Here is a 71544-nt window from a genome sequence, read left to right on the forward strand (position 1 = left end):
TTTGCCCATGTCTGGGCTATACCTTCTCTGTTGGCGAAGTAGGTCAGGGAAGTCTGAGCAAGTCGAGCAGTTAAAACAGCATCTTCGGAGGATGTTTGCTGCTATGAAATGGGGAGTGCACACATTTCCGGGGTGTCTTGACCGTTATTGTTCCACAAGATAATGGGATTCTTATGGCGTGCGCCAAAGGAAGCGGCGAGTATCACTATGAGTGGAACGTTTCAGTTTCTAAATGAATATTTAAATCAAACTTGAACGCGTATGCGGGAAACTACTGCAACGCTGCAGTGAAGGGCTAAACTCTCGTCGCAGCGCTGTTGCACGCTCGCTCCGCCCCGTTTGCGTGCGCAATGCGTAAAGAGAAGTGTGCGTAACAGGTGTACGCCGTCAGAGAAGTTTTGAGGTGAAAGTCAATTTGAAAGCTGCTTTAAATTGTCTCAAATAAGACTGGAGGTAGAAAGAAAAAAGGAAAGACAGAAACTTTTGAGTGTTTGTTCGCAGCAAAGCAAATCTGCGGTGGAATTGCGGACATTTATACTCGTTTCCTGCCCAAAGAGCTCTCTTGTTGTCCCACCCAGAGGAAACACTGAAGACGTGAAGGGGGGAGAGAGCAGAACGGGGGCGGGAAAGTTTAGTAAAGTGGAACTTGGTAACAGATGCGAGTAAAGGTGGGGGGCGCGGCCCGACAAGGGACGGGTGATGGTGGCTGTGTGTCTGCACATGAGTGAGGGGGGGGGGGGGGGGGAATGAGCGCTACACTGAGCGAGTGACTCTTTGCTCTGCGTGATCATTTCACACACACACACACACACACACACACACACACACACACACACACACACCCTCCCTCCCCCCACCGAGGCCCCCTTTTCCACCTAAAGCGTTTAGTTGCAGCTGACTGAGCACTTGCAAGCAGTGCAACCGGGAGCGGAAGGGTCGAATTATTTCAACCTACAAGTCGCCCCCAAAACTACTGTAGGACCAAAGAAGAGAGAGAGAGGGAGAGGGAGTGAGGGGAAGAGGGGAAGAGGGGGACACCGGAAAAAGTTTTTGTTCTTTTCCTTTTTTCCCTCCCATCATCGCCTCCCCCCGTTCTTACCGGATAACATGGACCAGGGCCCCAAGAGTCCTGCACTGCGGCTGGGAAGAGCAGGTAGGGTGGCACCCACTCACACTCACACTTGTGCGAAATAAAAATATTTTAAATGTTTTTTTTTTTTTTTCATCTTTTGAAAAGTCTCGAAAAGTTATCTGGAGTTAATTAATTAACTGCAACAGGCGTTACTCCGTGGCTGATCTGAAGTTAGTGACAGTGCTGAAACCTAAATTTAGTCATCGTAACTTTTTTCCCCCTGTAAAATCTAAACGTTGTTCTGGTTGTAACTAATTTTGATTAGAATTCTATGTTCCTGGAATTTAAGTAAAGTGACGAGTGAGGCAGTCTGGGTCTCATCAGGTCCTCATGCTGGTCGTTTAAAAGGTGTTTACAGATTATTTCTTAATATGTCTCATATTAATAGACTCGTGTGTTTCTCGGAGATACGGTGCATGTGTGAACTCGTTTGCGTGCGTGTGTGTGTGTGTGCGTGCGGACATTATGGCTGAAACTTTGCGAGCAGTATGAGTTTGTTCACATTTCACAGTTCATGCTGAAGTTTTAAAAAATATAGGCGATGATGTCGATTTGCTTTGTGGGCTGAGATGTGAATGTGGAACACACGTATCTCAAGGAATTCGTCTCCTCTCGATGCTGCTGTGTCTGAATTAGCTTATTCAACAGGTTCATCCCCCGATAGGACTATTCATAAAACAGCGGGGTCTGCCGCAGCAATAGACGAGGCCATCGACCCTGTTATGGCACCCAATGGATATCACATCATTTCATATTGCTGCCTGCTGCGCCGGCATTGATAAAACGTCGTTCGTCATTAAGAAGCGGCGGGCAGGTGATCCTCTCTCGGAGGGTTCAGCCAGTAAAAGCACGTCTGCCAACGGTGCCACTGGTTGCCCTTGAAAAATCTGATTTTAAATTGATTTTTTTTTTTTTCTTATAGAGAACATTTTATTTTTGCTTTCGTGGCAGGTTTGCCACGTGTTCTGATCGCAACACGGTGTCAAAGACTTAACTTTACGGAGCGTTTCTCCGCTACAACTCATTTTTTAGTTGTCGACTCTGCAATGACCAGAGTGAAAGCAGCGGGATTTGTATCGAGCTGGATAATGTCCCTTTAACCACTGAGGCTATCCCAGTTGAAAGCGCGGCCTCTCCTGCTGCCTTGCAGCGTCTCCGGGCTCTGCTGCTGGGCCCGCACCAACACAGCTTCCGTCTGCATTCAGCCCCAGTTTAAAACTGCGTGCTTTGGGTGCAAAGAAGGTGATGTGGGAGCGAGCAGAGATCTGAGGAGCCCACCCCTTCTCTTCTTTTCCCGCCCTGTGACTTGGCAGCGCGTGAAAGTGCACGGGGCCGCTTCTTCTCCAATAATCGTTGCCGCCATTTCAGAAACTCGTGGCGTCTGAGGTGAGAGTTTGTTTTGTGATGGCACCAGAAATGCATTTCTGATGCTGAGGTTTTTTTTTTATTATATATATTTTTTGTTGCAATACAAGTGCATGCAGGACGTTCGTTATTTCGTATATATTATTATTACTAATACTACTATCATTTTTATTATAATAATTATTGAAATAGCTCCTCAATAAAGCCCCCCCACCCACCCACCCACACACACACACACACACACACACACACACACACACACACACACACACACACACACAGTCAATGGTCAAATTTTATTAAGCTCTAGAGATATTTTTTTGGGACATAAACATTTTTTTTTTTTTAACAATATTTGGATGACAGTTCATGGGGGGGGGGGGAATGGGGAGCAAATACATCTCTGATGAGCCAGTCAACGAAAGGAACATACGGTGCGATGACGGCGTTAGCAGAAAGGGAGGGAGGGGGAGGACGCCAAGGAGACGTGACCTCACATGGCACATAACCTACTTCCGGTCTGACCTCAAATGCCCCATAGTGGGGCAGGGCCTGACAGACGGCAGATCGCTCGTCACTTGTATCATCATCTTCACCTTCACCATCACCACCACCACCACCATCATCATCATCATCATCATCATCATCATCATCATCATCATCATCATCATCATCATCGAGTCAAATAATCACAAACAAATCAATCTGATCGGGAGGAAGACCCGCCTTGAGCATGCCGATTCTCCTCCTCGAGGTTCGGTTCATTCTCCCTTCCGCATAGTTCCATTTATTAGCTATGACTTTTATATTTCAGGAGCAAATGAAAACTTAAGGAGAGATACGGGCAGCTTTCTCATTATGTTTACAGTCAGCGGGCGTGTAATAAACGAGCTTGGCGGAGTTAACATGCGCTATTAATTTTTCATTGCTTTTCCGTTTCGAGTCTCGGGCGCAAAAAGGCAAAACAGCCGCGGCTTTAATGCTGGATGGAGGCAGCGGGAGGAAGAGGAGGAGGAGGAGGAGGAAGGGAAGTGAAGAAGGAAGACGGAGCACTTCGACGGCAGCGTCGCTTCCAATTTGCCTGCGAAATGATTATCACAAGTCAAACACGCCGCTCGTAACGTTTTAAAAAAGAGCCCCCCTCCCTCTCCCCCTCCCATTTCCAAGGTAATGAAATATGGTAATGCTTTGGACCCCCGGATTAAAGTCGTCCTATCCTGATGGAACTTTTTTCTCCCCCAAAAATTTTCAAGCCTAAAGCAACAACAATTTGTATACATGATTGATTGTGTTTGGATTTTTTTAATTGCTTATGTATTTAATTTGCAAATCGAAGAGACAAGAGGCAACAACTGGGGGTGAGGGTGGCGGGGGGGATGGGGGGGGGGAGTATTCGAGTAAATGAGAAAGCAGAGTTGCTGCTGAATGAGAAGAGGGACAACAAAAATAAAAACAGGCAGAACGTGGAGGTGAGACTCTTAGTTTAGACTTTTGACGACTATTTTGACGAGTTTTTTTTAAAAAAAGAAGAAATTATTCATTTTTTATATATTTATTTATCTGTATTTTCTTTAAATGAAATGGATAATTAAAATGCAGCTACAGAATAATATTTTCTTGATGTAATTTGCATTAAAAATCAATCAAATAATCTCTCTTTTTTAAAATAAATTAATTTCTATTTTCTCCCACCCCTAATTCAACCCTTTCCCGTTCTGACCTAAATCACAGGCCTATGCTGTTTGGTAGATGTATTTTTATTCCAAATACAAAACTTAAACTGGAAAATTGTGATCTATTCGTGGCATCTTGATGTGTTTGCTTCACAGAAATAAATAAATAGAAAAAAAATCATTGTCTGCCAGATTGCGCTGTAGGGCCTAAATCAAAGGCCTCCTCAGTGAGGAGACATGGAATATGAATGAGGATGAACATGAATACTTCAAATCTGATTTTAGACTCAGTGGATTAAACTACTAATCCGTAGGATTTATTACGAAAAAAAATATTTACTTCTCACCAAATAAGTTTTTTTTTTTCAAGCCTTCATCACACTCGTGCGCATCGCTTCGGAGGCCTTGAACTCATCTGAGGTGCATTCAGGGTCCTGGTGTGCTGCTTGATGTACACACTTACTTCCGGTATAGGGACAGTAAAGTTCTGCGTACGGCCCTTCTTGGTGTGAATGTCTTTGTACGTGCGCGTGCGTGTGGACATGTTTTTAAGAAAAAAAAAAAAGAAAGAAAGAAAAAATAAAAAGCTGAACGCCCCCTCGTGGCTCAGTGTGTAACAGCCTCGCGCCAGAAGCATTTGGACTTATTGCAAAAAAGCGTTCAGGAAATCACTTCTGGTCGGATTTTAAAGAATAATAATATAACAAGTGAAGTGTCTTTGTACTCATGCCGAGAGCCGCATGTGCATTTAATTTAGTTTAGATGTGAAGGCGTGGACTGGAATATCTCCACAAAAAACTGACGAGAAAAGGGAAATAAACTCAATAGTACTCAGTATTAGCAGATTGCCTTGAGGTACATCCACTCTGTGAATCTGTAGAGGATAAAGCTTAATAAGAAACCTTATTGTGTGTTGTTTTTTTTGCAGACAAACAATACTTACAAGCTTCCTCATATTATTTTTTTGCCTCCGTACGTGGGCTTAATATGATTATGTTCCTCATGTTTTGTACTTAACGCGTCAAACCGGGTTAATGCGGGGTCCGAACGGGCTTGCGAAACGATTTCATGTCTAGAAAGAGGAAGAAGGGAAATAACACTTTTTAATTTGGCCCATGCTTGAGGCTATTTGTATGGTTAATATTAGAGGGCGAGGCTTAGATGTGCCCTCTCGAATCAGGTGGGACTCGCACGTAATGAATCTCTCTCTCTCTCTCTCTCTCTCTCTCTCTCTCTCTCTCTCTCTCTCTCTCTCTCTCTCTCTCTCTCTCTGTTTTCGAGTGCAAAGTGTGCAGCTCGCCAATTGCATTTCATTAAAAGCGGCATCCGCTCGGATCCGCAATCAATTAGGTAATGAGCGGCAATGCATGTTTTATAGGTTTTTCCCCTCACTTCTCCACAAGCTAAAGATTTATAAAATTTGAGCCGGAGTAGGAGGGTGTAATTATGCGCAGGCTGACTGATTTCGGTTAAACAAAAACAAAACAACAACAAAAAAAAAAAAAAACGAAAAGAGCAAACAAACAAAAAACTCTTGACCATTCACTGTTTTTTGGCCTTGATTGGTCAAAGTTCAAACTTTCATCTTCAGTGTTTTTCCCCCGAAGCAGCGCCACCCTGCAATCAACCTTGTTTTTAATTCACACAAATTGATGAATGTATTTCGTCACTCATCTTTCTCTCAGAAATGGACAATTACAGTCGGAGCTCCTGCGCAATCCCCCATTATATAAAACCTTGCTGCAACTAAGCCTCATTTTTTAGTAATACTCACTTAATTAGCCATTTAATATTGACATGAATAAATTGAGCGCAAATGAGTAGAAAGGCGCGCACTTTCCCCCTTTTTTTCTTTTCTCTTTTTTTCCACTCCGTTAATTGAAATTAAACATATGATCGCCCCCCCCCCCATCGTGTTGCTTCACCGCCGCCTCGCCATTGGACGACGCGCCGGCCGTGTGGCGCGTCATTGGTCCACATGGTTTCGTATTGGCCAATCAGCTCTCTCTCTCTCCCACCACCCCCCCAACCCTGGCCGGTGGGTGTCTATTGTGTGCGGGGGGGCTGCTGCTGCCGGTGACGTAGGAGCCGCGCCGCCGCCTTGATTGGCCGAGACTCGCCGTGAGTGACGGGCAAGAGCTGGACGGCGCGTGGGGTTGGGAGCGCGGGCGCTGTCCGCACGAGAGCAGGTCCTGAAACGCACCGCGCGCCACCACCGTGTTGTGTTATTCACGCAGGCAGGCAAGGCAGGCAGGCAGGGCGCAAGACGAAGCTTCTAGATATATATATATTTTTCCCAGGTGGTTGAAGGAGCCCTGAGCGCCAAATTCCACATGAGAACAGTTCGACACGTTTTCCCTTCAGCTGGAGCAAACAGGCTTCTCAATTTTGGACAGGAGTGATTTTTGTTCTTGTTGTTGTTGATCATTTCCAGGGCGAAGAAGCGCGCCTTCAAAACTCTCCTCCTGGAGCAGTAGAGTTGCGCATCTGTCCCGCACAGAGCTGTGCGTGCTAGAGTGACTCGCACAGATACAGGATCTCTGCTGCTCCAACCGTTTTGTTTTGTTTAAACGCGAACGTTGTTTTTTGCCCTTCACTTCACTGTCATGCTGGAGACTACGCTTCAAGATGCGAGCAGCCGCAGTCCGCTCGCACCGGCTTCATTGATGGGAGATTACCGAGAGTTATTATGAGAGCACCTGCCGCGGAGGCTTTCTGACAGGCAGACATGTACAGCTAACAACCAGGAAGAGAAAAACTAAATAACTGCTGTGGATCTGTAGGGAACTCTTGATTTAACTTCCCTATCCCGTCCGCAGATTTTTTCTTTTTTTGTCCATTTATATTTTTGATCTGTACGTCTTCCGAAAGATTTTAAGGGGACGTCGAAGGAGAAGGTCGCCCTCCCCCCATCGCCTCCGCGGTGCAGGAGTTGCAGCTAGTAGACAGGGAGACAGGCTGACTTGGCTGATTTTGTTTTTTGCGGTTTTTTTTGTTGTTGTTGTTTTTTTTTTTTTTTTTTTTACAACTCCCCCCCCTCCCCCAACAAATAAGGTATTTTTTTTTTTTTAATGTAGTTTTACTTGGACTGGTGGACGCGAGTCATCGAGAAGCTGAAGGAGGAATGTGCGCTCAGCTTCTCTTGTTCATCCTCTGGTTTTGGAGAGTCAGACTTGGTGAGATGTCCCGTCCACACCAGGAAGGAGGCCGTTTATGATTTTTTTTTGACCTGGCACTGAAAACTATTTTTTCTTAAATTATATAATGTTTTATTTTTCATTTTTTTCAAAATACGTTTGTAGTCTTTGCTTGACTTGGTAAAAAACGAGATAAACTGTTTGAAGGGAAGTGGCCCTCGTCTCCACTGAGCGGAGGTCACGGTGGCCGACAAGCGGTGCGTCCTGTTGTATTTTTTAAAGAGCCTTGTTGTCGGGGCCCTCACGACCTGCAGATGGAGATTCACTGTAAACACGACCCATTTGCAGCGATGCACAGTAAGTTTCTACCTTCTTTATCGTTTCCGCGTTCTGCATGATGCCCTTTTTTGCCGAAATGCAACTAGACCCGCAACTCATACCCCTTTCGAATCAACTCACAGCTATGCATGTGGAACAACAGCGCGGAGGGTGGCACCATATAGTGAAAATCATCATTAAATCGTCTCATACTCTGAACCTCAAAGTCAAATATTTAATGATTGTTTTATTTTTGCGGTCAAGTATTTTTTTTTAACCCATACAAATCTAAATAAAATGGGCCAAATTTGGTCAAATTACAAAACAATCCTATTGTTTTCATTTATACACAATATACATTTAAAACAATTTCGATTTAATTATGAATAATTTTAAAAATGTACCGATCAGAACTTTGTTGGTATGACTTGGTTGAGATCTTCTTCCAAAAATTATTTTTGGAAGTTTTTTGTTTTGACAGAAAATGTATTTGTTTTTTGTTTTTTTGTTTTTGCCTTAAATGGCTATTTCGTAGAAAGGGCTTTTTTTTTTTTGCATGGTTTAACTCGTGCCAAATTGAAACCAAAATAATATTACATCACAAATTCACCTGTTTATTAAATCGCAAATCACATGCACGTTGACGTACTTTTGATTTGTATTTTTTTTCGAAATCAGCATGTTGATTGTATGACCGGCTCTTTGGCTGTTGTATTTGCGAGACTTAAAAAAAATGCCGAAATACACATTGTCTAAAGCTTCAGGCGACGGTGGCTATAGGTGGGGTTTTGGTTGTTGTTGTCGTTGTGCGTTTTTGCTATTTGTTGTGTGACACGGTCTGCTGCACGTCCCTCTTCTTGCGGGCTGGGGGGTTGCAAGGGTTAGAGACGGAGAGAGAGAAAGAGCGAGAAAGACAGGGAGAGAGAGAGAGAGAGAGAGAGAGAGAGAGAGAGAGAGAGAGAGAGAGAACACAACAAAGAATGAGCAAAAACTGAACTTGATCCACATCACGGAGACACAAACTGCTCACAGAGATCCGTTGCTCACCGGCCGACGAATACTAACAACAAGGTGAGCCTCCGCTGATCCCTCCGCAGGGAAATCCTCCTATCAGCAGCAGCAGCAGCAGCAACAGCAGCAGGTCACCCGCACCCACAGAGCGAGCGGTCGCTCTGAGCAGCTGCGTCCTGCCCAAGGACACTTCGGCAGCACAAGGTGCTCTGGGACCCGTTACATGGAGGAGGGGTGTGTGGTGGTGGTGGTGGTAGGGTGTGTGCGTGTGTAGGGGGGGAGGGGGGAGGGCGTGCAACTTGTTCACTCAGTCGTGACATGGCGGGCACTGCTTTGTGTTCGCCTTCCATTCTCTGGGAATTTAATTTACAAAAGTGACCCCGCTTGTTAGGACCAGACCACAGACACGGAGAGACAAGGCCACTTTGGTAGAGAGACAGCCACAGCATTTTATTTATTTATTTATTTATTTATTTTTGCTTTAAGGTGAAGCTGCAAATCTGTGAACAGGCAGGGAAAAAAACAGCACCAAAGATGTTTTCCAAAATCGTGTTTTTCCTCTGTGTGTGTGTGCGTGCGTGTGTGTATTTATCGTGTCAAATGCTTCACAGCTTGGGATGGAAGTTTAGTGCCGGGGAAAAAGCGTGTTAGGTGACAGACAGACAGACAGACAGACAGGTTCCCACGGTGCGTTAGAGGGGCGAAAATTTCCCTCTTCGTTATTTCTTCAATTCACACACACACACACACACACACACACACACACACACACACACACACACACACACACACACACACGGGCCTTGAAGAAGAAGAAGGGGAAAAAAAGAAATGCTAGAACGAATCATGTTTCCCCTTCGCCGCCGTTCGTTCCACCAGCAGAGGCAATGATCCGCGGTCATGACGGCGCCGCAGCGGAGCTAAAGTTATAGATGTCAGAGGCCGGAGACGCTTTAAAACGATTACACCAAAAAATGTCAAAGGTTTAGAGAAAGAGAGGTCGGAATGAATCGAGTGTGACGCGTGAAAATGTTTGACGGGCCTGTCTGAGCGCTCTCTCTCTCTCTCTCTCTCTCTCTCTCTCTCTCTCTCTCTCTCTCACTCTACCTCCAACTCTCTCTCTCTCTCTCTCTCTCTCTCTTTCTCACTCTACCTCCAACTCTCTCTCTCTCTCTTTCTCCCTCAACCTCTCACTCTCTCTACCTCCAACTCTCTCTCTCCCCATTCTCTCTTTCTTTGTCGCCCTTTGTCGCCCCCATTTTTTTTTTTATTAACTGTTAAAACCAAATTTAGTCATAAGTTCGTTTTTATGCGTGCATGTGGTGATTCATGAACTGCGTTTGATTTTACTGAAATGTGACACAGTTAAAAACAAAAATTACGAGTATTATTATTTATTTATTTTTTGGGTGGCGGGGGGTACGTTTCTTCGCTTGGACGCAAAGAAATAATGCGTACTCGCACGTCCAATGAACAGAAAAAATAAAATAAACGCAGACGGAGAAAGAGTTTTTTTTTTTTAAATTTAGATTTTTTATTAAAATGGAGCTTTAAGAGAAGCTCACCACTAAAACCACCCGTCAGGAATGTTTTTTTTTTTTTTTTTTTTTTTTTTAAATAATCTGTATCAGGTAATTGTAATGGTAATGAGCTGAATTTCATAAGAACACATTGTGATGGTAATGATGGTATGCAATATATTTAGCTGTGGTGGAGATGTCCCACACACAAGGGTGGAAACATATGATAATTTGTTAAATGTATTAATTTAATTCAGATAAATCACGTTTCAACCTCTGGAAGAGAAATTATTAAGATTGACGAAGCATTTTTAAACATTTTTATTTTTTGCGCGTTTTTTTTTCTCTCCCCTTCAATCAAATATGGGCCTGCTGCTCCTGTCGGGAATCTCTGGCAAACAGACGCATTTTGATACAAGTTTCTAATAAATATAACAGTTCATTAACAAGATCCCCAGGGTCACATGTCAAAACGTTAATTATTTCACATTTTCAAGAAAAAAAACGAATAAATAAATAAATAAATAAATAACACAACGCGCTCCCTGCGAAGAAGAAGAAGAAGAAGAAGAAAAAAAAGCCTGCCTGGCACATCTCACAGATCTATTCACACTGTTTGCTCAAGGAAATTTGCTTCATCTGTATTCTCTTGGGCAACTTTCCAAACGGGGCTTCAGCCAAAAGTAATTTCTACTCCCTCCCTCGTTTTTCAAGACAGCAAAGGGAGAGAGAGAGAGAGAGAGAGAGAGAGAGAGAGAGAGAGAGAGAGAGAGAGAGAGAGAGAGCGAGCACCGGTGGCGATGTTGTGCTTTTTGCTTTATTTTTGAGTCGTCAGGCCGTGACGAGGCAGATGAGAGATGAGTGAGTGAGAGAGGCAGACAGGCTGACTGACTGACTGACTGACTGACTGACTGAGACGAGAAGAGGCAGGAAGGAAGAGACAGAGGGAGCCTAATAGACCTTATTTTCTGGATGGCAGAGCTCAAATATATTCTGCTTTATCTCTGTATGTTTTTTCCCCTCCCCCTCTTCTCCTGGAAACATTGAATCAATCAAACATTTAAGAAAGGAGTTGGGCTCTTAAGTCAGCTCTTTAAAAAAAAGGATAAATAAATAAAATACAACTGGGATGCATAATGACTCCCGGTCCCCCCGGCTGCTTTCTCTGTCCCTCTCTGATTCTGGCTCTCCAGGATGGAAGCGAAACCACTGGCCTCTGCCAACACTTTGCCTCTGGAGACCGAGGCTTCAGCTCTCTGGCCCAATTTTGGATTACAGAGAAAAAAAGGGCTTCTTTGTATCTAATTTTGATCAGGGCCCTGGCTGGCAGGGCCAACTGCTGTTGATTGAATTTCTGGGAGCAAGTGGTTAATTTGTTTGGTCAGTGTGCTGAAGCCTGTCACTCCACGCAGCTGAGATTGAAGAAGACCGGCCCTGGATTTTGTCTTTCCTCAACACAAAAGGCGTGACACGCATCCCCCAGAAGCTGAGCTCAATGATGAGAGATCTGCAGATCATTTTGTCCACACTTAAAAAAACACTTAACCTGTTTTTTAAATGACCTACGAGACTCCTAAAAAAATGCATCTTGTATCGCCGATTGAAGGAATTACACTCACTGGGCCGATAAACAAATGCCTTCAGAGAAGTTATTGCGTTGGTTCCTATCAGCATTTATAGGCGCTGGAGAAAGAAAAATACATTTTAAAACACATAATCCCCATAACCTAGGCAGAGAATGGCGAGAGCCTGCACGCCTAATGCCAACAGTCAATACTCAGATAAGTGAATAAATAGTTATCTGGAGCTTTTTTGTAGGTCACAAGTCATTCCTCTCCATCTCTTTACAAAGCGTGGCGTATTCCATGGCCTGGCCCAGATAGGACGGGTGAAAGGAACCATTTCATTTACTCTTATCAGGAAGGGAAGGGGAGAGAAAAGGGGGGAGAGAAGGAAAGAGAGGGAGAGTCTTCTCAGCCAGATACCTGCAAACGAGCCTGCGAGAGCCGTGCTTCTCATTCAGACGGAGGTTTCGGGACATAATAATGAAGAGGGGAGGGAGGAATAATGCAACGAGAAAACACTCACAGACAGCGAGAGTGTGTGTGTGACGGGCTTGAAAATGTCCATGTCGGTCAGCGCAGTCCTTCCTGCTTTTGAGGAACGCAAGTGGATGTGTGCAATTTTTTCCCCCCAGCCTGTCCATTGATATTCCGGAAAGATTACAAGGCGTGTTTTATGAAGTAACTCATAGTAAATAATTGAAATTTAAAGAGAGATCAAATTTTAAAGAGCGGTTAAGTCCACAGGAGGCCAGCTGCAGGCTTGAATTTTTCATTATTTATCCCCATTAACTGGCTCAAAATTCCCCTTTTTGCCTCATTCATGGATCACATTATGGTATTCAGCAGCCGTATTAACTTGTTCTCATTCTATGCTGTTTAAATACAAATAAGACACAGTTCAATTGGATTTATATATTAACACATATTTTCTTTTAGCATGTACACAGAATCAATCACCTGCTGTGTTGAACATTTGGTGAAAAGGTGATTTCCAAAAGTCTACATTTTTTTATATGCTATAAATACACTTCAAAATTATATTTCTTAACCCTCTAAATCTGATCTATTGGGCCCGACTATGTTAAGTCAGGGTTTAATCATTTCTCAATTGCTTGAACAAGCAGCAGCTTGCAAAGATTCCCTTAAATGCACCACAACAGCCATGAACTTGTTCACGCTCAGTTAATTGGACACGTTAGATGATTAATGGCTGTTGTGGAGCCTTCGATTCTGTGATAAAGTTTGTACCCACCTCAAGGTGTCATGCTGTTGGAAGGCATGAGGGTTTGAGAGCAGCTTCTATGGAGGGTTGCACGAGATGCACCTCAGTCTCTATATTGCTTTCTTTTGTAAAGAAGCGATTGCTTTTCAAATTGCGCTGTTCTGCGGGCTGCTGGCTTCTGCATAATGAGGCTTCCTCCATTTGAAAAGAATCATAATAATAATAATAATAAAAAGCACTAGGAAGTGACCAAATGGCTGCATCAACCGTTTGGAAATGTGTTTGTATTTGCACAGAATGAGACTCTTTGCACTTGGCGGGTGTGTGGACGTATTCATATCTGAGACGGTGAAGGCTGTGCATGTGTGTGTTTTTATTTTTATGCTGTTGCCGGAAAGAAAAGGACGGAAGGGTGGGGGGCAGTGGGGGGGCGAACAGGTTCAGGGGACAGCTTTGTGTTTAAGGGGGTATCCCTGCTGGGGTAATGTGTTTAAAATCTATTACGCCCATAGCTAGGATTAGTGTGTGTGGACCAGAGTGCCAGTGTGTTCCAAAGACGCTGTGTGTGTGTGTGTGTGTGTGTGTGTGTGTGTGTGTATGTGTTTCCCCTAAAGACGTAATCACTATGGTAATACAAAAGCCAGTGGATTATGTGATAGAAAAAAAATCTGCTTGATTTACACTCTGCCTTTGGTGAGATATACGCATATACAGTATAAACACAAACTACAGGGGAGCGGGCGGGAAGTGTGTTCTTTTTGGACTGTAAGCCACTGCTGCTCGCTGCCTGTCTGCCCTAGTAACACCGTTCGTATTGCAGCCTCACACTGTCTGCACTGACCTGCCTTTCTTTTTCTCAGTGGTGAGTTTGCACAGGTGTAAATGTAACAAGTGCATGCTGGGAAAGGCCCCAGGCCTGGCATTTGAACCCAGACAATCGTCTTGTCCAGTGAAATTTGATTTGCAAAAGTTAACAGTTGATAAATCGCAGTAGTTGATATCTGATTACTTGCTTTTCAGTCAAAAAAATGTAAACAATTCTTCAGTTTTATCTTCTCAGCTGCAGTTATTTATTAAATTATTGTTTTAACGACGTTAACTCTTGATAAAAACTTTCGTCCTTATTAACCAGCTCGCTTAGCCTGCACTGTCTTGACACACATTTCACGTCCTCGGATGCTACGATCTCAAATTTGCCAGATCAAAGATTTAACAGGCAGCTCTGATTGACCAGATCCTGCATTAGAAGAGCGGCGGATTAAAAACAGTTGATAACAAGGTGTCCATTGTGGTCAATTGTTGTGTACACCAGTCAGATTCTCTTTCATCCCTCAGGGGCGATATTAGTGGTATCCTTCAGTAAAGGGCCGAGGCCAGACCCCAGTCAATAATTAATTGAAATCCCTTCATTTCCTTAAGATCTAAGCTTATTCCAGCTTGAGTGAAAATGGGCAAAGTTTGCACTTGAGTAAAGTCCAGTGGGGGAGTTGTTGTGCTGAGCCAGTAAAACGACATCTACGCGACTTGATGCTTAACTGACTCCGGCCGAGATGAAACGCACAACACAACCACGCGGCGGTGAAGTGGTGGGGTGCCGTGGTGATAGATCCACTCGGATGTTGACAATGCAGGTGAATGAGGAAAAACATCAATTGAGATTCTTAACTCCTAAAAAGGTAGTTGGTGGTGAATAATTCCGCAATATTGGCAAAATTACCAGGAAATCTGTCCTTCAACTTCAATGAGGGAGAAACGGTGACTTATTATTATGAATCCTCTCAAAGGCTACGTGCCCTCTATTCTGAGCTCTAAAAATAGGACATAATACAAAAGAATAAGTGTTGACGTATGTTCCTATAAACTGGAACACTTTGGAAAGGCCACATCATGGCAGTGGATGATAAAATAAATTGCAAAGTTTTTATTTCGGATTTTATAATCCAGCCAAATCCACAATCATTCATCCCTTTAAAACCTATTGGCCCCTCCTTCGGTCATTCCCGGTCATTTGGTTTCCACTGTAACTCATTCCAATCACCAGAACATAATTGAACCAATTAATTTTTTAGTGCTGTCTTTTGCTCATCGCTGACCTCCTGTTTATCTTTTTCCCTGTCTGTCTCTCGCAGGGCATGGTGGAGTGAACCAGCTGGGAGGTGTGTTTGTAAACGGCAGGCCCCTCCCAGATGTGGTGCGACAGCGAATCGTGCAGCTCGCCCACGAAGGTGTGCGGCCCTGCGACATCTCCCGCCAGCTACGGGTCAGCCACGGGTGTGTCAGCAAAATTCTGGGCAGGTACAAGGCACACACACACACACACATGCACAATGAGCATTTCACTCTGTTTTCAACTAGAAGCAGGTCAAGAGCTCGTCACACTGGCACATTGGCAGCTGACTTTGTGTCCTTGTGTAAAAAAATGTTCCTTCCTGGTTGGGAAAGAAACGGTGCAAGAATGGAAGTGCAGGAGAGAGCGTTCTATTCTCTAAAACTCACTCCTCTTCTACCCGCCTCGGCGCCGTCCTCCTCCGTTTATGCTGGCTCCTCGATTCTCTCTCTGTTCTCCACTCCTCTCCGCGTTCTCCCTTTTTCTTCCTTTCTCCCCTCCCTAATATTTCTCTCCTCTTCCCTCTCTGGCATTCTTCCCTCTGTCCGCCTCTTCCTGCCCTTTCAAAGCTAAATTCAAGAGCAAATCCCTGCTCGTTCCGTCCCCCTCGAGAAGAAAGGGTGGGTCGGCGGTGGTGGCGATGGTGGTGGTGGGGGGAGACAAAGGGGAAAAGATTCATCACTTTTTTGGGGAATTAGCATCAAAATGAAAGCGGCACCATATTTTGCGCCACCACCAACTCCCCCCCCCGCTAAAAAGGAAGACTGAGAAAGTCAAGAACAGGGAACCCAATTCCAAGAAGGGGAAAAGGGGCGTTTGAGCAGGACTGTACAGGAAGAGGAAAACATTTTGCAGGAGAGACAGGGACACCATGTGAGGGGACAGAGGCGAAGGATTAGCTGCAGCGACCCTCAGCTATATCAAAAAAATGTGTTGCTCATTGTTCTCCCTCGTTTCTCCTTTTCTCCCCCCGCTCCACGTCGTTGTCTCTCTACCTCTCTCTCCCTCTCTCTCTCTCACTCCCCCCCATCCTGACTGTTCAACTCACTGAAGCGTTACGTTGGGAAGGGGGGGGATCAAGGGATGGAAGGAGGGAGGGAGAAAGAAAGGGAGGGTTGTTTTATCCTCTCCTCTCTGTCTCTCCAGCGCCAGCAGAACAAAAACACCAACTCTACAACTCTGTGCGTGTGCGTTATTTGTGTGTGTGTGTGTGTGTGTGTGTGTGTGTGTGTGTGTGTGTGTGTGTGTGTGTGCGTGCGTGCGTGCATTTTACGCAAATATCAATAACCACGCTTGTTTATTCGCCGATGATTCAGCTGTGAATAATTTAAATAGTTTTCTATTTGGAAATAGATTGTTTTTCCTTTTAGCTCTCTTTACACTCCAGCTGCGAAACGGGGCAAGCGCAGCCATCACATTTTGACGGGCACGCGCGCACGCACGGAAGGGCGCAGGCACACACAAAGACAAGGAAATGCACATTTACACCGGCACACATCTCCGCCGAAGGGATTACTCTACCGTACAGCGGCCGAGCGAGAGAGAGAGAGAGAGAGAGAGAGAGAGAGGCAGAGCAGCAGGTTTAAGACTGACTGACAGCTTGCATCCACACAGAGCATCCCCCCTTTCTCTGCAAGCTGCGGAACAGCATTTGCTGTCCTCTCCCTGCCCCCATTGGCCCTTCTGCATGCAAATACATTCATGGAATAGCCATGGTGGACACCAAAATGCCTGAGTCTGGGAGTCTGTGAAGCAGGTTGTGCGCAAATGATGGCGTCTCTCTCTGTGTCACCGTCCACTTGACTTTCTGCCACAATATCAAACCACCCGAGACAAACAAACGGCACACAGTGATTTTCAGCAAGGAGACATTATGGTCCACAGTTTGGAGGATACTCGCGGTTATTCATACCAATGGCTGCCGTTTCCCCCTTGTTTGTCCAGTCATGGGCAGTGCTGGGAGGTTGAAGGTCCCACATTATGTCCATTTTCAGGTCATTTACAGCAACCCCACACAATAGGTTATCAGAAAAAACAGACAAACAGGAAAAAAAACAGCTCAAGTTTACCCCTTTGTTTACAGCGGCCAACAAAAATTTGTCAGTAATAACATTCTTCGAAACTGATGCTTTGCTTTGTTGCAAGGCAGCCACCAGGAAGACAGAGGGCAGATTGACCACCAGGTTGGGAGTGTTGTCACTAACCTACAAGGGGGGTCTGACAGGGATCGGTGTCTGTTGTGACTTCACAAAGGGCCAGAAAGGGTGGACTTTTATCATTATTTTATGGTTTATTAACTGGCTGCAGACACCTACATCTGCAACTCTGGTAAAGTGAAATTTGCGTGATACTAAAGACAACCAGGGCCTGGACTATATTGATGGTGTTTTTGCTCTGATGAAAACTGTTTAATGTTTAAAGTTGATGTAAATTTAGCGTCAAATTTACGAGACCTTTCAGCAGAGATAATTCCAATCTAACAAATAGAACATGACTACAGATAGCAGCACAATAGAATGAAAAAGAGTAAGATGACAATTGATTACTCTTACATCTATGCATTTTCTTGCCACTTTTACTAACCTATTTAAATATAGTCAGGAAACTGGACTGTTTTCTCCACGTCCATCCGAGCAATACAGACATCTTGCTTTCTGAAGAAAAATGGATTACTTGATTTTTTTTAAAAAAATGTCTTTTTATGCTTGAAATTATTTATTTATTTCGATTTGGAGATAGGACAAATAAAATTATATTTTTGGGGGCATATTATAATATTGAAATGGGACTGCAAAGGTCAACCAGAGATGAGAACAGTGATCAACTAGAGGTCAGGAGGAACTATTGATCACATGAAAGACAGTTGGGAGCTTTGGATACTCTTGCTTTATTGTGATGTGGTTTCAGCCAGTTTAATTTCTCAGTGTAAAGAGATGAAGGCATGAATAAACACAAAGTGTCTCAGGTGTCTAATTAAAGCATGAGGCTGGTTTTCTATACTTTTTCCTCAGTTTTCTTCGATTCCCATCAGATAAACAAAACCAACAATCACTTTGAGGGAAAACAAGTCTAATAATAATGATGCTTGTATATTCCTATGCGTCATAACTCATGAAGGAGTATTATTTCTAAAACAAACAAACAAACAAAAAAAAACTATGAATTACTTCCACATTTGCTCGTTAATTGGAATCATCATCTAGTGGCAAGACTGCTGTTCATTTTATGTGGAAACACTGATGCAGCATCGAGAAGGCAGCATCTATATCCTGCTTGGGTTGAGTTTGGTTAGACTCATATTCTGGTGTCATGAATGACCAACAATAAGTGCAGGATTATCTGTAGCATTAATATCATGTCTGGATTTGTGGCATCATGAGCTTTTGCACAGAGTTTCCAAAAAACACATATAATTGTTAGTCAAACAATTCAAATGTAAGTGTAGATTTTTCCCCAACAATAATGAAATTCTTATTTTTTTTTTTTATTTGCATCACAGCAACTGTCTGGCTGCATTGAGTCTTAAGCCAACAGTCAAAACATGTGAGGCAAAGCAATGACAGGATTCTGAACTATTGCTAAGGAGGTTCACGCAGCTACACACGCTAAGTACAAATCATATTGAAAGTCCTTGGGACATATTACCATCAAGACAGGGTGCCCTGTTTTAATGTGCACCAATTTGGGTGATGTGAAAAGATTCTAACACTTGGTGGGCAACATTGAAATCGATTACATAAAACAAGATGAGTTTACATGTTGATGAATTTTTCAACCACCAGCAGACTCACAAACACCCTCCTCTTGCTCTTACTACATGTCCGATGCGTCATGGGAGTGTTTCTCTTTTTCTTTTTTTTGCAGGTACTATGAAACGGGCAGTATCCGCCCCGGGGTTATCGGGGGATCCAAACCAAAGGTTGCTACTCCCAAAGTGGTCGACAAGATCGCAGATTACAAACGCCAAAACCCCACCATGTTTGCCTGGGAGATCCGGGACAGGCTCCTGGCCGAGAGGGTGTGCGACAACGACAGCGTCCCCAGCGTCAGCTCCATCAACAGGTACCGCACTTCTGTGCATAAACTAAAAATCACCTCATAGCAACAGGTACGGACAGGAGGCAGCTCCTAGCGCATTATAACACCAGATATCTTTACGTGTGCAGCTGTGTGTGTGTGCGTGCGTGTGTGTGTGTGTGCGTGCGCGCTGGAAAAGAGAAGAGGCCCCAGTCTCCATATGCATGAAGTGGCTGCAGCTCAGTGGTTCAACACGATGGTACAATGACAACCCTTTCCCCTGAGCACAGAGGCAGAGAAAAGGGAGGGATGGCGAAATAACAGAGAAGAAGGAGTGAGCAAAAGAGGCGGACAAAAGGGAAGGAAGGTGCGCGAGGAGCGAGGGAGGCAGCGGGCACAAAAGGCAGAGGGAAGAAAGAGGGCGAGGACGGCAGAGCACGCGGGAGGAGAGGAAGAAGAGAGGAAGAGACGGAGGAAGAGAAGGGCTTGCATGAGCAGCCAAGCAGGAAGTGTGAGGCCCCTCTGCCATGTCAGCCGGCCTCAGCCACTTCACACGCACAGACGCACGCACGCACACACACACACACACACACACACACGCACGCACACTCGATCCCGCTCCCACGATGGTCATGTTCTCGCTGTCGCTCATCCTCTCTCTCTCTCTCTCTCTCTCTCTGCCGCCGCTGCCGCGTACTCGCACAAACACAAACGACCACTTCACACACACTAATATCTCTTCCTCTCTCCTCCTCCTCCTCCTCCTCCAGGATCATCCGAACAAAGGTTCAGCAGCCGCCCGGCCAAACAGGCTCAGTGTCGGCTCACAACTTAGGTAAGGCCGCAGCTCCGGAATCCCCTTTTCCAACTGCCAGAGCGAATTTTACGCCGCCGCGGCTTTTTGTGCGAGTCTCTCAGGAGTGGGCACCTTCCTCCCCCAACTCCCTCCTCCCATCATCACCACCACCACCACCACCTCCCGTGCGGTGCAAGGAGCGAGCGCACGTTAGAACCTCTGGAGCTTGACGCACAAAGAAAACACAATGTGAAATGTTAACCGCAGCCAATGTTCTGCGCTTCAAAGGCTTTTTATGAAGATGTCCAACAATTTATGGCATTTACACAGCCTCCTTTTTGGAAAAAAAAAGGGAAAAAAGTCTTGCAGAACAGTTTGGCCCTTTCATAATTTCTCCGTTTTTTCAATTGAGAGGATTGTTGAGATTGACTTGTTTCTCCAAAGTAAATGTGTCAGGCGCAGTTAGTTTTTGCAGAGTAATACATCCTGCTCTTCAGTCATATTTCTTAGCTCTACAGCTTCTATAGACGGGGCCAGAGTGCTTGTGATGGAAAGGCCTTCGATGGCAGTTTCTGCTGTTACACACAGTATATCTAAAGGGATACAGACCAAGTATCCCCGTAAACTAGAAAAATGCATTGTTGGGCAGTTACAGCTGACAAGTTTCCTGGTTATGTCATTCAATTGAAATGTAACGTAGATGTACATTCTTAGTCGACTGTTGGATTTGATGAAATCTTGTTTAAACACTGTTTAGAAACGACAGCATTTCCAGTGTTATTGAACAAAAAAAATTTTCTTTGCGCGTTGTCATCCAAGGTGGATGCTCACAATTTTGGCCCGTTACTTACTGAAATAACTGCACTTGCAATCGGCTGTGTTTGGGGAAGTTTATTTTCTCCATTCGATACTTTAAGTCTTCTTGGAAACATCCCAATGTCTTGTAATATTTGTCATGGCAACAGAAATGTGCACCCTCTCCCTCAACACTACCGGTACTCCCGATTTTGTTGTGTGCAGCATTTCTCTGCTGTGCCAAATATCGCAGATATTCAAAAACATAAGGAAATGTGCTTCAGGTTCAAAATACCTCATCATGCAGACAAACGCTAAAAAAAAAATGGTGTGTTTCCATATGGTGTGTTTTCATTCTGCAATATGACTTGACATAATTTCAAGATTAAATGAAACACACCTTCTCATGTAAGTTTGGTTATTTTTGAACACACTGATGCCCTCTTCAACTTTCCCTGGTAAAGCAAGTCAGTGTCGTTGAATAATAACTTGATATCACATTTCCAATTGTGTCACTACTAATCCATCATGTATTAGACCGACTGTCACCAAGAAAACTTGAAATTGAAAAAATTGAAAAAATAAAATTGTCTTTCAAGTACAGCGCATCACAGTTTTGGGGTTCTGACAACAGTTTCAATCACAATTTCACTCCTGCAGTTTACCGTCAGGTGACCTGCTCAACCTGTTCACATTTGGTTCAAAGGGTGAGTTCAGTCGGAGATTGTGCATAATGCCAGGACGTCCCTTGTCGTGCGTGATATAGTTTCCAATAGCGACTTTTAGGTCTATAATCCAAACAAATACATATATGTATGACCTAAATCCTCTCCTCCTCCTGCCTACTGATATTCTAGTGTTTCCTTGTAAGAATCACACACTGAGGAAATATATCTATTACAGCTGTGACGGAAACATCATTTCCTTTGATTCGATGAGTATCTCACCACGCAAATAAATATGAGAGCCCATCTCGCTCCCGCTGTATCAGCTCCTTACTTTGCCCTGCAGTGGATTGTGTTTCCGTATCGCTCATATCTTCATAATCGCACATTGTCTATTAATCTAAATTAATTTCACACGCGCTGCTCCCTGACTCCTGCCTTTCTACACACATTTAGACAGCAGCCACTCGCACATAAACACACACACACACACACACACACACACACACACACACATACACATACACATACACACGCACACACAACGCACGGCGACAGATTACACAGATAAATGGGTCCCACTCCCAGGCGGAAAATTGAACATTTGGATTTGCTGAATAAAAGCGCTGCGTTCTGATAAAAAAAAAGGGGCGAAAAGAAAGAGAAAGGAAAATCAGATAATTGAAGTGCTAAATCAAGTGATGGGAAAAGGAGGGATATGCATTCATTATACTCCCTCTGTCGTTAGCCAAGGAGTAAGGAGGCTGGAAGGGACCTCGATCGTCTAGTTTATCTTTTTTCTTCTTCTTTTTTTTTAATTCCCTTTTTCGGTCTTGTCTTTCTGTGTTTGGGGGGTCTGCTGGGAGAGGGGATTAGGATGTCTGTCTCCACACCTTTCGGTCCCTCCTGGGATACCATACTGTCACTCAAACCCACGTCCGCTCACAGGGGCACAGATAAGGGACCAACGAATCAGTGACTGTATGTCTCAGCGTGTGTGTGTGTGTGTGTCAGGAGGTTGCAAAAAGGGTGTGTGTGTGTCACTGAAGCGGTGACAAGTATGTCGCTGTGTTGCCCAGTGCGGAACTTGTCTCCTCGAGGGGGAAGATTAGAAGGAGACACAAGCAGTAAAATACAGACACTGAGCAGCGTCCCCTCGGAATTTTCAGTTTTGGTCCTTCAGTTTTGGTCTCTTTGGCCAAGTACATTTTGAAAGATTAAAATGCATCACTTTTAAATTTCAAACGAATGAAGTGGATTTTTATATATTTTGTCGTCGTTGGTCGCTGGACTCCAGCAGTGCTTTCGAGACTGAGATTGCTCGCCACTGTCACTGCCTGTAGATCAGAGGCATCTCATTCTCCATATAGGTCAGATGAGTTTTTAGATCAATAATCAATTCCTCTTCTTTTGCGATACTCATGGAAGCCTATGAATAGACTGTCAAGCCCCTAAAGTGGCCTTTCAATAAATATTATTGATTTGGATTGACTTTTTAAGGCAGTTATGTTTGAGGGAAGTGGACTATTTTACCAAAGCCCAGATGTGGGTGATAACTGGTGGCTGAGCTGCCGTGTGAAATACTGAATTAAGGAGACTTAACCCAGGAAAGGGGAGAGAAGTGACTCTGAACGTGGTGAACTTGGTTGTTGTGCCAGACGGGCTGCAGGTCGGACTGTTTCACAAACCGCTGGGATGTGCATGGCATCACAACCATCTCCAGGGTTCACAGAGAGGCGTCCTGAAAGGAGAAAATAGCCATTGAGCAGCAGTCTGTGTGGAGGAAGATGCCTTGTCAGTGTCAGGGGTCAAAGGTCAGGATGAGCTGACTGGTTAGAGACTGTAGAAAAGCAACAATAACTCAATCTACCACTCCAGTACAACATCTCTGAGGGCAAAACACAACCTACCTTCAAAAACACTCTATGGCCACTTTATTAGTTACCTGCCGCCTCAAAGATTGTCACCGTCACCCTCAACGTATATGTGTGTGTGTCATCTCATCTGCAGGAACTTCTGTGGCCGCCACACAAGTGTCAGCGGTGACCAGCGACTCGGCCGGCTCCTCGTACTCCATCAGCGGCATCCTGGGTATCAGTGCGGCCGCCGATGTGGGCAAAAGGAAGAGGGACGAAGGTGAGCAGACCAATAGGCTCGTGTGGCGAGCGTGTGTCCAGTTTCTTTTTTTCTTCGCTTGGCACACGCAGAGGTCAACAACGCACAGTATCACAACTGAGCGGAGGGTCCGACATTGAAAAACCACTGGGAAAACTCACTACTGACAGATGTGTGTTTTTCAACGAGTGATTGAGTGAGTGGGGGGGTTGCATTCTGGGAATTCTGAGGCCAATGTCTTCATCCACAAACTCCTATTTGTTTACAAACAGAGCTTCCTGAAACAGGGCTTTATGCATGCACTATTGATTACATACGCTGTCATGCTGGATCAATGGTGGGCGCATGCTAATGGAGGTTTGTGTGCAAGCGCTAACACAAACACGCTGTGCGTGGCGAGTGTGCGTGCGTGAACGTGTAGGCGCATGCGTGTGTGTGTGTGTGTGTGCGTGTGTGTGTGTGTGCACGTGTGTGAGTGTACGTGGCAGTGTCAGCGGCATTAAAAAGCCATCACACAGACAGTCTCCTGCGGTAAATGAGACAGGACCAGATGTCGGAGCAAGAGGGGGGGTGACGGAGTGCCACTGGGGGCTATTTCTCACATTCTCTCCCTCTCTCTCACACACACACACAGACAGACACACACATGCACACAAATATAGTGTTCCTTTCCCACTGCTGATGAATTTCTGAAACATTCCAGCGAGTCCCAGAACAAACCCGAGGTGCAGCTCAGGCCCGCCGGTACACTGGGATACAGCCTACTTATCCTTCAGCGCGCGCACACACACACACACACACACACACACACACACACACAGTTGCAGTCAATAATAATTTTCTTTGCACGATATAATCTAAGCAAACACTATTTAAAAGGAGCTCTGTGAATAATGACACGTTCTTTGCTGCTGGCTGAGATGAAATAAAAACAAAGCTGAGTCTATTTATTGCCAGCAAGTAGATAACTTTAAGTTAAACTGTCCATAAGATGTAAATATCTTGTTTTTTCTTTTCTGTTTCTACCTACAAATATTTTATTTTTTATGTTTGATTTTTTTTATTACCTTATTTCTTTTGTTAATATAATTCTCGAACTTTGCACTATAAGTTCTGCTGCTGTAATGCTGCAAATTTCCCCACTGTGGGATCAATCAAGGTCTTCTTCTTCTGAAGAGCAACAGAAGAAGCTTTTGAGAGGTCGCTGAAAGCCTTTTGCATGTAGCCCCTGTGATGACACTTTGACGTCACCAAACATTAGAGCAAACGTTGGTACCACAAATGCAAGTGATGCACAAATGTGTGCCAGTGCATTGCTCATCCATCGTTCCTTAATTTTTTCCTCTCAATTTAGGCTGAAACTTGGCCTCAGTGGTTATTTCTGCACCACGTGGCTCCATTACGAGGTTTGTGTTGCATTTATATTGGACATTTTAACATCAATAGGAGGAGAAGTCAAGGTGCCGCTCATGGCTACGGTTTTATTTGGGGGATCTTTTGTTTTTCGCCCTGTAGTTTGAGTTCCTTTCACAAGTCAAGCGAGGAGTGTATTATGGCTCAGCTATTGTCTCATGTTCCATTGATGGGAATAATATGAATAATTACATCAGGATATGAAGCCATTGTGCGCGCTGCGACAAAGCCTGTGTGGTTGGAGAAGAAACTCTAATCTAATTAGCAACATTATTGTTTCACTTTGCTCTTTATGGCGACACGCTCCACAGTGTGATACAGCCGTGTTCTCTCTGCGCTTCGACCGGACCTCCCGCTTGGTAATTTCCAACGTGAGACGTCATATCAGGCCGTGTTTCGCCGGAGCGTTCAGAAAAGTGCCGCTCGAGCGCCGCGCCGCCGCTTTTTATCGCAGCGTTCCAGTGGCAGAGGTCCGCGCGGTCGGCTCTGTGGTCTAATTAACAGCATTGCTAATCACAGCTTCCATTAGAGCGGCCCCCGCTGGATAATGACACACACACACACAGCGAGGGGCGACAGGAGGAACAGCATGCGCTGACATGGACAGACAAACACATACACAGACACGTGGTCCAAAGCCTTCTTGCACACACCCACATCCTGCCCGAGAGTCAAATGATTGTACACACACATGGAAGGAAAAGATTTTTATAGTATTAAGAAAAATTGGAAACAATATTTTAAATTTGTCAAAAAGAAATGAGGTTAAAAAAGCAAGATTGACGATTAAAGATGGACTCCTCTTTTTTTAATGACTGGAATTTTGATCTGATATATTTATAGACAGTCCAAATGTTTAGAAGAAACGAGTGCTTTTGCTCACTATTAAAACAAGTATCTTGATTTATACTTCAGTGAACATCAAACCCTTCCTGTAACATTTCAATTCGAGATTTGCTGATTGAATATCATGATCCTCTCACTTTGTAATATATGAAACACTGACATTGCAAGCATGCCCATATTTTAGGCATACAGATGGCAGCTGTTGAAGAAATGAAGGGGAGTGTGTGTGTGTGTGTGTGTGTGTGTGTGTGTGTGTGTGTGTGTGTGTGTGTGTGTCGGCAGTAGGAGCGTGCTGACCTGTGCCCCCAGCCAAAGCGAGGGGAAGTGGGGAGTGACCGGGGGCCACAAGCAGCTGAATGGGAGTGAATGGAAGAACTTGACTTGTGGGGCCAAAAGGGGACCATTGTATCGTAACCTATTCTCTTACTAACAGAGGCTGTGTGTGTGTGTGTGTGTGTCCGTGTGCATGTGTGTGCGTGTGCATGTGCGTGTGTGTTACATCCATCGCATGAATATCAGGGTTTGAGATTTTAACAGAGAATATTATTTGCCATGAGAAAAAAACAACATTCTCACTTTACTTGAGACAAACACTCAACATCGTTGCCCAAGAAGAAGATATGATGGCTCAGGCATTTCACCCAGAATGCTGAGGTGACCTCTAAACCCCCTGTGCATCCACTCTGACATGCCACGGCCAACCACATAAAAAACCCTGGGTGTAAGCGAAGGATGAAGGTAAGGAGGGAGGAGGGATCACCCAGAGTTTCTCAGAGCCTCCCACAGCCCAAAAACTTTGGTCTGTGAAATCTGGATAGGACACACACACTCACACAGGCAGGGTTTGTTGGGCCAGACTTGGGACCCCTGATCCCTGCCTCATCCGTTCAGTCATCTTTCTTGTAAGTCGTCGATGTCAAGTGCAAAAAGATCCACACCTGCTGGCTGGTGTGCAATCCCATCCTACACACACACACACACACACACACACACGCGCGCGCACACACACACACACACACACACACACACACACACACACACACACACACACACACACACACACACACACACACACACACACACAGGTGACCTGGCTCTCTCTCTCTCTCTCGCTCTCTTTTTTTAGATGTATTAATATCATGTTAAGGGGATATTGAGAACTAGCATCGTCAGGCCAAGTCGGAGGCAGAGAGCCAAGAGCGGGAGACAGACAGGAAGAGGAAAGTGAAGGAGAGAGACAGAAAAGGCGGAAGGAGGGAACAATAAAGGCTCATTGTTTGTTTTGTTCTGCTCTGAAAAAGAGGGAAGGGAAGCGTTTCCCTTCTGAGACTGACTCGCCGAGATAGAGGCAGCTGTAACTCTGTGTGTGTGTGTGTGTGTGTGTGTGTGTGTGTGTGTGTGTGTGTGTGTGTGTGTGTATCCAATGGTGAATGGGATTTAACCCGTCACGCCAATGAGTTTCTTTACCCATCCATGGATACAATGAGACCAGCCGGATATCAAGCTACCCACCCACATGCACACCCACAGCCCCCCTCACAGACACACACACACATGCGTGCGCACACACACACACACGCACACACACACACACACACACACACACACACACACACACACACACACCTTCTCATGTTCACACAAAAAGATGAATGAGTGATATTGATTATCACCTGTTTTGTTTTGTTTCTTTTTGTTTTTTCTTTCTAAAAAAAGCTGTGTTCCAACTGTTTGATTACAGGTACACTCTTCCTTTGTGGGTACCTTGTGATAGGCTGGGGGTCACACTTTCAGGGTGTGTGTGTGTGTGTGTGTGTGTGTAGCATGCGTCAGAGAGAAAGCAAAAAGCAATAAGCTCGCTGAAATGGTGCCATCAGAGCTACATGATTGATCAATTGAATTCCATCATGGGGACTGACCGCTGGGATTAAATGGGTCGCTGTGGGTTACCAGGCTAAAGCCTCATACTGGCTTTATCTCCCCCTCTGATTGGTCTGTCACCAGAGACCTGGACCATCCACTCCCGGCATCTGTATATGTGTGTGTTTGCGCCTGCCTCCATGTGTGTGTGTGTGTGTGTGTGTGTGTGTGTCTATAGTGAAGAAAGTGAGATTATGATCAAGCAATGTGTTTGTGTTGAGAGCGAGTGAAAGCAGGTCTGTGCGGTGAAAAGGTGTAGCGAGTTTCTGTGACTTATGCAGCGGGAGGTGGCCAGATACCGTGGCATGCTCGCAGGTTTACAGAGGGCCTTTGAAATCAACTCAACTGAGTCATTTCTTTTATTATGTTTTCAAGAGGTAAGTACTCAGCAGGGGAGGAAATTCTGTGTGGAAGCGGAGTTATTAGTGCAACACAGCCTGCGGCATTGCTGTTTTGCGTTATTGTGAAGTATGCCTCCGTAGGACATAGAATATTACTGTATGTCCAAAGTTGTGGGAATTGTCATTAATAAATGAATACAAAACTTAGTTTGATTCTTCCTGCACCCCATGAGGCAGCAAATTAATTGGTTTAAATAATGTCTGCTGGATTTTTTTTTAATGTGTCATATTTTTGCCAGCTGAAAAATCCCCAGGTTAAGCAGTGGCCAGGTTGTGGTCGCAGGAAAACAAGAATTGCAATTGCGGAATGGGATAATGAGGCTACTTTGTTCAAGTGGTTTGGTAAATCCCCCACTTTTGCAAATCAGAGGTTATATTTTACAGTAACATTCCATTCTATTCTACAATTATACATACACTCATATATATGTATATATATATATATATATATATATATATATATATATACATATATATATATATATATATATATTTATAATTGTTGAGTCACAATATCAGAATAGCCATCATTGCAATTTCAGCGCAACTCCTTTGGTGAATTACTTTCAAGAAAAAAAACACACAAAGACAAAACAAAAAACAGAGAGTTCAAGAAAATGTTTCATGTCTGAATCAGTTGAAGTTGGTTGCAAAGACATGCACGTTTTGAAAGTTTATTGGTGTGGAGTGAAAAAGAGGGAAAAAGAAGTGACATTATAAGACTTTGCTCGATGGCTTCCAGTGCCCATTAGCTTGAGGCTATGTTAGCTAATGAAGGAAACCAATCTCAATAGAAAGAAATACTGTTGGCTTTTTTCCTGTCAGTCATTCCTAATTCCTGCACAGAATCAAGATATAGTCGAAGTAGATCTATATTTTCGGTCCAAATGAAAAACAGAAAAAACAAGCATTTTTGAAGCCTTTTTCCATCTCCACCCCTCTGTCGTATCACTCCCCCAGCTCTGGACGCACACACACGAACAAACACACCAAACACGGAGTGACCCCAGGACTAAAATAGGCTCTCAGCAGCAGTTTGAAGCAATGAATTGCCTCTATAGCGGGGGGATTTTCACCCTCATCCCCTTTTTCTCTTTATCTTTTTCTCCCGCTCACTCTTTCTAATCATTTGTGGGCCCGCGACTCTTCACAGTTCTTATAATTGTCTCGTTCAGTCCCTCGGCCTCGCAATAACTGCAGGATACGAGGGCTCACAGTTTAATACTGATACCGCAGCAATATGTGTGCGTCTGTGCGTATGGATGATACAACGAGAAATGTCTACGCGTGCGTGCGAATGTGTGTTTGTGCGTGCATGCGTGTGTGTGTGTGTGTGTGTCTTTGTGCAGGGGAGAGGCGAGAGTGTACTCTTTAGAGAACAAGAATGAAGGACAGTGTCTGTTTGGTAATGGAATGAATTTTTATTGCATTTTCTCCGAGTCCCCACAAGCAATGAAGTCTCTCGGACCTAAAATCAGCTCACCGAGGTCCACCGAGTCCACGTGCTGCTCAAACCTCCCCACATCTGTGATTTGTTTGAACTCTTCCTCCTCCTCTTTGTATTTGTGTCATCATCATCATCACCTGTGTCGTCGCGGACACCTCGTCGTCCTCGTTCTTCAAAAGAAAAGTGCTAAATGTACGACGCCTCTAAGGTCACTTCTTCTCTGTGCAGGTTTGCAGGAGTCACCGCTGGCTAACGGGCATGGCCACAGTGGGCGGGACTTCCTCAGGAAGCAGATGAGAGGGGAGCTGTTCTCGCCACAGCAGATCGAGGTACTGGACCGTCTGTTTGACAGACAGCCCCCCTGTCCATTCCAATCCAGCTCTGACCTCTATGTGAGCCCTGACTCTGGCAAGGTAAGGGTGTGGCATCGTGCAGGTTCTGGGCTGAGTTAGGGATTAGGAATAATAATAATAATAATAATAATAATAATAATAATAATAATAACAAGAGAAGGGTTAAGGGTCAGATGATGAGTTAAGGGACGACCATAGGGCCTTACAGACTCTTTCTTAGTTTGTATTTGTATCTTATCTGTCTTCTATCATGTTTTTTTTTCAGTTCCTTTTGCTTTTGTCCTCATGTGGAACTGTTGTTGCACTCCAGCAGAGCTAGCGCAGACGATTCCTGGTTGCTTTCAACCGCTTGCCACCCCTCTGCTTGCCCTCTGCTGGCACAGCAGTGCTTTGCTAGCCCACGGTAACACTGCTGTGAATTTCCTTTGAAGGTCTCCCTCTTTTCTTAAATTCAGCTGACAAACTACGAAAGCTCAGTCAGCAAATTCAAATTTCTTTCCGGTGCAATGCAAGTATTTGTCATTTTGATTACAAATACATTTTGAAGTATGTTCTTTCATGGTCATAAGGGGGAAATCATCTTTAGAAAGAGAAGTACAAAGAGTAGTGGTAGTGTGTGCTGGGGAGGGAAGAAATGCTTGTTTTAGCAGAAAAGCCTGACCTGCCTGCTATGCCTTGCCATGCCGCGTCGCTCTTAAAGAAATTAAGATTGCTTGATAATAATTCAACATTTTTATTTTTTATTTTTTTTATTTTTTACAAATCAAGGTCAAAAGAAATCCAGAACTGCTGCCTTCACTGCTATTTCTGTCTGCCTCTACATGTTGTTGTTGTTGTTGTTTTTTGCCATGTGTCAGCGTCAAGCCTCAAGCCTAATTCCTCTGTATGTCTGTCTGTCTGTCTGTCAGTCTGTCTGTCAGTCTGTCTGTCAGTCTACTGTGAGTTTTTCTGATCCAGAGCCAGCCAGGCTTGGCCTATTGATGTCCCTATAATCTAGATACACTGCAGGGGTTAATGAGCGTATTGACCTGGCTCTCATTATGACCTCACTTCCTGCTGCTTAGGGACTGCAGCCTGGTCCTGATGCGTCCTGGGAATTGTGTATGTGTGTGTGTGTGTGGGGCGCTATTTGCATGCCGGAGGAAAACATGAAAACAAACCAAAGCAAACTGCAGTCGGAGAAGGTTCCTCTCTCTGCGTCTTGCATCTAAATTGACCCGCTGCCCTTTTTTCCCCGCGACTACGTTAATGCAAATCTGAGTGGAATAGACAGGTGTAAGTAGTTTGCTGAATTACAAAACAGCAGCCACTGAGCATTTGTATTCGCTTTACCTTTTTTCTCATCCCATCTGCAGCAGCACTGCAGCCAATACTACAGCAAAACCTGCCTACTAATTGGGACTTTGGTGTACTTTCAAACGCATCCAGACTCAATGTATGTCTTCAGTCAAAGTCAAGGGCAGGAGGACCGACGCCCACTGAAGGGGCCGTAGTATATTTGGTCACATACAGGCTACAGCCTTGGACCTGTGGGGCAGACTTTCCCCTTTTAGCTCATTCACTTCCCTCTGACCGACATGGGGAGTGGAGTGGCACAGGCCGAGAGGTCGACAGGGATTGGCGCCTATTGCTCTATAGACTACGGCTCAAGACTATAATACCCATGATTCATAGGTCAGTGTCCTCTCTGAGCCCCGGTCAAGCCACTGGGACTGGGGATAGGGGCTTTAAACTATGGGGCGCCCCAAGGGTCAAGCTCCGGCTGCATTGTTATTACAAAGAGGTGTGCGCAGACACACACACACACACACACACACACACACACACACACACACACACACACTCACGCACAAGCCAACGTTACTATCCTGTCTGCCGACCCCCCACTCCTGCATTTCTCACACGGGATGATTGACAGTCGCGCCCTGTGACACGGCTGCACTGACAGCCTTCTCTGGGTTGCTGCCCTTGGTATGTGGCTGAGGTGTGTTGATGTGTTTGCAGGCATAACTGGTGCAGAGCTAGAGAGGGTCTCTCTTTGTGATGTGATTTGCCCAATGCAACATTTCCACTGAATTCTCTGCCGTGTAGAAGGTGTTTAGAAAGAGGTGGTAGTCCTTCTGAGAAATAAGTAAATAATGATTAGACCAAATATTCAGTATGTCAAAGTGAAAGTTAACATGAGATTTTTATTATTATTATAGCCAGTGGAGCTCTCTATTGGTGCGGAGGACAGCGATATGTGCATTTCACTGCGGAGAGCTGCAACAAAAGCCTTTGCTGCCGTTCCTTGTTCTCCTTTTAATATGAAACACCATCCACTCGCCAGTTAATTTAGCAGCAGCAAGGCTTGCAGTCACTTTCTGTATTCATCTGCTTCAATAGCTTCTATACTGCCAATTAGCGGCACCAATCAGCTAAAACAAAGCTCATTGGGGGTGTGGGTGAGAGTTCAGCAAAGTGGATGTGTGAGATAGCATAGCTTTACAAGGTTAGCTGCGACTCACTCTGCCAGAGAAACTTGATGCACACTGGCCTCGGTGCTGCTGGGGAATAGCACGCAGGGTTTGTCACGGTGAGTGATGTAAAAAAGAAAAAAAGGAAATTATTATAGGTGTGACAACGTGGCTCGATTTCAGGTACCAACAGTATATCAGAATGCTGTGGTAATACATGATAATTTCAGCAGTTATTCCAAGGTCCTCATTATCCCTTTGCTTTCTGCCACTGAAACCTGCACCTCATTCATTACTTTCTCGCTCTTTGTCCCACTGCAACAGATAAAAAGTTAAATTGCCCACGTTTCTCCCTTGCAAATCTTATTTCATCTGTCGCCACTCTGCTATAATGTTTGTCTCAGGTCTCCCCTTTTATCTCTGCTCCCTAACAAGCCATCCTTTTATCTCATCTCCCTCTCCTGAGCTTGTTCCCTCGCTCCCTGTAGTCTATTAAGTCCCAGTATTAATTTATGTGCGTGCTCATATGTGTGTCTGCATGTGCGCCTGTCGGAGGGAGTTCATTTGAATTTCCCTTCAATCACTTCCTATTACTCAGGTGATAAATCAGCGGGCTGACGAAAAGCCCCCACCTAGCGGTGCTGCCCTGGGTCCAAGTGCCCATCCCAGTCCCAACTTCTCTGGCTTCTGCTGGATATCACAAAAGAAGTGTGACTTATTGATTGAGCGATTACTGAAAATTGGCATAAAAGAAGTAGGATGGTTGACCCAAGTTGAACTGCTTCTTACTGCCATTAAAAACAGAGTAAAACATCCTTATGTGTGGGGCACTCAGTAAATCATAGGACATGGCTGACACAAAGGTGTCAACGATAAAAAAAATCTCACAAGGTCTTCATTACTTATCCTTTTCAATATGTTTGCAGCAACATCTACATACATTTCCTTGTTAGCACTATTGTGGTAAATTCACCTCAGTCCACACAAACCTCAACACATTAGGAGTTTGAAGACGATCTGCATTTTTTTTTTTTTTTTTTACCTTTTTATGGTCATCCAATTAGTTTTGCTTTGACTGTCTGGATCCAAAAAGATGCTTGAATATTAGTACATAAGATTTATACATATTAAAGGTTTTATGGCATTTTCAAGCATTTAGTTCTCATTTCTTCAACATGACCTATTGCCCATCCTCTCGAAAAGCAAACAAATCAGGAGGTAGTTTTTTAAAAAAAAATTTTATTATTTTTTTTGAATTGAATCATTAGTTAAACGTCCAAATGCCTGAACTTGTGGGGAGCCCGTCCCCAGAGTTGGTCCATCTGGTTCGCCACAAAATAAGTGTCCTCCCCACTGCTGCCACACTCAGTTTGAGCGCAGATGAATTCCTTCCCCACACAATCCCCCCGTCTCGGTTTGTGGGCCTCTGAGGGAATTGTATTTGTTTATAGTCGAGGCTTTTTTTTCCATCAGGAGAACACAAGACAATGTGGGCAGAGGCAGAGGGAGATGGAAAAATCAGGGAGCTATTTGGGGAATGGGGAAAAAGTGAAATACTATTATGCAAATGTTGCAGGCCAACAAGGCCAGTGTGTGTGTGTGTGTGTGTGTGTGTGTGTGTGTGTGTGTGTGTGTGAGAGAGAGAGAAAGAGAGAGAGAGAGAGAGGGAGACGATTAGGGCTCATCTGTTATTGATGTGAAATTTGAACCAAACCATTACCCTGCCCATATCTGAGTCAGTGGACCAACCTGCTGTCTGTAAGTGAAGTGTTGGGAGCAAAAGAGGTAAAACTGTCGAAGGGCCGTTACACTTTTGTCTGATGTTGTCCTGCGTGGCATTCTTTATCGTCATTGGGGACATTAGGTTGTTGTTCTGCATGCAGAGGTGCTGCGTGAGGACTTATAGATGGTGCTGAACAATGATATACAGTTAATACATCAGATACAGCTATCCAGTTTAATTAGTGGTTATGTGTGGCCAAGGAACTAGTTAGTCTGGTTGGGCTGTAAATTTAAGCAACGTCAGTTTTCTGGTGTCTCTCTTTTGAATAATCTACACTCACTGCGACTGAGAGCCACGAGGCCAAAATCTCACACATGTATTTTCTTTTGCTTTGGGTTCCTTTGTTGGTCACAGCATGTAAAGCCGTCATCTTGCCGATTGTTAAACTCAGTGCTGGCTGTAACAATGAGGACAGTCTTGCCTCGATTTGTTGTGCGTTAACGGATCATTTTGCCAGGAAACATACTTTCTCCCTTACTCAAACAATTTCCCCTTTTATTGTTTCTTTTGCTTTTTCACATAAATCAGGCATCTTTATCTCTATCATCTCTCCATGACAGAGAACCTCCCTCCACCTTTTCGCTTTTCACTTCCTGCCCCAACTTGAGCTCCTTTTGCCTCCAGCCCCTGCCCCCACCATCCTCTACCAACCCCTCCATCCCCCCATTCTCCACCCACCACCCTCAAAAGAAGAAAAAAAAAAACTCAGCCCCTGCGCGGCGGGCAGCTGCGTCTCTCCCTGTTTGATGAGGGTTGATGGCGTCGTATGAGCGGCGGAATTGACAACATTTACGGGGCCGAATGAGAATGATCCATCTTCCTTAGCGGGGCTGTCACCCCACTGGCCAAACTTCATCATGGCCAATTACCACGGCAGACCCCTTGTTCTCCGCCGCCGCTGCCGCCACCGCTGCTGCTGCTGCTGCTGGGGACTGGGCCCCTAATTTACATGGATACGTAGACACTATTACACATGATTAAAATAGGACTGAGCATATCCAAGAAAGACAGAAAGGAGTGGAGAGGGGGCAGGGATAGCATGTATGAATGGATGGAATAGAAGAAGAAGAAAAAAAACTACAGGTGCGATGTGCGAATCGAAGTGCCAACAAAGAAAAGGCGGCTTAGAACTGTGTGTGAAGTGTAAAGAGAGGAGAGAGAGAGAGAGGGAGAGAGAGAGAGAGAGAGAGAGGGAGAGAGAGACGGAGAGAGAGAGAGAGAGAGAGTGAGAGAGGCGATGTGTGTAGTGTACTATGTAAGCTCTTATTTGGCAGGTCACAGTCCAGTGGTTGTGTTGTGTGTTGACGAGCACAGGGGTGTTTAAGAGGTCAGTGAGCACAAACACACGCCTACACTCGCACGTCCGTACAGGCGGGCGGCGCACGGCTGAAGGGGGTATTAAAAGGGTCAGCGCGGAAACTCTCACCTCGGGAACCCCAGAGGAAAAATTCTGATTGCTGTCATTAGCGCTCGCACGGGGCGCGCGCTCGCGCTCTGCCACGTGCACGCCAAGAATATGTGCGCTTTCGCACACAGCTGGCGGGGTGACGCGCCCGCCACCGCCACCACCGCCACGGCCCTGAGAAAGAGGCGGTTAATCTATATGTGGTTAGTCATCAGCGTCAGTGACATCATTTCAAATCAGCGGCCTCACTGAGAGGGAGATGAGGATGGATGGGTCGGGGCAGGGCGCTGGGGTCAGGCTGAGGTGAGGCGACACTTTCCATTATCCATCTGTCAGGGTTTTGGGGAGAACCGATAGAGAGTGCGACGCCCGCCCGCCTGGCCGCACCCCCTTCATGATCTCAGGTGGTGCGGCAGTCAGTCACCTGACTGGAACACAAACAAATGGTCTTGATTGTGATAGAACATTGGTTTGTAAAAAAAATGCTTTAACATCAAGTCATAAATGTTATTTTAATGCCGTTTTTTGTGATTCACGTCATTTCAAGGTTTACTGTGTGATTTCTAGTGGCATCTAATGGTTAGAAAGATTATTACAAATTAGGTTTACATGAATTACGTTTTCTGATTTCTTCATTAATCTCACAACTTCCTGACCAGTTGTGACCTCAGGGTAAACATCAAACCCCAGGCAAAACCACACTTTTGGCTGTGCAGTTACACAATATTTTGCCTTTAGAAAAAATTACTTATTCATAAAATCTCCAATCTTAATCTCCATATTTTTCTTACTTTATTGTTGTTGAGTGGGTTTTCTTTTTTCTCACTTTCTAACTTATACTGTCCCTTCAACATCTATCTTTAGATTGGGTCTTTGGGTCACTTAAACTCAACACAAAGAAACACATCAGCCATTTTTTAGGGCAAAGTAAATCTCAACTTATTTAATTTTATTGTTTAAATCCTCTCCCTCATTTTTCCAAAAGCACTGTTTTTTTTGTGCAGGCTACTCCAACATTGTGTAGCCTGCACTGTTATAACGAGCTACCAGTGATCCTCTTTGTTTTAGTTTTTTGAGCAATAGCAGTTTCAGCACTTTCTTTTCTTTTCTGTGGGTTTGACTCATATCAACCTTGTATGCCTTTTGTGGTTATACGTGTGTGTCTTTGGAGCACAGGAAGTCTTGAGCAAGTACAAGTGTTGTAATGATCACTGTGTGTGTGTGTGTGTGTGTGTGTGTGTGTGTGTGTGTGTGTGTGTGTGTGTGTGTGTGTGAAAGAGAGGGAGGAAGAGAGAGGAAAATGAAGAGGAAGAGTGAGCTGATCCTGTGGTTATAGAGTGTGAGGCTTGGCTGTACAGTAAATCCCCGTCTTTGTAAACAGATCAATAAACTCACAGCTGTAGGTTTGTTTCGCCGTGTGTGTGTGTGTGTGTGTGTGTGTGTGTGTGTGTGTGTGTGTGTGTGTGTGTCTGCGTTCATGTGATGTGTGCGTATCTGTTCATACTGAGGCTTTATTGCTCCTTGCTATATATGTGATATGTGTTGCTTGTTTACAAATGTGGCAGCGTGTAACAGCTAATTGATCGGCCAGCACCAGAGGCTATGCTGATGATTTTTGACAACAGAGGGAATGTTGATTTATTCTTTTAACCCTCCTCTACTCCTTGTCCACTTTCTGCCCCTGAGCAGACGTCAGACTACTCGGCGATGGCCTCGCTCACTGGTGGCCTGGACGAGATGAAGAACAGTTTGGCCAATCCTGGTGCTGGGGCGGAGTTAGGAGCCAGTGTTTCTGGTCCACAGTCTTATTCACTTGTTTCAGGTAAGTCTTTAAAAGCTTCAAATCAGAACACCATCTCAATACAAACCAACTAAAAATCCCTATATGGCATCTAAATACATGTAATAAGCAGTGTCCTATAATTGTCGAAATAAACAAGGTTGGTTCTGGTCTTCCCTCAGTGTAAAATGAACACGTATTCAATTCACAGTAAGCCATCTACCCTATAAGCCCTGCCCTGGAGTGATATGAGCTACTGTACATAGAGTCTAAGTGATCCCGTTTAAAGAGCTCAGTGCTTTGGATCTCTGGAGAGGTGCGGAGGAGGAGAGGAGAGGAGAGGAATGAAAAGGTGGCGGGATGGAGGGGGGGGGAAAAAGCGAGAGCCTCATCTCGTCCTCTGTCTCCATTTAGGGGCACCAGGAGAGGCGGCGGTTAATTAAGGATAGACCAGGGAGCACTTGGACAGGGCTTTGGCGTTCCCATTAGTAATGAGGGAAATCATGGTGCTGGGAATTTGGGATATCTGGGAAAGGCCTCTTTTTTTTTCGCCCTTTGAAACCACTGAGGAATATTACCTGCAGAAGTCAGGAGAGACTCTGAGAAAAAGCGAGAGATAAAAAAAAAAAAAAGAATTTCCATTTCTGCTTATGCATGCAAACACGTATTTATATTCGCACACGCGCGCGCGCTCGTGCGGGTTGAATATTATGCATGCATTTCCCCGCCTGTCTCTTCCCTCAGAATAGAGCTCCCTCTAGGGGATCAGACGTCCGCGTGTCTGACGCAGTGTTATTGCATCCTTGATCCTTGAAGTGTTGATACTCCAGCGCGCTGCACAGATCAGCGTTTACACAGCAAATCTTCCGTTTCGGGGGGCTTTTCCCCAAATCTGCGGGGCATTGTCATTGTCCACTTGAGTGCAGGGGGACACACCGTCCGCCCCCCCCCCCCCCCGCCCCCCCACAACAAAACTCCCTGTGGGTTTGACATGTGTTGCTCTGATGGCCGGTTGATGTGCGCCGGTTAGTTTGGGAGACAGGGAAATGAAAAGCCGAGAGGGGGTGGTGGGGGATTTCGAGTGGGGGAGGGGGGGTTGTGTGGGGGGGGTTCATCTGTAGCCGCAAGTGTGCACGAGGAGGGAGTCTCGCACTCACTGGTTGACCTCTGCAAGCGAGGCTGCAAGAGAACAGATACATCAAAACAGCTACCGTACACACGCACAATAACAGGGCGCGCACACACACACACACACACACACACACACACACACACACACACACAAGCCGTGCACACACCTCGGAGGATCTGGCCCTGTCTGCCCCCTCTAAGTTGTGCTGCAGAGAGTCCATCTCGTCTCCGTCTCCCGCCCCGCTCCTCCCGCCCCTCTCCTCCCGCTCCTCCTGGCCCTGTGCACTGACCCTGAGAGGATGAGTAGCCCGTCTGCACTAATGCCTCGCTGTCGCGTCAAACGCAGAGAGAAAAACTTTGCTACGCGGCAGCGGCGGCAGCCAAGGGGAGGCTGGGAGGGACAGAGCGGGCCGGCGTGCACCGGAGGGCTCTGCCAGGGGAAAACACAAGAGGGGAGGGCCATGAAGAGGGCAGGGATGCCAGAGGATGAGATACTGACGCCACTCGGCTGCTCACCACGCGGTGGCTTTGCGCATCGGTGTACGTCAGAGTCTTTCTCGACAAAATTACATTTTAAAGTCCTCTCTTCGCAGATGAAATCCCCCCCAAAAAAAAATCTTTGAAAAAAGCTCATATGGATTGTTTCTTTTTTTTTTAATCCAGTAGTATATTAGGATAAATGCTTTTAGACTGAATCAAGTAAGTAAAGTAATAGTCAAGTTGTTAATACTTGGTTACAATTTCTAGGCCTGGCTAATCAATTTACTGTTCATGGAATATGCACATTAAATTATATATGAACAACACTTGGTTTATGACGCCACTTCACTTTAAGTTTAGCTATAATTACCAAATGCTTGCTTTCCAATTGACTAAATGTGTTAATGTAGTAAATAAAAAAAGAGCACCAGAGGCCCTAATATTCAAGGTTATTGTGAGATACAGTAGCATGCCGACATTAAATGTTACTCAAGCAGTTGGCAAAGCTGCTTGCAGGGACAAACTTGAGACCAGTGTCTTTTCTCCCCACATTGGAACTTTTCAGGAAACTCAACTGGCCAATCAGACTTAAAATGGCCTAAATATTGTTTAATGTTATGTTTTGCAACCATAAACCAAGACTATACAGAATCAGCATGGCTCTGTTTTCCAGCGGTGGTAAATTATACATCACACCAACATTAACATATTAATGTTTGCAGTTTTGAAAGGTTATTAATATACTATTACACAAAAGATCTAGTCTAAATAGGTAAGGAGTATATTACACTGTCAGTAAAACAAGAATACATTAAGAACATTAATATACTGTGTGTGTGACCACTTAGATTTTGTTTTTCTCACTTCCTCTTGCCGATCTTTGTGTTTTGCCTGGAGCCTCCCCCCCACCCCCGTGTGTCTCTTACATCTGCCCTCTCTACTTCTTTTTCTGTCTTTTCTTTCCACCTCTCAGTTATCGGTGGTTAAGTGGAAGGGAAGTGAATAGGATTGATGGTGGTAGAATCTGAGCTGTTTATGATGATGATAAATGCGTGTGCAGAGAGGTAGAGCGGCTGTGAGGGGGAGGAGTCCATGCATTTGCGGGTGTGTTGTGTGTGTGTGTGTGTGAGTGTGTCTGTGTGAGTGTATGTGATGATGATGAATGGAGGTCTCGCTACACTCGCACTCCCAGTGTCTACTGCGTGCAAACACAGAGAAATTATTTGGGCTGACACGCTGTCATGTAGTCTAATGCAGTTATAGAGTCAATCCACCAACTGACACACCTGGGCGGGGTCGTAAAGAGCTAAAGAAACAAAAGAACAGGAGACTTCAAGTAAATATACGTCATATGTGAAATGAGCACCAAATAGGATTGAAGTATGTGGAAATGGGATGAAGTTTGACAATAAACTACTGTGATCTAATGTGAATTTTGACTTTTAGGGGTTAGCTCATGTTCATTAAGTTATATTTTATTACATTGTTCCGACTTTCATTTACATTTTCTGATGCATGACACCAATGTTGACTGAAGCACAGCATATAAAGATATTATTCGGGATTCGCATTGTTGAATTAACTAAGCCTGCGACTACGTGATTCCAGGTCGAGACCTAGCCAGCACCACTCTGCCAGGCTACCCTCCTCATGTCCCTCCCACTGGACAGGGCAGCTACTCCACGCCCTCCCTCACTGGCATGGTACCCGGTGAGTACGCACATTTGTTCGCAGTCTAACCCTGTGCCTGTCCCCCGGCACATGGAAACATTCCTGACCTAAGCGATGGTCACACCTCGCCTCTGAGCTGAATCCTTCCGCCTCTAATCAACTCATCAAGTTGTGAGGAAAAGTTAGGACCGTCCAAAATGTCCCCATCTCAAAGAAATGTTTTCCTCGTGCCTGATACACAAAAAATACACACAAATATTATAATATATATTATAATATATTTTTAAAAATTATTTAATTTCGAATGCGCGCGTGTGTGTGTGTGTGTGTGTCCGGCCGCCTTCAGGGAGTGTACTTAGCATTGCCACTTCCTCTTGCTTGTCTGTTTACACCGTAGCTGACAGCGCTCCCAGGGGGTTGCTGTGGTTGTGTGCACCTTTGTGCGTGCGTGGCTCTTGGTGTGTGCGTGCGCGTGCGTGCATTTCTCTGTGTGTATCATTAGAGACCAGCCACAGTAGCACAGCTGTCCCTCCTCAACATTAGTAATTTGTTTTTAATGAGAATCACCAGTGACCCACGACTAATTCATTCATTCCTTTCCACGACGCCGTCCTCCGAAAGCTTTTGTGTTTCAATCCCGGACTGCCGTTCTTTCTCCTCGTACTTTTTTCCCCACTACTACTGTCCATCTCTGCGCTACACAAGCGCTGGACCCCAGCGGTGGCGATTGTGGTGGCCACTGAGTGTAACTGCACTGGAGAAGGGGGAAGGCAGTGTGAAGGCAGAAGCGGTGATGAGACAAAGTCACGGCGACGCTGTTTACAAGTTTATGTCACTGAGCTCCCACTGCTTCAGTCTGGGACATTTCGATGATGACACACACAAACACAAACTCACACACACACACACTCAGTCTGTTTCTCAGTGGACATGTAGGAACAGCAAGTCAAAAGACGGGTCACCCTGTCCCCCATGCACTCACTCTGCTCTCAAATTTGACAGAATATTTCTCTGTCTTTGTTTCGGTAAATGTTTGTGTGCATAAGTGTTTGTTTTTGACCGTGTGTGTGTGGGTGTGTGTGTGTGTGTGTGTGTGCGTCAGTGTGTGCGCGACCTTGACACTGTGCTACACAAGAGGGACCCCTGCGCCTCTCCAACCCCCCTCCATCTCCTCCCCCCTCCTAAACAACCTGACACCTTGCCGTCACTACGGGGATGACAGGGGGAGGATGTTTGCACCCAGGGATGCCATGGAGAAGGCATCTCGACCCCACCTGACAGACGGGGCTAAACGTGCACACACACACTCACGCACACAAAGGATGATCCACAGGAAAGCAAACTTGTACGTCGGCGGCAGGGACATCTGAATTCTTCCCATTCTGAGGCGGCCGAGTCCCCGAGCAGATGGGGAGGAGCGGAGATAATCTCCCAGCTCTGATTCTCCAGCTCGCCCATGTTTTATCTCAGCACTCAGGCAAATTATCCTCCTTTTTGTCCGCTCTGTCTAATATCATACCTTCATTAAGCCAGCAGCTCTCTTCTTCTGCTGCTGCTGCTGCTGCTGCTTCTCCTCCCCGTCTCTGCCTCTCGATGCAGCAGGGGGGCTGACACTCGGGGAGGGTGTAGGAGAGCACTGAGGCAGAACCGACAGAACGAGAGGGAGAGGGGAGGGGAGGGGCGGGGGAACGGACGGTTGCGGGTGGGGTGGGGGTGCGGGAGGGGCATTGGGGTCTGTGACTGTCAGCTATGGGAGAGGGATCCCCCGGGAGGAGCGAAGGTTCAGGGGAAGAGAAAGAGAGAGAGCAGAAGAAGATTCAGGGAAAAGGGGAAAGAGAGCAGGAGGGAAGAGGGTGGGGGGGGGTGGGGGGGCGAGAGGGAATGTTGTTTTGATGTGAAGGGTGACGGGTGGGCTGTAGTCAGGCGGGCCAGAGGACGAGAGAGAAAAATAAAAGAGAAAGGGGTCAAGGGAGAAGCGGGAGGGGAAGACAGGAGGCAGAGCGGACCCCAGACAGTAAGTAGTAAATGAGGGAGAAAAGCTACGCTATCATTCACTGTTGTGCTGGACCAGTGTAGCCTCACTATGATCTCCACTCACTCGGAGCCAGTGTGCAAAACGTGGTGCTAAAGTTAAAACATTGCATTGTACTACGGTTAAAAAAAAAAAATGTCATTGACAATGAAAAATAAATGTCATCAATGGTAATAAAAAACAATCATAGCAATTTAACAGAACCTCAGAGCCTATCTCATACATTAATAATGGGGCTGTGTGTGTGCAATGTTGAGTGCTGGGGGATTGCTGGGTTAGCCATCTTTTCACTTGTTGAGACACACACACACATACGCACACACACGCACACACACGCACACACACACACGCACACGCGGAATGAAAAGAATTAAAACAAAACTTGCTCTGGTAATTGCATGGAAAAACAAGTTGAGCCCCAACAAGATTAAACATAGCAAAAAGCTGGATAACAAGAAGACACTGAAACCACGAAAGGGGAACTGCGGATTGTCGTGATTCAACCTGTTACAGAGAAACAGTTGAAAGTACACCAGGTTCCAAGTCAATAATACAATATTGAGTTTCTTTTTCAAACAAAAGATACAAAAAACCAACAGAAGTCACAATTTTATCCAAATGCAATTTTTACCAAGTCTTCTTTTTTGTTTGGTGTTTTCTTTCAGGGGGCGATTTTTCCGGAAGTCCATATTCCCATCCCCAGTACTCAACATACAATGAGTCATGGAGATTTCCCAACCCCAGCTTATTAGGTAGGTGTACCAGACGCCGATCAGTGGATTCAGTTTCATCTCAGCGTCACTCTCTCCTGTGCTCCATTGTAATAGCCTTTATCTACCACATTCCACTCTTCATGTTTCCGTCACGTACCATTTCCTTTCCACTGAACGGAAAAATGCCATACATGAAAGACAAGGCAGCAGTTCCTTTCTGCTTTTGCCACAACTTTCCCTTCCTCACACCTCCCACCTTTGCATTTTTAGAGGAAGATGATTAGCTGCGGTAGATAAAGACAGATTGAAAACACTGTCACGACTTGGCTCTCAAAAAGCCGTGACAAGAGGGAACACGCGAATAGGATTAACAAGTGATAAATAACAAAAATAGCACAATGGGATGTGTAACATGTCTTTGTTAGCATGTCTGCTGTCGGCTGAAAATGTTAACGAGTGTATGTAAGTGTTGTAGAGTGTGAGCCAAAACGAAATATGTTAACAAAAGCATGTGGAGGAGCAGATCTGTGAGATGCTGGAGAGAATGAGGCTGGATGGTGACTACAGGCTTTATGGTGTAAGGGACACTGGCAAGGTGCTCCCCAATCACGTCAAACCCCACCCACTGCCATACCTGCAGGACACACACACACACACACACACACACACACACACACACACACACAAAGCAGACTCTCGACAATAGGTGGCCGTCACAACACCTTATATTGGAGGTTGGGAAGAGTTGGAATCTAAGCCATGGAGGTGCTAGGGAAGCTAAAGATAGATACACTCTTCCCCCCAAAAACCAAAACCTGTCTGTGTCAAAGTCAGTGTCCGGAGAGCCGTTTCCGATTCAACTGTGTCAAAACTTGGGAGGGGGTCAGAAGCTATCTGACCTGTAGTGAGCCTTTCCAGCCTTTCCTTACCCATCCCCTCCCCTCCTCTGTCCCCAGTGTTTCAGCAGGATTATGGCTCTCTCCTGGGCACGGAAATCGGCTGTTCCTCCAGTCTCTTCACCAGCCAGGCAGGACAGATGCAAGGTAGGTGGAGAGAGAAAGAATCAGGGACTAAACTCAAGCATCCAGAACATTGGTGGCGATCCAGCTGTGCCGATGCGCAAATGAGGAAAAATGATTGCAGGAAAGACAGGAGGACACTGAAGGAGAACCGCTAGGCGACCCACAGTTGGGGACAGTTGGGGTCCGTGTCAAGGGATAGCGCAGGTTTAAGATCGATGGCAGGGGATCGGAGAGGCTGTGATCCAGGTGAAAGTGAAGGTGACTAAGACAGAGTCAGACTAAAGAGTTTGTCAGACTGGGTAGATGTCGCACTTCCCCAAAGAGCCTCCTGAGATTACTTGGACGGTAGACGGACGCACCTCCCAGCACACGGCTGGGCTGATTGATGGAAGGGACAGAGACAGTGTGTGTGTGTGTGAGTGTGCGTGCGCAAGAGGGTATTTTAGTGCGTACTTTGGTGTGTGAGTTTCTGTATGTCTTTGGGGTTACAGTATTAAATTGACCTCTTCCCTGAGGAGAGAATAGACTCAAGGGATCAGCGCTAGTAGAGCTGTACTCACTGTGTCAGCTTAGACTGTCACTTAGATAGTGTGTGTGTGTGTGTGTGTGTGTGTGTGTGTGTGTGTGTGTGTGTGTGTGTGTGTGTGTGAGAGAGAGAGAGAGAGAGAAAGAAAGAGAGCGAGAGAGAGAAAGAGAAAGAGAAAGCGAGAGGGAAGGAGAGAGAGAGAGAGTGTCAAAAGGTAGAAGATGAAGAGACAGGTGGCGGAACGTGGAGTGGAGTTCATTTTATTGGTTGTACATGACAAGGAGACTAATTTCTTTCTGTCATTAGCTTCATCAGCTCATGTCATCTCATCCCTGCCTTTCACCGCTCACATTCAAAGTAAAATGTAATCTCGGCTGGCAAATTGAAGCTACTTATTCACATTTATACTGTATTTCAGAAAGGATAGTTCTGATTTATTACAACCAAGACCCTTTATTTTGTCATTTTAACCATCTTTCCTATCAAGAGAAAAATTTGCCTATTATGAGAAGCTGCGAGGGTAGAGTGTGGGAGTGTGCTGTTTGCTAAAGAGGTCCAGAGACGTGGAAATTTTACTGTGTCCACATTTTCCATCATGTATTTTCTGTATTTACAACAGGCATTAAAACAGGGAACATTGGTAGCCTCAGGCTTCATTCATTTACCATTTAAATCTGTTTCAGTAGATATTTGTGTTTTTCAACCTATTAGTTATCACTCTGCGGAATCTCTGGGAACTCTTCTGGATCTGTAAACTATCTTTGTCAGGGGTTAGCGAACTAGAGTTACCTGTTCAAGTTGCTGATAACCACCAAGTATTACAAGTAACAAGAAATTTGCTTAATACACATCCAACTTTGTGTACAAAATCCTTTTGTTTCAAAGTCTTATCTCAATGATTGAACATTAATCATTTGTCTTTATGTTATTTCAGGCTCACCTTACTACTATAGTGCAACATCACGAGGGGCGGGCCCAGCTGCCACTGCAACAGCCTCCGCCTACGACCGCCACTGACCCCCTCCCACCGAGAGCAGCGGCGGATGAAGGGAAGAAGACCAGGGAAGGAGAGGAAGGAGGGAGGGATGGATAGCACCAGCACAGCTGATTACGAACAGGCTTACCCACGGACGACAATGAGGATGAAGATTACAAGCGAAATGTCAGTGAAGTTTGAATTTTCTTTGGTTGACGTACCAACAAATGCACTGCTGTACGCAGTTGAACTGTAGAGGTCCCACATTAATGTGAGGACATGGACATTGTCAACTACCAATCAGATGCTTGGGTGAAGACAGAAATTTGGACCCTCCAATTATTTATCAAGGTTTGGAACCCTTTTTATTTCTCCCAAACCAAACGGCTAGGTGTTTTACAGAAAGGTTTCAGTGGAGCTGTGATTAAAACTGTGCTGTGGTATTTTGGGTAAATTGCTGTTCTTTTAGTGGGCTGGGTATATTTTTGATGAAACCATTTGTTCTATCGCCTTTTCCAACAGTCTTTTTACTCCCTGACATTGATTAATCAATTTTCTATGCCATGCTACACAAAATAAAGACAATCCAATGCTCGTAACTGTAAATGACCAAAATGCAACACCCATTACTTAACCATGGTGGTCTTATCACGGTTGACTTCAAACACACTTCCTCTAGCATACCACGAGCAGTTTACAACTGTAACAGGGCCAGCTCAACTAAAACTGAAGTAATACTGAAGTTAATTATGTCAAACAGTAGCAGCCGAATACAATTTTAGCCGGTGCTCTGAGATTTGATCAAGTGTTGCTAGCTTAACACGCTAACTGAGCCCATTTACCAGTTTCCACGTGACAAGTGTAACATTAAAGACTTTGAGGACATGCTGTGCAACAAATACAGCTCAACAAACGTGAGGCCCTGAAGCAGGATACTCAGTGTGATAAGTGCATGCTAATGTATTTTGGTAATTGGTTATTAATAAGTGGAAAACAACAATATACTCTACTCATGTCCCTCGCTAATAAGCTATTTTGTTACACACACACACACACACACACACGTTGAGAGCTCATCTAAAAGAATGGAAGCACATGTCTGTTCTGAGAATTCCTGCTTCGGTCAGTTCTGCCTGTTTACGTTCATCTGCCACATAAACTTCTATGACATTGGAAAACAATTTCTGTGGGCAAAACAACTGGAGATATGGCTGTGAAACCAATGAAATGCAGGCAATGTTCTGAATGCTCACACAAATCAATGCTGTACTTTTTTATTTATATAATGCTCACACTGGATAATCATTGCTCAGTGGTGAGCTTACACAAATGGTCATTCTCAAATACAAGCCAAAATCTCAAAAGATTCCAGCCATAGCTTGACATCCACACTTGCAGTCTCAAATACTATGAAACCGCTGACTGACCTGCAGGCCTTTCAGTAAAGCACAGCCTAAAACTTGAGCCTTTGAGTGTGAAATATGCTGAACGTGTTATCATCAGATGAAAATCAAACGCACCACGGAGTGTTATTGTACAGGAAGGCGCTATCCTCCCTCCCCAGTTGAGGTTTAGTTGTGATCAAGAGCAATTTATAGTGGAGGAGAGACACAGAGTAATATATTACGAACCCTTCTGCTGCACTCCTTGGTGAAAGTGAATGCCTGTAATGATTTATAATATGTGACACGCTGTTGTGCTAGAATAGGTATTGCAATGACGACGACGACGATGAGGATGCAGTCAAATATGAAATCTCAAAAAACTATGGAAAGAAGTCTTTTTTTTTTTTTTTAAATGATTCTTGCAATATTCTTGTTTGAGTTTTACGTAGCGGTCAACTCTGTGGCTCTCAGCGACCCTCCTTTTCTCTCTCCTCTACTTTCTCTCTCTTTCTCTAATCCTCTTTTTGAACTCCCCAAAGATGGGCCCCCACTAGTGGATCGGCTGACTAACTACAAAAGCACAAAGAGACTCAATCATCATTTAAAGGCGCCGTTTTGCTCCCCCCCCCCCTGTTCCCCCCACCCCTCCAGAACTACTGAGCTCTCTCCTTCTCCCACATTTAGTTTTTGTGCTGTTTAAAACCCTGAAAGGATTTTTTATGGAAAAACAAAACAAAAAAACACATAAACTCTTTTTCTTGCTACCTTTTTGTTTGTCTCCCACATTAGTTCTGCGCTGTGACAATGTATGACACCGGGGTCGAGGCCTTACCTATCATGTACAGACAGAGATGGACAGATTTGCCCCTGAGCACTGATGTGAAATCAGTGTTTTTCCCTCTCAAACGTTTGAGAGCTTAGAGAGTTTATCATGCCAGATGGCAATATCTTCCTCAATCTGTACAAAACTTCCTGTCTCACTTCTGTCCATACAAAATGTGTACAGTAATCAGTGAAAAAAAAGTCTCAATGTCAATAGAAATTTCAATTATTCGCATTTGAAATTAGATTTTAGTGACAAAGATTTCTTTATCATCAAAGATTATGAGATGTGTGGTGATGTTTTAGCCATCGTCTGCAGGTGTTTACATTTCCTTTTAGTTTGTTTGTTTCTGGTATGTGTGGACGACTGTAGCGCTTCACTGCTACCGTGTATTTTTACTAGTTAAAAAGATTGGAGGCATCTGTGTGAGACATGAAATATAGATAAACATATACCTATATTCATTGAACAAAGCTCTTAGTTTCTCAATCTTTGTTGTTTCTGGGTTTTTGACATAGTAATAGAGTGGACCCTTTTACACTTGTAGACATAAAAAGTTGAAGAAGATTCGTAAGGTAGCTCACTAAAGCAGGAGCCTTTCCTTATTTTTGTCTTTCTCTCTTGATCTTTACGAGGCATTATTGAACCTGAGCCACACCAGCTGAAAACAAGGACAGTGCCTTTAGTTTTATATGTGTACACCCCTGACTGACCACACATCAGTAAAGTAACGTTGCGACTCCCTTCCCGCAGCTCCAGAAACGCACTCTGCCTATCTGCCAATCCAAACTCCAAGAATATAGGTTCTGCTGAGCCCCTCAGCGAAGGCGGATGGCAATTTCACCACCACAGTCCATATTTGTAAAGTCATTTACATCCTGCACCAAAGTTGCACTGCACACACACTCGGATTTAGCACCCTGGACGTATATATATGAAATGTCTCAGTGTCAGCATAACTAGTATTTCAGTCACAGACTTGACTAGAAAAGAAGTGGCAAAAGAAATTGTAACCTTAATTCAAAAGGAACTTCCTGTCAATCCACAAACATGTAGCCAATGTGGGAAAAGAAAAAAAATGTTTTATTGTGGCAAAAAAATTTTTTTTAAACAATCCAGAGTCCTTAATTGAATAGTTAGCACTGCCACTGGATGGTACAAAGTCTGTACATGGGGAAAGATTCAAATACTCCAAACTTGGAAGTGTTAAATAAATCAAGATAATCTGCTATAGTTGGGGCACACTGCCAGTCTAGGCCTATTAACACCTAACATACAGTAAGTAATATTAAAGGGGCGTTGACAAAGGTGAGGTCTTTACTCAGAAGATTTACTGCCATGAGATGCTTTTCATTTTATCAGAAAAAAACAGACAAAACACAAACTGATCTTTTTTCTTAAGCCAAATCTGGGACTGCAATGTCTTGGTCATACATGAATTTATGTTGGTCTCCTTTCCACCACAGCAGATTTCACTAGTTTGTAGCATCAGGTCGGCTTCATACTTAACCATTTTAACAGTGAGACAAGTTCACATCTAATAATCTCTGGTCCGACGTAAAGGCTGCACAAGGAAAACGCCAACTGAAATCACAGCCGTCACATGCACGAGTGGATGAGCGTCATTTCTCATCAGTTCGCTAGTTGGCTGCTGCAGCAGCAGTCACCGGGAGATGGTTATCCCAGAGTTCCAACACCGTCAGATGTCTTTTTTTTTTTCTTTTTTTTTATCGCAGTGGTATCTTGGGTTGCCAGATTGTGAAGACAGCCGTCCTTGAAGCTGCCTCCCTCCCGTCTTAGATCACCGTGTTAGAGCCAAGATCAAAGACATCATCGTAATGCGTGTCTCTCGATGGTGGTTATCCATCATCTTGGATGGCTTGAAAAAAAAAAAAATTGCATAGCATAGCATAGCCAGCAGAAAAGCCTCAATGTTAAAGGCCCAGTGTGTAAAATTTGGCTTAAATTTTGGATTTTTATATTGGTAAAAACTTACCCCCATGAATACATTAATAAAAGTCTATACTCACAGTACAATAAAAGTAATTTGGTTTTCCCGCCATTGTTTAAGGAATCCTGCCTGACAGTGCCCAAAATATGTACTGCGCTGTCAGGCGGGCTTCCTTAAAAATTTTACACACTGGACCTTCAACAACACATCACAAGCCAAACACACACACACACACACACACACACACACACACCACTGTGGACATGAGGAAATATCGATCGAGAGCCGCTCTCCTTGAGTAGGAGAATCCAGTTGTGCCTCCACCCAAACCCGGCGCTGGCCCGAGAGTCCGGCGACACGTTAACAGGATTATTTGTTAACTATGCATCTCATAGTGACGCGGCTCCGCCTTGCCACCGCTCCGACCTAATTGGTTCACACGTGTGGAAGAGAGAGAGAGAGGGATGGAGGGAGAAAGAGAGAGAGATGGGGGGGGGAGAGAGAGGGAGAGAGAGAGAGATGGGGGCGGGGGGGGGAGAGAAACGGCTCCTCGCATTCACGCAGAGTGGCAGGCGTGACATTGACTGCGGGGACGAGAGGGGACTGGCGTGGTGGGTGGTACTGTAAGAAAGCAAGGCGGGCACAGGCCACACACACACACACACACACACACACACACACACACACACACACACACAAGTACACACATAAATATAAGTACAGACACGCACTCTCTCCCTCCCTTTGTCCTTTGCGGAGCGCCGACGGCCCCTGTCCCCCAGGGGAGGCCAAACCTGCTGTGCCATCAGAAGCTCATCCCGTCTTTTTTCTTCTCCACCCCCCACCCCCACCCCGCCACCTCCCTAATCTCATCATATCTCATGCACTTGTCTACCCCCCCCCCCCACCACCACCACCACCACTCCCCGGTCCCCCTCCCCAACCCCCACCTCCCCTCCTGTAGCAGCGCCACACCGCCGGGATTAGGGAATTCTAAAACTCTTCTGTTGATTTCAGGCCTGTGACCTTCCTCAAAAAGTCCTCCTCCTCCTCCTCCTCCTCCTCCTCCTCCTCCTCCACCTCCACCTCCCCCTTTTGTCAAACGTACCCATTAATCCTTTTCTCCCCCTTTGCCTTTCTTACTTTTCTCCCCGACTATTCAGACATGATGCTCACTGTCCTGTCAGAAATTCTGCATAGGAATGAAGCGGCGGCGGCGGCATTTTTTTTTTTGTGCCAAAGCGAGGTCATTTCAATGGCAACGTTTCAATACAGGGTGAGATCGCATCTTTCCCCCTTCTCTGATATCAAAACGGAGCACTCGAGGAGCAAAAGTAAAAAAAACAAACAAATCACAATACTATCAAACAAAGGCTCCTTCTCAGCGTGGCCTTGGTTTAAAAAAGTACCATCACCTCCCCATTTTTTTTTTATTTCTTTATCCCAGCTCCAAATCAAATAGGAAACGGAACAAAATGCAAATGAGTTTTCTTCTCTATTATGATTTCTCACCAAGCGTACAACGCCCGACTGTATCTCAATATGAATCCATGAGGACGGCTGCCGCCTTCTTAAAACCTACGGGGATTTCAGCATCACTTCTTGACAGCAATTAGTGGCACAATCTGTTACATGCTCGCAGATATAACTAGGCTCTCGACAGATCTCATAAAGTGTTACAGTACTCCGTACATCTTAATATTATTCAAGTGTGGAGGAGGAGAAACACACAGGACTCAGCCGACAAAAAGCAACTGTGCTTTTTAAGCAGATGTGTTAATAAAAGAAATAACATGGTTTCTCACCTTACTGTGGCCTTTCGTGTAACAATCTGGAGGTTTTTTTTTGTTTGTTTGTTTTTTTTAATGTATCTGTGTGTCCATGGCTTCCTATCTGGGATGTTAAAGAGCTCGCTATGGGTTGAATCAGGAGCAAACAAAAGGCAGAATCAGAATACAAAAGGACAATTTGGTTTTAAAAATCAAGCTTTTCTTTCATTTTCAAATTTTAACACAAACAGATTAAAAAAAACAATAAAAAAAAACATATCTGTAACATTCACCAAAGCCTGCGATGCCTGTTTTAAATGATAGATTCTTGTACAAAACATAAAATAGCCGAGAAGACTTACAAATATGAACACAAAATGAAAATAAGAAATGCCTTCAAATATTCTGTTGGGGAGGATTTAAAAAAAACATAAAAAGAAATGCTTCTTTAAGAAAATGTGTAAGTTTTTTATTCGATTTTCTAGTAGTTGCAAACAAAACTTGGTGTTTTTTCCTGTGTGTTGTGTGTTGTCTTAATATTTGAATGTATTTTACTGCAGTGCGAATTTGCCAAAGATATCATATCTCTTGTTTTCTCTTTTCGTTTCTTTTCTTTTTCCTGAATTGTGACCAGTTTCTTTCGGGGGAACGGCAAATAAATTGTGAATTTGATATTATGCCTATTTTCATGTTTCCATTGTTTATAATATTGTTATTTTCCAGCTGAGTTTACTGTAAATTCTGAACTTTGCAGTTTGCTTGACGCATCTCTCTCCATTCTCAGTCTGTGTACCCGTCCACCCGTCCACCCGAGTGACTGTTGTTGGTGAATTAATTATGTACCTGTAATGTGAAGCTAAGAAGTAATTATTTGTAAATACTTGCCATAATTTTATTGGTCCATCAGAATAAAAAAAAATAATTTTTTGGAAGTCATACGTTTTTGTGTGAGTACTTCGACAAGCACGCAGCATCCACACGTCAGTCTCGCTTCCCACGGCAGGGGTTTGTTTTGCCTCGGCGTGACCCTGCAGCGCAAACCTTCATCCTCTCAGACGTCTGTCTAGAGGTGAAGAGTTGTGGGGGACACCAGCCAAATCTCTGCCCTCCCCATCCTAACCCCTCCTCACCCCTCCTCCCACAGCTGAGTGAATGAAGTGTCCCTGTGCTGCAATCTTGGCTGCTGGCCGAGTCCAAGAGAGGGCAGAGGTGTGTGTGTGTGCTTGTTTGACTCGGTGTGTGTGTGTGTGTGTGTCCACATGGGAGCCAGAGAAGGGAGGGGGGTCATGAGAAGAGAAAGGGGAAGAGGAAGAGGGGTGATAATAAGACACAAGCCTCGACATGCGACAACAAGCCACACACACAGAAAACAGCACAAACCCAGCTTGAGATACAGGCTGAGCTGTCTGTAACTTGGGTGCCTGCCCAGGGTACCGCCACGGAACAATGTGACTGTCTGTGTGCGTGCGTGCTTGTGTTGGTCGCTCGCCATAGAAAGGCAGACCTGTATCGGCATGCAACATGTGGAAACATACATACATTTTAGGTTGGGGTTTTTTTTTGTGAGAAAACAAAATCATCTGCATATAGCCAAAAAGTGGCTTTTTATTAAAAATATTGTCAATTGGTTTCGAATGTGGTCAAATAGTATTCACATGCAAAGTAAAGGCATGATTCGGTGTTAACAGAAGACAAACCTCAATCCTAGCAAACTTTGGAATAAGATTTTTTTATGCAATAAAAATAGTGTTTGTTATCAGTTTGACAGTATGTTGGGGAGGGGGGATCTAATCTCTCTCCCTTTCCTATCTATAATAGAGCGTTGGCAGGTTATTTTTTATACTGTTGGAGGGCACTTCTGCCAGACTGTGACTATATGGACAAATAACCCACATAAAACAAATATTTGCGATATAAAAGTTAAATCTGACCAGTCATTTAGACTGGACCAGAGGCATTCAATGAGTTCTACTATGCATTCACCAGCCTCAGTAGTGGGTGAAATGTTCAATTGCTGTTTATTGCTCAACATAAACAGCTAATCAGCGAATCACAAGGCAGCAGTCCAATGAATTTGGGCATGGAGTCGTGGTGAAGATGTTCAAAGAGAGCAACAGAATGGGGGAAGAAAGGGGACTGAAGTGACCTGCGGTGGTTGCTGGTGGCAGACATGCAAGTGTTTCACAAACTGCTGATCTACTGGGGTTTTTACATCACAACCATCTCTAGAGTTTACAGACAATGGTCCCAAAAGAGAGAATATCCAGTGAGTGGCAATTGTATGGAGGAAAATGCCTATAAATAATATATGTAATAATACATGTACAACATCTATAATAATACATTTTATATATAAGCTCATTTCAAGCCACTCAAGGACACTCATCTGCTCAATTATTAGGTATTTGGTACAAGTAAGTCCATATGTACAAGTATGCCCCTGATAAAGTGGCCAGTGAGTTTCGAGTGCAACAGTACTGACACTTTCAGTTGAATATGCATGACTGATGAGCACCTGTAACCATATTTATTATGTGTGAATGTTTATGGACTTGTGTATGTCAGACGAAGTATTGGGTGAATGTTTAATTTCCTAAGTGTTTGGTGAAAACCAAGCGAGGCCAGACAGTCACTGTGGGCAAACAGCTCTAGTCTGACAGGTGCAGAGCCGATGCCGGACCTGTCAGATCAACGGCTGCCTGCAGAATGAAGAGTTGACAGAGTTCAGGTGGTTGGAAAACGGTGACACACCCTCTGCCCTATTTATTCTCCTCCTATTGCTCCAGATTACATAACACGGCCACACACTGACACGATGTACCTTCCACCCAGCCACCCCCTCTCCCGACTCCCCCTTCCTCCTCCCGGCTTCCTACACGAGCCGGAGACAGACAACAGTGGTACTTATGGAGGCCAAGAAGTCATGCAAATTAACGTCAGTCAGCATCAGTATTTTTTGGCCCTCCAGAGCCCCTGTAGGGAGGAAGTGCGGGGGCCAACCGAGTATAATTGGGCCTCGGCTGATTAATGAAGAGGGCCTCACGCAGCAAAGGGAGAGAGAGAGCGTGAGGGGGGTGGGGGGTGGAGGGGTTAGAAGAAAATGAAGAGATTCAACAGCGTCGGCGAATCCGAGTGGAGGAGAGAAAGTGACAGAAACATGAAGTGCGCTAATACACGCGCTGCATATTCATGAGCGCCGCCGTGTTCCCACTCCAACGTTTGGCGGCGCAATCTTTGCCCCCCGATATTGTTTATCTCTACAGATGCATCCTCGCTGTATTCGACTTGTGTTTGTGTGTAGAAACATCAATGCAACGGGCATGTTAATCCACACACTCTTTCTTCAGCGCTCTGCCTCGGGCCGCAGGGGAGCAGGGCAGGAGGCAGGTTCATACTGCCTTCTTTCCATCCACCCTATCGTTGCTGCAGCATTTTTTTTTGGGCCCAGTTCCTTTTGTTCGTTTTAGGTTCATTTTAGGTTAAGAAAACAAGCACACGAAAAAAAAAAAAAAAACAGTCACTGCAATGGAAGTGCTCCAAACCTGCAGGGGGTGCTCTTAGTGGAACAGCTCAATGGAGAGACACATGTGCAGACCGAGGACGGCTGGCTAGAAAGTTCCTACAACCCAGAGAAAAAGAGCTCAAAGTATTTGGATCCTAAACCTGAGTGCTCAGTGTCAGGGGTGGACGGGGATGAAGGTTAGTTTCTGTGCAACTCCTTCACATTTTACACCTATTCTCATTTGCTTTTATCCCCACACACACACACACACACACACACACACACACACACACACACACACACACACACACACACACACACACACACACACACACACACACACACACGGTTTGACCTTATTGCAGAAGACATTTGGATTTTGCTGAACTGCATGAACATTTACATGCCTCACATTGCCCTTTTACTTCAGCGTCCTTGTTCACACGCTCTTCCAGGCTCACACTGAAGTCACGGAGGTGATGATGATGATGATGATGATGATGATGATGATTACACAATGGCCCTGGGAGAGATTAGAGGGTCTTGTAAAAGAGTGTCCACTCTCTCCCATCATTAAGACCCCCTCAGAACCCAGAAAAAAAGAAGATACATCAAACCCCCTCCCAGGAACATCACTCACAATAACTTCCACACACACACATCCTCAAAGTAACAAGTGTGTGTGTGCGTGCGTGTGTGTGTTGGGCCATTGACAAGCATGGAGGCAGCTTGTTGAACTAATAGTCTAACTAATGCGCCTACATTCCCTCCCACCGCCGCTCATCCCACTGCAAAACTGACATCTACGAACTGAGCAGAGAGCGAGGAGGAGGAGGACGAGGACGAGGATGAGGAAGAGGTGGCGGCGGCAGCGTGGTGGGGGGGCTGCTGAGGCAAAGGCAGAGGGGGGGGGCGACGAGAGGAGCGCGTTGACAAGCGGCAAACCCTTTCGCCCTCCCATCTGACTCTGTCTATCTCCACCTCACTCCCTGAGGGGTTGTCTCTGAGGATAGCGCTATGATGAATAGGCCTGTCTAGGCTAACCTAGCAGAGACCAATTAGAGAGGGAGAGAGGGAGGGAGGAGAGGGAGAGAGATAGAAATCGAGAAAATCGAGATAAACCGAAGCAAAGGGAGTGGAAGGTGCAGCGAGGCAGCGGAGAGGAAGGGCGGACGGGTTGGAATTCAGGGGAGTAGAGGGGTAAAGAGGAAAGTTTAAGGAGACGTGCGGTCGAGGTGCTGTTGCTGAGATGACAACGCACAAGCGTGTGTGTGCGTGTGTAAGATGTCAGTGCTGAGGGAGAGACAGCAGCACCAGGCTGCCCCCACCGCACCCCAGTCTTAACCTCATCCGTTGCTACTTTGACAGCACAGAACCCTCAAAACAGGACTGACCCTTGAAATATGAGGGTGAGAGACACACGAGCAAGCAGAGGAGAAGAGACCCAGGAGGGAGACGCGGAGTGGAGAGGGTCCTCCCAGTGGATGTTCGGCAAACAACAAGGGTCATTGCGTGTTTGAGTCGCATGTCAATGCAAATCCGAAAACCCAAGACGCCGCGCAGCGATATCTCTAACCAATCAGCAGCTGTGTTCAGTAATTTAAAGAACTGCGACGTCACTCAAGTTGTGTGATAATACGGTTCAGCAACACCAAGATCAACCCAGTCAACAGGCTGCAGTCTTTGTTGGACAGGTCAAGAATATCAGCATGATTGTTTCAAATCAGCGCCCTGACTGTTGTCCCACCTTCAGTATTCAACATTTGCCCTCAGCGTGGCTCACCACAGGCAAGTCACATGCATCAAGTGTTGAAGAAAACAATGATGTCATCTGGCTCAGCCAGCAGTGAAGTCATTGGTTATGTCTTCACTCTTTTACATTTACTCTCTATTTTCTCCCATTCCTGATGTTCTGTGTGGGCTCTTTGATGAACGGGAAATAAATTCCATGGATTTGTAAGAAATTCTTCTGCCGTGCAAAAATTGTTGGGCGTGCAATTCGCAGTTCTTGGACCTTTTCTTGTTTTCGTTCACTTCACATCAGGCTTTTTATGGAAAAAAAAAACGCTGTCCCCTCGCGTGGACCAAGTTCAACAACAAATGCTTCCTGGCACGTGCGTGCGTCTGCCAATTCAATTTCAGCCCTTCAAACAAACATTTGATGGACGACCTCGCCGAACGGTGAAAACCGTCTCTCCCTCCCGCCTGCGGATGATCTCCGTCGCCCTCTCCCCATCTCAGAGACAATTACCAACATCCCGCTTCCTATTTATCACTAACAATTAAACAGCATGGACGGAGGCTACTTTCCCGGGGCGGGAAGAGGGGAGGGGAGGGACGAGCACAGACGAGTGCGAGCGGAATGAAGCAGAGAGAGTCGGCGGCAGCAGCGAGCAAGAGAGAGGAAGGCTGACAGCACAATTAAGGTTTTTAATTCTCTGCTTGAGTGGGCCGGTCCAGTCTTTATGCTAATTAGGATGCCACGGCCATGTAATAAATCTCTATGATCCAGCCTCATTTCCCTTCTGTCTGTCTCACACACACACACACACACACACACACACACACACACACACACACACACACACACACACACACACACACACACACACACAACACACACACACAGCAAACAGCAGACAAAGTTTTCCACACCATTTTCCCCCCTTCTTTCCCACGGCTGCATCCTCAGGCGGAGGGAGCTGGTAGCAGTTTGAATAAAATTGTTCCCCCCCAAATCAAAAATTTGAACCCAAGTTCCGAGGGGCGCAGCGTGTCAGCGCATGCCGTTTACTGGTTGGACAAGCATCCACTGTCTTGGCTCAGTGCCTACACCACACGTAGTTTCTCTCTCTGTTAACTCCCTTTATTATTGTTTTTCAGGAATACGTTTTGCATGCGCTGCGTCTGCCCAGCTTTATTTTATTTTTTTTAAGGGCACAATGAAGGCGGAAAATATTCCTCTTTCTCTCTTATCCGCTCATTTCCATTTGATGGACACATCTAATGATAATATCTACAGATGTGGGGAGGTGGGCGAGGGGCAGGGAGAGAGGGGAGCGCACACACAACAGCACCACAATCCGCAGATAATTGGGGGCTTCACATTTAGAGATAAAGTGGGAGAGAAAGATAAGCGGGAAACTGCCTGCTGTTTGTCGAAGTAGCATGTAACTAATATGTTTTCACCCTCATTTAGGCCTCAAGTATGCACACTAATCAATGATTTTTTTTTTCTTCAAAAAGCCAATTTATTCTAATATCCTCGAAAATAAGCTTACGGCAGTATGTTTATTGAATGATAAAAAAAATACAGAAACACAGAGGGGGACTTTTTTGTCGAAGTAAGATGGAACAGAATCAAATGAGAGCACAAGTCGGCCTTGTTGCACATTTCTGCCACCAAAAGAGTCCGTTTTTAGCGCTTAGCGCCGCTCGTGTTCTGCCGGGGCTGAGCCGTCTCACTCTTCTGTCGCGTCACAATCAAAATGACCACAGCGCTGACCACCAGAGACAGGTGGAGCAAGTATAGAGCCACATGGAGGCACGTCAGGAGCAGGGAGGCGGCGACGGTAGCGACGCACCAGGGCCAGGCCAGCAGGAGCAGCAGGGAGTGGTAGAGGGAGGCGAGGAGGAGAGCCGGGAGCGACAGCACGAGTCGGAGGAGCGTGGAGGTGAGCCAGGAGTACAGAGACAGAGGGGAAAGGAGGAGGGACGCTGCCGTCTCACTAATGGACACGGCCTAGGAAGACACAGTTCGACAGGGAAATTGTATGGAGTTATGCGTTTGACTGTTTTTTTGTTGTTGTTGGTTGTTGTTGTTGTTGTTTTTTATAAATTCTTTATTATCTTTCCTGGATTATCTTCATTGACCAGGAAAAGCACTTAGCATAATGACCAGTGAGTTTTAGAAACCCATACAGCCCAAATAACATGGCTTCAATCATCTGGCTACCAATGTGCAAAAATGAAGTATTGCAAAAACTGCATTTATCAAAGGAAAACAAAGCAGAGGAGGACGTGTTGAATAATGGGAAGATAAATTATAATTCACAAAAAATACCATACACTGTGTCCAACTGTGAATACATCACAACTCTCTCAGAGGGACCAACAGCTCTTTGACTTAGATCAACTGTGTTCAAGCTCTTTCACTTATCCGTGTCAACGTACCGCACATGGATTCACACGCAGATAGCCATTAGACGTCTGAGCCTTTAAAAGCCCTGAGGAATGAGAAGCAGAAGGACAGACATTGATATGAAATGATGTGAAAGTGCCACACTGCAGCTAAAAACAGCACACTTTGAATAAGTCTGAGGAAACTCAAACTTACACAGGAAGAGGAAAATGAGGGCAGACGCCAGAAGCAACCTCATGTCTCGGCACTCGCATGCTTAAGAAATGGCAATCAGAGTGGTTACAAACAGCTGCACATTGTGTTCACTTGGTGGCTGAAGTTTCTATTGTATATTCAAAAATCTTCCAGACTGCAAGTCAAGAGTCTCCACTGCCAGTCTCTGGCTGCTCCACTCACCCTCTCTGATGTATGTTGAATTCATGAATCCTCTTCAGAGCACCGTGCAAAGCACGCTACCTTGCTCCAGTTTTGAAAACAGAAATGTTTGCAAAGCTTGACCTTAAAGGATTTTGCAGCGCCACCTATCTGAAGGGAGGGATAAAGACACTTGTTACAAAATGGCACTCACTTCAAGGTTCAGGGCCTAAATGAGGCTCCTCTTTCTTGAATCCTTCAACAATCCTACTTCTACTTTTCTGTGTTATTTTCCTGCAAAAACAGACTTTTTGTTGGAACTCCTATGTTGGGACAGGACAGACACACCTGGATGAAACACCTGGCTGGGGATGACATTTGTGACATTCTGACAGATTCATTAACAAAGGTAGAATAATAAATAAATGCTTTTCCTCATTTCTGGGGAGTTTGTCAATAGATGACTGGCACCTTTTATGTTAACATTGGTCAAATCATATTATAGTAACTCTAGGGTTTTTAATTATTAGCTTTAAGATTTTTTAAGTTGGAGAAAAGTGTGAATTGTCTGAGAGCCGCTATTGTAAAGAGAAGAAGACACATGGAGAATCCCTCATACAAGAGACAGCTGGTCTTATTCCAGGTGTGCACACATACACACACACAAGCCCAGCTCTGATCGGCCGACCTAAGCCCAGCAGGAAACACCACCACCACTGGAGTCAGATGGAGGTTACAGAGCTGAGCCATTTTTTTCTTCTCCAGACTCCTACCTTAACCCCTGTCCTTGATGATCATCCCACCAAACCGACCTCCTCCCAGACTCCATTAAGGTTAAACCTCCCTTATCATCCTCCAATTACCCTTCGACTCCCTGCTGAGAAGCCAAGGAGGGCCAGACACAAATAAACCAGCCAGCAGCGGCAGCCCCGTTATTAGTATGTGGTGTCTGGTGTTGACATGACGGAGGAGAAACACCCCTCCACCCCTTTCACTAGCGTGCATTTTGCAAGCAATAATCATCATTATATAGTCATTTCTTCAGCAACAACAGCTCGGACTCCAACAGCTCCTGCCGCAATAACAATCACCAGCTGATGTTCGAAGTGTCAGAACCAAATTAAACATCATTTATTGTCGACCGTGTAGCCAAGTCCACGTATGAGAACCATTCCAGCAGAAGAAACTCAGATACTGCAACTGCTAACAAGCAAGCAGAATTTTGAAATTTTCTTTTGAAACTCTTGAAAAAATATCAATAAGTTAAATTAAGTTCATAAGTCTAAAAAGATATTTGATATAATGTAAGTTGGTAAATTCAAGGTCCAGTGTGTAAAATCTGACTTGATTTATGATCTTATGTTAGCAAAAGCTTAACATACTATCCATAAATACATTACTAAAAGTTTACAATGAAAGTGTGTCGGTTTTCCTACCCTTAGAACGGTTCTCACATACAGTATATAAAAATATATGTTGAGCAAGGGTCTTTCTTCTAGTAAGCCGGCAATTTGCACCGCCATTCTTTAAGGAAGCCCGGTATTTAAGGACAACGCCTGACAGTGACCTAAATAGAAAATGCAATTTCAGACAGGCTACCTTAAAATTTTGACACACTGGACCTTTAAAGGCCAAATGTTATGAAAACTGTCCTTATGTTTGAAAAAGTACAACAGTACTTACAGTACAACCTCTTTTGCAGGGAAATGATGTTCCTCCCAGGTGACACACATGTGAAAGGCAAAGCAGAGCATCAGCTTGAGCAGGAAGTTAGAATTGGCATTTTATGGCTGGAGGCTAACTGTGCTGTTTTTTCTTCAATTAATCATGCACAGCTTTTCTACTCAGGTGTAGGACAAACAAATATTATCTGGGACATTGATCAGACTCCATCTCGTTCACCAGAAATTCTTTATTTCTCTCTTTTCACACGCGAGATCTCACATGCACATCAATTCAAACTAAAAATGAACAAATTAAAGTAGGATCTTCAGACAGACAAACACGCAAAAGAAACACAATGAAAAAAAAAAAAGCACAGTTAATTATAATGCTCCACTTCTCAATGTTTCAATCAAATTTATTACCTAGATGGAGGAGAATAACAACATAAGAAGACATAAATATGGAAATGCCATAGCCAGAAGGTATGCTGTAAATAGACATTTCAGACATACACATATTCATCTCAAGAGGACCGGCAGAGATCCCATTAGCTCGTGAAGAGGAAAAGTATGAGGGACGAGCTGTGCGAGGATCCTGACATGTAATGATCAGAAATTTGAGCGTGCAAACTCTGGGGACTGTAGGTTGACCTATGGAATGCTTTAAATATTCAAAATGATTAACAATGGTCAGATCTTCAGTGTGCTAAGACATCTAACCTACGTCCAAATGTGTGCGCCGGCCAACGCCCCCTTCATGCCTGAACACACAATCGTGCTTCTGCTTCTAGAAAGAGGAAGTGCGAGGAAGAGTGAAAGTGCTCCATTAGATGCTCAACGTGGAGAGAATGTCCTCCACCAGGTGCTTGTAGACCCAAGCGTCTCCCTTCAGCCTCTGGCGGTGGACCCCGACGACCTCCGGCCTCTGCAGGAGACACACCTCCAGCTCGAAGGCCATGGTTACCTTCCCAAAGTCCCCTTTGGTCCGACACTTCAGGGTGTACCTAGAGGCAGGGAGCAGGGAAAGTGAATGATGGCACTCTGATCAAAGACTGAAGTCATTCCATCGAAGAAGCAGGTCAACACTTTCATTTACCCTTTCTGTACGAAATCGATGTTTTTCCCCGGCAGGATGGAGAGGATTTGGTCGAGGACCTGGTCTGGGTCGGTCTGACTGGTCAGAGTCACGTTGTACTGGACCTAACGGACACGTACGTGAGGAGATGAGCTGTTTACATCCTGGGAAGGAGAGAGCAGAAGCGAGGATGTGCGTCGCTGAGGTCTACCTTGATCTTGCGTGGGCCTTCGCGCAGGCCTCGCTTCCTGTTGGGAGTGAGCATGTTGATCATCTTGTCCAGGCCTCTCTCCAGGGAGCCAAACACCTTCCCTGTCCTCTTCTTTTTGCCACTGTCACTGGTGGCAGCCAAGTCCAGAGACCGAGACCTGAGGAGCAAATCAAACCAGACCTCCAATCATTTGGTGAAACAACAACGGATTTGACCATTCATCCTTCATTTGTGGCCCCCCCCCACCCCCCCATTCATTCCATGTGATCTGAGCAGAGAGTCTCAATAATCACTCTGCGCCATTATTCATTCAACCTGCAGCCCACCCACCTTCGTTCAGGACTGAAGGTCAGTACTTCAGCGTTGGGAGTCTTCCTGCTCTCGTCTGTCCTCTTCTTGCCGCGCTCTTTAGAGCCACTGCCTCCACCTGAAACACACATTACAAAACATAAGTATGCCTGGAAATAAGATGAGACACAGATTAAATGAAGCAAGGTGCCAGATCCATAAAACCATTCTAAAGATGCTTGAATTGGACATATTCGGTGACTGATCAAAATTAGTAAAGTATACAGTAATGGGTATTTTTTATGTTTATGGTTATTAGATTAATCACTGTGAAAATTCATGTCTCCTGTGTCTGTGTTTTTATATACTATGTCCTTTTTGTGTCTTTTTTATGGTTCTTAACATCAGGCCAGAGGACTGCGGTTGAAAATTAGCCCCTGGCTAACACGGCACAGCATTGACAGTAATGTCAATGAATGTGCATTGTCCTCTTCAAATAAAAATTAAATAAGATAACAGAAGTTAATTCAGAATCAATTCTGTTTTCCGGCCAACACTGAAGAGTGCCCAGAGTCTGGAGGAACAAAATAAACATGACGGGGTTCAAGAAGAACTCTGCCACGACCCCCTGCTCTTATGTGCGGAGCTGGCAGGCTTTGACACTGGAGTAAACACAAAGGCTTTGGAATACACAGACAACAAGTCTGACACTGGAACACACACGCACGCGGAAAAATGCACGCGCGAGCATGCACACGCGCGCACGCACGCACATGCACGCAGCCTCACAAAAAGAGAGCTAGGCTTTAGTGGCAAGAGAACACATGTCACTACAGCCCACGTGGGACAGTGAGCAGAGGAAAGAGACAGCTACACCTGTCACAGCACATGCCTGGGGACAGACACACACAGACCACCGTATATGTTTGTGTGTATGTGTGTGTCAGAGCGCGCGCTGCAGCTTGCAGAGCGCGAGGCTGCAGAGGGGGGGGCCGAGCCGCTTTTCAGGGGCTTCAACTCTGAACGGCTCCGACCGAGTCTGCGGGAGGAGAGACGTGGCCGGACACCTGAGTGGAGAATTTCACTCTGACAAATAATTAAGACTTTAATGATCGTCCATTCATATTAGTGTCCCCCATTTATAGATAAAAGCGGACGGAATTAGCTTTGTGATAATAACTCCACCTTTGAGTTGACAGTGATAAGTGTGTTATAGTAGCCAGCCAGTGTGTGTCCGTTTCATAATGACAGCTGAATTGTAGAAATGCGAAGGGGCTGCGGGGATAAAAAAAAAAAAAAAAAAAAAGAAAAAGAAACAGGCCCAATAAATGAGTTTATTACCAGAAGACAATTTACTTGCAAATGTGCGGCATGTGGATGTGGCACTTGTGATTATGAGGGGCTGCGCGGCGCCGGGTGAGGGACAGATAAATGAGAGGGGACTGAGCGGAGGAGGCCAGCTGGCTAATGCAAACAGTCAACTGGAGATTCCTGTACTTCAAAGACCTCGTTGGGTGGATGGGGGGAGTAGAGGGGTGAATCAATTATAGTAGACAAATAAACTGTATGACAAACTCAAAGCTGCCATTTCTCTGCACTCCATTATTGCCACTGATTGAATAAACAAGAGGGCGTTCTTACTTCTGGGTGAGGCCGCGCTGGCCTTGGTCCCGTTCTGATTGGGCGTGGTCAGCACGTTCTTGTTGTGTCTCGCCGCCTTCTTGCTGGACGCCGGGGTTCGTGGAGCGGGCAACACGAAAGCGTCCACGTCCTTGGCGTGCACGCCGATGTTCTCCTTTTTCTCGCAGGTCTGCTCCCGGCCCCTCTCCCTCCTCTCCTGGCGCTGCTGCGGTGTCGTTGGCGCAGCCTCGGGCGAGCGGATGTACCTCCTCTTCACCGAGGGAGACTCAAAGTTCTTCAGGGGCGCAACAGAAGGAGATGAGAAAACTCTTGCCAAAAGCTACATTAAATTGTCAACTGATTTATCCAAATAATTGGATTTCAGGTTTGCAACTTTTTTTTTTTTACAAGCGGTGGGGAAAAAGAGAATCAGTCTTAAGTGTTCAAGTGCAGTTTACTTCAGTGCAATCACCAACATTTACACACATGCTGCATGCGCACTGTGCCGTCTCCGTGACTCTCAGAACAGCATGTTTCTGAAAGATGACGTCCCTTGCAACACATCAAGAGTGTAGTTGTCTTATTTCATCTTATTAACAATAATCAATGAAAAATTGTTCCATTTGTTTGTGTGCCACTGATGCAGCCAAACCTTTCAAAACACACAAAAGAAATATGGCAAATGTCTTATGACAATAAATGAGATTGAGTAAAATTTTAAGGGAGCCCGAAAACGTTTTTCCACCACTGTATAATAAACATTAATACACTAATAAACATTAATATTGAGAATAGAACTGAATTTGTTCATTGTTTACCCCTGAATAATAATAAACCATTCCTAACGGTAAGTGCTGAGGACTTGGAAGACAGCATTCGCAGGTTCTCCTACCATGTCTTTGCTACTAGATCCGTCTGGGTGGCCTCTGTCACCCTGGGGTGCATAGGGTGTGACCGACACCCACGGGCAATCGTCAATGTAATCCGAGCGCAAATCCAAAGAGCCCGTGATGACAGCATCCTCGTCCTCACTGAAGTGAAGGACGTCCCTCGTCTAAGAGAGGATGAAACAGGACATAAACACAAATAACATCAGGATTCATCGGGAACATCAACAACAATCACAACACAAGAAACAGGCACACAGTAAATAAGACAAAAGAGAATCATTGTACAAAAAGGAAACACAGTGTAGATGCTTGACCTGCGCTCCGTGGTGCATAGGGGAGCAGGAGTCGTCGCAGACTGGTGGCTCCGGGCACAAGCGGACAGGTTTGCCCCTCTGCTTCTTTAACAGTAGCAGCAGGTAGGTGGCTGTGGTCTGGTCATACCGCCACTGAGGAAATTAAGATGGATGACACTGCATATCAACTGGCATGTGTAACAAATATTCCGTCGGAACATAATACGCCCACTAAATGAAAAAAGCAAACTGACCCACGGTTGCAAGAGAACAAACGGACTCACCTCTTTGACCAGCGCTGTGGTGCTCTGCCTTGATCTCTTCATGCTCACAGCCATCTCAGTGATACAGTCCTCATCAATGTGGCCAAGCTGCGAATGAACATAAGACAGGAAAGGTTACGTTGTCACCAAATCAAAGTCATCAGATGCGTCTTATTTAGCACAATTATTTTTCTTTAAAGGACAAAAGCCACAGCATATTGCATTATTATGTGAGCTGTTTTGCTTTTTCACAATAGATGTGTATAAATCATAAAGCAGTGAGTATGTGTGCGTACCGGCTGCCTGCTGTGCCACTCAACAGGGCTGTTGTAGTCTTTCAGCACCCAGGGGTGATTGAGCAGCTGCCTCACGGCAAGACGCCGCTTGGGGTCCACCTACAGGTCACACACATGAACTGCAATTCAAGTCAAACTAGATGAGCTCGTTATCAGAGCGTGTGTGCATAGAGAAATACAAAATATTCTGAGAACAAGAGCGTGTGTTGTTTTTTTTGATTGACACAAATATAATTTCACTCTGCTAGCTTTGCAGAGGATTGACTGTGGTGACCCTGAAAGAAAAAGATTTCATTGTCAAGCAGCACAATGTGCAACTATCATGTTGTTACTGGGAGTAAAATAAAAAAAAAACTGACAGGAAGAAGAAAAACAGTTATTAGTTGCTATAAGTAAAACAGTCGCAGTGTTGCAAACGACGTACCTGCATCATCTGGTTGAGGAGAAGGACGCTACCTGGAGACAGCCATCGAGGGTTTTCATAATGACCTCTCTGAAATTAACACAAAAAGACAACGGAAAAAAAAGAAACTATGAAACATTTGGTCTTAAATTGGATCTTACCAAACAACACATATAAATTGAGAACATGAACGTATATATCCATATAAATATGTCAATGAAGAAAGGTCTTACGGTAATCTTCCTGTAGAGGACCACGCAGTTCTCATCGTCAAACGGCAGGTATCCACAGAGCAGAGCGAACAGCAGCACTCCCATACTCCACACATCAGCCTGGAGGTTGCACAGCACACAGCACACAGCACTATCTCAGCTCTGTGCCACAGCCGGGATTTCACAGCTCAGTTGCACTGAGTCATGCCCCAGCGAGTATGATCAGGACCCCATGAAAAGGCAGAATTGTGCTACAGGCAGGTAACCATGATCCCGACCATTTGGTGGAAAAACAACTGTAGGTTTTTTGTTTTTTTTTGGAGGGGAGGTGGTGGTGATGGTGGCGGGGGGGACGGGAGGGGGTTAAATGAGGACAAATCTTTGAACCAGATGGTTTGAGTTCACAGCGACGTGTGTTCCTTACCTCTGAACCGATGTACGCTTTCCCCTGGATGAGTTCAGGGGCAGCATAGGCAGGACTCCCGCAGCATGTCATCAGCTCGTAACTCAAACCTCCCTGGGAGAGCAGAGCTGTCAGAACGCTGCCAGACTACAGACAGATTACATTTTATAGCCACTAAACGCTGTTTAAGAGGTGTGAGACGAGTTGTACAATTTTCTTTGCGCAACAACTACACAAGCCTTGATTCTGGATTTTACTTAAGACCCATGAGAGATTTATTCCACTTTTGTGTTGATAGAATTATTTGAATTAGTTTTGGAATTAGTTTCCCATTGTCAAAAGATGTTTTTCCTACACTTGTCAAAGCACAGCGCAGTTAACAGGAAATAGAGCCCGGTCGAACAGGAAACATGTAGATGTACCTTTGGCTTTGCACACAGTCCAAAGTCTATTAGTTTCAAGTTGTGGTCTTCATCAATCAGCAGGTTCTCCTGCAAGTGTGGAAGACGATGTTAAACTGAAAATGCATTCACAGACAAAAAAAAAAAAACCCTCATGATTTGTTCTGTCAATGCATTTGGTGATTGTTCTTACTGGCTTCAGGTCTCTGTGTGCATATCCCTGACTGTGCACGTAGGCCATCGCAGACACGATCTGTCGAAAAAACACCCTGGTCTCTTCCTCTGACAGACGATCCTTCGCTATTATGTAATCAAACAGCTCCCCACCTATGCAGTACTGACAGAAGAGGAATTTCATGTCGTGTCACACAGAAATATGTGCTTGAATAAATAATCTGTAGTTCAAGCATTCTGGCATTTGTACTGAGAGTAGTGAGGAGGTCAAATCAGGTTGTTTGTGTGTGTGTGTGTGTGTGTGTGTGTCTACCTCCAACACCATGAAGATCTGGGTGGAGGTCTCAATGACATGGTAGAGACGACAGATGTGCTGATGACTGAGGCTTTTCAGAGCCTCGATTTCAAGCTTAACACGGGGGAGATCCTCCTGAGGAAGGCGAGCAACACTAGGTATCAAAAGACGAAGCCGTTTCCGCATTAAAAGTTAATCTATTGTTTTTTCCCCCCCTGACAAAAACAAAGCCAACGTTAATGATAATGAATTTCAGTTTAAGTAGTAACTAAATGCATATCCTACAAATTAAATTGAGAAACACTTTCACAACAACAACAACTATTTCTCACACAACTGTTTCATTATTGATGTGTAGTTTCACCAAATATTTTTGTGGCTACATTTCAGTTACGACAAGCCAAGCTGGAGTGTCCAACTACTCACGCCCAGTTCCCTTTTGTTTATGATTTTGATGGCGACTTTCTCTCCTGTCAGAATGTGCCGACCCAGTTTGACTTTAGCGAAGCCTCCTGAAAAATACATCACATTTAGTAGGAGAACGAGCAAAGCCGTGGGATGACGGGGAATGTTGAAGAGGACTGGACAGTACCCGAACCGATGGTCTCATAAACCTTGTAGTATTTGTGGAGCTCTTCGGCACCATGGATCTCCGTCCTTTGCATAGGCATCCTTTTTACACCTTCCCGCGGAGGGAAAAACACGCAAAACTGTGGATACATAAAAACAAAAGTCGAATCAAAACTCTGGCTCAACTGAAGAACAGGATGTCCCCTTCACGCACTTGGATTTTCTTTTTTTCTGCAAAGTAGCCGCTGCAAATGCATTAAGATGACCAAGATCGTAATACGACGTTTCTTAAATCTATGTAAACATAGGTACGACCTTCGCCTAATTTCAAACTTACCCGAATTTGTTTGAAAACAGAGGAAGAGTGTGGTCAGTGTGACAGCAGCATGCCCTGCGGAGAAGCGAGGAGATGTTTGTGGCTGAAATTTGAATTTGCCTCGTCGGCGTCAACCACTTCCTGCTTCCGCTTTGCACTTCGCTCGACGCCCCCTTGTGGCAAGTAGGGGCAGTGGACGCATTAATAACTAACAGTCCATTCAACTTCAGACGCTTTCGTTTAGTTTATTTAGTAGCCTGTTTACGACGTCATTGATATGCGCTGGGCTGTAGTGGGAGTGTCCGTTTTATTTATTTGACTTTAATACATACAAGCTGAGCCAAATGCAGGTAGCTTAAATTTAGTAGGGTTTTTGTTGTTGTTGTTGTTGTTGTTGTTGTTTTTAGCTGATGTCTCTCAGTTAGTGGGAGTGTAATGTTCACCTATATGGATACATATATCTAAAAACATAGTTTAAAATTGAGCTAAAGTAATCTAGTTTGAGCAGATGTTTTATTTCAAAGTCTTTCCTGAAAAGATGACATTTTAATAAGGTCAAAATTTGGCCTTGGTTACAATTGTGTTAAGGTTTGAGGGCACAAGACGTGAATAATCTTTTCCCCTTAAGTTATTCACAATTTACTAAAACATGAGAACACTCAGCTCACAAGATCTTCAGAGACATTCCAATAATGGCTATATAATGGTTTTGTAACCATTTACCAATTTTGAACTCTCATCTAGACCTTTATTTCAAAAAAGAAACTAATTCTTCTTATTCTAGTCAACATCTAGTTTTACTCTGTTAATATGAGTTACCAGAACTACTTGGTGCAATACATTACCCAGCAATGTCCTTTTTTCCTCCCCAAACATTCATAATATTTCCCTCTTGATGCGTTCGAAGAGCATCAATCCTTTACGCTTTCAAATGTAAAATCTTAAAAACCCTGGTTTAAATTGGAATTTCCCTTCGACCAGTCTATGCCAATTAGAAATGAAGCTGTTCTGGAAACTCGTGCATGGCACAGATGGGAGAAGTTAGCCTTCAGGGCTCTCGTCCAGGCAGTGCAAGGCCCAAAGAGTTGCAAGAGAGCTGCTTTTGTCAAAGAGAAACGTTGAGAAAAAAAAAGAAGAGAGAAACAAATTCTGAGAAGCTGTTAAAGCTGTGAGCGTCAGTGCAATGTATCTGGCACATCAATAAAGTTGACTGGAGTTCATATGAACTTGCAAAACACTCTCTTTCCAACAACTCTTTTTTTCCTCTCACAGTTTGGTTGTGTCTGATAGGACAAAAAATGATTATGTCAGTGCAACACAAAGAATTAAGTTTTGGTACCCAAAGTGCTTTACTAAACAAATTTTTACAGTGTAACCGTGTCATATTCAACCTCGCCACTACTTTTTTCAAATTATTTGGGCCACTTCCACAGTTCATCACTGTCATCTGGAGCCAGCTTCTCTACAACTGCATCTTGCATGTTTAGTGTATTTATCGATAACACCCCGGGATGTTAGAACTATTCCGTTCTCGCAAACACATGCTCGCACAGTGGTTCTGGACGCTGATCTCCTGCTTGTTTGCTGTCAAAGAGAACAACACAATAGATTGTGTTGCTGGATAGCCTGCAAACAAATCCTGGTTGAGGAATGGCCCTTACCCGGCCCACTGCCATGTGTAAACAGGCTGTGGCAGCTGTGTATGGGTCCCTCCACACACAAGTATGGCTCCTTAATTTGTTCAATTAATAAAACGTACAATTACCATTATGCCTTGTATTTTTTCTTATGACTCACAAAGATGAATCATAAAATCCACCGCACAAAGCAAAACTGATTGTGCCAATGGCAATTGCGCATTGGAAGGGAAATTGGGACCTCACCCACTTGCCAGATCGTCCGACAAATACACCATCCTAACAAATAACACAACATTCCAAAGGGAAATGAACAACAACAAGCTTTCCAGTGACAACAGATGCAATACTAAGGATAAAGTGATAATAGACATGATCAACCACATTCATCTATTTGACAAGTAGGCATTTCACTGGCTTTTGGACACCTGCCAGACCTAACTTATCTGCCACTAAAATGTATCTGTTCCCTTTGTCATACTTTTACATCTAATCCCAGTTAATGGATGGTATAAAATAAAATGTTGGGGTTTATTTTAGAACACATAGTTAGTTGCATTTATTTTTTTTAAAGCAAACCTCAATGCTAACTTTTTCCAAAGAGGCCAAATGTTCAATGAAAACTTTTCTTGTAAATTCTCCTGGTAAAAGGTTTACTATACGTGCAAACCTCCCACTCTGAGAGGTAGCTATAAAACACACGACCTGCAGGATGCAGAGCACTATGTGTGTGAATCCTTCTGCTCGTGCAAGGTATGTGTTTACAGCACTTAGCTGACCAAAAAGATGTCATTATGATGTCAGTAGGTGCGTGT

At 44.8% G+C, this 71544-nt stretch overlaps 2 protein-coding genes across 6 annotated transcripts in view; one reads left to right on the forward strand and one right to left on the reverse strand.

Moving 5' to 3' along the window:
- Positions 1-739: 739 nt before the first annotated feature.
- pax5 (paired box 5) lies at positions 740-47561 on the forward strand. Of its 5 annotated transcripts, none has more exons than XM_076030405.1 (11): positions 740-1153; positions 15073-15238; positions 18915-19112; positions 19838-19902; positions 23334-23459; positions 29694-29878; positions 37152-37284; positions 40462-40563; positions 43222-43308; positions 44226-44312; positions 45752-47561. In XM_076030405.1, exons 1-11 carry the CDS (start codon positions 1108-1110, stop codon positions 45832-45834), a joined length of 1278 nt encoding a protein of 425 aa, XP_075886520.1. In that variant the 5' UTR covers positions 740-1107; the 3' UTR covers positions 45835-47561. The 5 variants fall into 5 exon arrangements, with proteins under 5 accessions (XP_075886520.1, XP_075886530.1, XP_075886536.1 ...); XM_076030415.1 differs by having other exon boundaries at positions 29694-29794; XM_076030421.1 differs by lacking the exon at positions 740-1153 and adding an exon at positions 7236-7664 and having other exon boundaries at positions 29694-29794.
- Positions 47562-61610: 14049 nt separating this feature from the next.
- Positions 61611-71544, reverse strand: part of melk (maternal embryonic leucine zipper kinase) — a 12641-nt gene continuing 2707 nt past the window's right edge. Inside the window, exons 2-18 of the mRNA XM_076030538.1 lie at positions 68799-68916; positions 68633-68718; positions 68225-68341; positions 67931-68074; positions 67759-67827; positions 67358-67450; positions 66955-67053; positions 66743-66811; positions 66319-66417; positions 66044-66130; positions 65781-65912; positions 65469-65630; positions 64598-64871; positions 62999-63095; positions 62669-62825; positions 62479-62582; positions 61611-62386 (exon numbers count right to left, since the gene is read on the reverse strand). Of these exons, the coding sequence (XP_075886653.1) occupies positions 62209-62386; positions 62479-62582; positions 62669-62825; positions 62999-63095; positions 64598-64871; positions 65469-65630; positions 65781-65912; positions 66044-66130; positions 66319-66417; positions 66743-66811; positions 66955-67053; positions 67358-67450; positions 67759-67827; positions 67931-68074; positions 68225-68341; positions 68633-68718; positions 68799-68877 (2046 nt within the window). The 5' untranslated portion in view covers positions 68878-68916 and the 3' untranslated portion in view covers positions 61611-62208. The remainder of the gene's footprint in view (positions 62387-62478; positions 62583-62668; positions 62826-62998; positions 63096-64597; positions 64872-65468; positions 65631-65780; positions 65913-66043; positions 66131-66318; positions 66418-66742; positions 66812-66954; positions 67054-67357; positions 67451-67758; positions 67828-67930; positions 68075-68224; positions 68342-68632; positions 68719-68798; positions 68917-71544) is intronic.

The sequence above is a fragment of the Nelusetta ayraudi genome, unplaced genomic scaffold (assembly GCF_046127955.1).
Source record: "Nelusetta ayraudi isolate G7.1 ecotype Tasmania unplaced genomic scaffold, CSIRO-AGI_Nayr_v1 ptg000004l, whole genome shotgun sequence".
Taxonomy (NCBI): Eukaryota; Metazoa; Chordata; class Actinopteri; order Tetraodontiformes; family Monacanthidae; genus Nelusetta; species Nelusetta ayraudi.

Bases quoted from the DNA above. Each gene is read 5' to 3' on its own strand.
- pax5 (XM_076030405.1), top strand. From the start codon at position 1,108: ATGGACCAGGGCCCCAAGAGTCCTGCACTGCGGCTGGGAAGAGCAG. The intron at 29,879-37,151 runs GTAAGGGTGTGG...GCCCCTGAGCAG, and splicing joins TGAGCCCTGACTCTGGCAAG to ACGTCAGACTACTCGGCGAT. The intron at 43,309-44,225 runs GTAGGTGTACCA...CTCTGTCCCCAG, and splicing joins TCCCAACCCCAGCTTATTAG to TGTTTCAGCAGGATTATGGC.